We start from the raw sequence: 60,946 nt of genomic DNA, 5'->3' as shown, positions 1-60,946 counted from the left end.
GGGATCATTCCTGGGACTAATGCCTTCTTCATTAATGTTGTTGCAGCCATGTGCTGGTGAAGACTTGCTCACAGACCAAGGAGCTACTTGCTTTTGGGGAGGTTGGGTGTGCTTGTGGATGCATGTACAGAACTGCATCCTGCAGTTATGGCTTTCTAGAGAATACTAGTGGGTGGTTCAAAAAGTAAAATAAAGATATTATTATTATACACATATAATTTGATTCTTTTAGTCTGAAATAAGCCCCTGGTAAATTTATATTTACTTGGCAGTGAAAACATAAAACTTGGTTTGGCAATTGCATTTAGGAAAACATTAGGAACTCAAGGGAGAAAATATTACTTGGCCAAGTATGTTGAACTAATGCTGAGAAATGGGACTCTGTGAATCTGAATTCAACCCAGTTTTTTAAAGCTACTTATCCAGTGTCCTTCCACTGTTGGCCAACTGACAGAAATTCAATATTTTTCTTCTAGTGAATGAAAAGCATAGACAGAAACAGCCATTGGGTCAGGTTCATATGCAAAAGCTCCTCTTGTGCTTTTGTTTCCTAATTGCTTTTGGAAGGATTTTTCAGACTGGGCTGACGCAGTTGTGTGTATGAATTTCCTGGCAAATAAGAAAGGTGACTGTGTCCAAAAGACACTTAAGAGTGTGAATTCAAAGCCTTTCCATGTCTAATCAAGGAGCATAAACCATTAGCCACATGTTCCCCATTTCCATCACATTTTTTCACACTTAAACAAAAACATGCCAAAGGAAAGGTGCTACATTTTTTAATGCCCCCAAATAGGAACCACAGGAGTCCATTAAATGCTGTAGTCATTTCCAGCATACAAATCAATTTTCCTTGTGGTGGTGAAGTGGTGAATAATGACTGGTTTGTTTAAAGGAGCATGACTGATTTTGGATGAAGGATCCTGTCACTTTGGCATTTTTAGTTTTATTTATTGCATGCAAGCATATAAAACCTGGTACTGGTCTCAGTGCCAGGCTTACTAGTGGAAAAGCTGAAAGGACTACATAACGTCTGGTGCAGCAAAGAGGTTCTCCTTCTGCAAGGCATTTGCTGGACTCCTGAAAAATTATTTTGATTAACATGGCAGAGAAGAATTTCATCAGTTGGCATCTACTGGCTTTATTTTTTCTTCCATTTTGCCTGTGTCAAGATGAATACATGGAGGTGAGCAGAAGATCTTATAAACCAGTGGCCAAAATATTGCAAAGTCACCACCAGACTGGTCACAAAGGTTCCAGAAGCAGGGAAATATTGAAACAGCGGAATCAACTTATAGAGTGGACTGTTAATAATAGCACATCTACAGACCATAAAGTCCTGAGACCAGAGGTAGATGATGTAGAACTGACTACCTCAGATAGAGTCCAGGTACTCTGAATTAATCTTCTAAAGATATCTTTAAAGCTAATGAGATTTTTTTTTTGTGCTAACATTATTAGTGATATATTTATGAAACAATTTTTATTAAAGTTGTGTGTTGGTCTGTATCCTGCTGGGCTGCTTTACAGGATCTTTTAATGAGCTGGTAGAACCAGCAGTGGTTGGGGACACTGATTTCTACACAGGCAGCAGTGCTTTGTTTTGTTGAAACTGTGAACTTGTGAAATCATTTATTCTGAAATACAGTTTCTTAACGGATTAATTATTTAATATATCAAAGTTTTAGATATTGCTAACTCATCTGGATGTGAAGGAAAACTACAGCATTTCTAGAGGTATTTGGAGAGATTCAATTAGCAGTGAATAACTTTAAAATTATGTACATAAAGTATATTTCTTGAGATTGAGACAAACAATGAAATTCTGAATGTTTAAAAATTTTATTCTAAGGAGTAGCTTAAAGAAACAGATACTAATGTAGTAAGTAGATTTAATAATATAAATCAACTGACTGTTTAAAAAGAAAAAAAAAGGCTTGCTATGAAACTCTAAATTGTCTGCAGTATCTGCATTTTAAACTGAGAATCTTTTTATGACTTTCATGGCACTTTAGAAACTACAGTCATTAGTTTATAACGTGGGAAAATGGTATAACTCGATTGTACACAAAATATTGCAGTCCAAATTTGAAAGAAAAAAATCTGAAGGGCAGAAGATGAAGCTTTTTCTAGCAGCAGACAAAACAAAATTCCACTCAAATAAAGGGTTTTTTTTGATCGATGTGTTTTAGTAACAGCAAGAAAATGAGTGCTTTTTTCCTACACCTGATAGAAATATTTGAGTACTGTATAGTTCACCTTTTACCATATGGAGTTGAAAAATTTTTTCAGATCAAAATATGGTATTTTGAATGCCAAATCAAGGACATGCAGATAAGCATTGAATAATAACCTATGTTATGATAAGCAGAAAAGAGGTTTGATTTTAATCCTGTCCTGGGCTTGAAGAACTGTAACGAATCCAAGTGTGGGAATAGATTTAATACACCACTGTATTCCCTGTATTAAAACTTCACAGTGCTTTGCATTTTGTATTTCTTGGGCAGGAGTTAAATGTTCCTCAAGTGCACTCAGCAAAACAGATATTTAACTCTAGCCATGTTAAACTGCACTTGCAGAATATAAGCAGTGTAAAACAAGGTATGCAGTCCAAAGAGCCAGCCAGTGTGTGCAGACATCTTCACTGCAGGGAGAATTCTGCAGCTGTGTGCTGCAGACCCATACAAAAGATTCCCCTTTAACACTACACAATTTCAGATAATCCAGGATTCAATGCAAAACCACAACTTTTTAGGGCTCAAACTCTCCCTCAAAGAAAGTGTTGCTGTGTTTGGGCTGCATGTGTCTCTGATCAGAGAGTTTAATTCAACTTGTCTGGAACTACCTACTGCGGGAACTGGTTGTGACAATAAAAACAAGCCCTGTGAGGCTGAGTACAGCTGCTGGCAGCCGTTTACCTGCCAGCCCATCTCCAAGAAGCAATCTTTTCTGAGGAAATGATGCAATTTTTGGCTTACTGAAATGAAATGGAGCACTAGCAGATGCATGACAGGGATAATCTATCACACAGTGGCTTATGCAATATATGTTTTCCACTTCCAGACTCCAGGAATTTCTAGGCAGAGGAAGAACAAAGGTGGCACTGACATGTTTTAATTCACGTCAAATCCCTCTCTTTCCCTTGAGTTATATAGAAACTATCTAATTTCTATGTTCCTGCTTTCTTGGTTGTTTTAGATGGAATAGCTCTACCCAGCTAAAGAGAATTTAGGCTGGGGAATTTCACCCTCTTACTGAAGTGTTTTAAAGGTCTCATTCCTTGCTGTGGAAAAGAGATGATAGCATTTGTCATTACTATTACCTTTTCTGCACTGGGTGCAAGGCCGGTTTCCACACTGCTGTTAATTCATGTGAAATATAATGTGCATTTCTCAAGAACAAGAACTCTTAGTGACAAAGGAGAGTCATGACAGACCCTTTTTCCATTTCAGGTTGCTCTTTGAAAATCTTTTAAACATCGCTAGCCAAGCAGTGTTTTACCCTGAGTTTTGGCAACTTTTGTTTGTTTCTTTGCTTGGAGAAGGGGCATGGGGTACCTTAGTGCCCACAGAGACAGAATGTTTTGCATTCAGAACAGAAGTCAAGAATGGTGGAGGTACATTACTTGTCTTCTGCATTGTCTTAGACAATAAAACAGAAACTCATAAAATTAATCAGGAAATAAAAAAGGGCTGGGTCTCCAATTATGACTTGTTCACAGCTTTAAATTAAGGGAATTTTATAGACCATCTGTTGCCTAGATCATTCTCCTATATACTAAATCAGGGGAAATTTGCAAATAGCCTCAGAAATAGTTCCAGTTTTCTATCAGCGTTAGGATATCAATGTGGCAGATGCATTTCACAAGCTTCTATATCATATTCATGTTCTGGCAGCAAAGCCAAAGATTCACTGACAAAATTTAGGCACAAATGGCTGCAAAGGATGCCTTTGGCAAGTAGATTGCAACTAATCATTATGTCACTTTTGAGTGTAATTTTACTTTAGGAACATGCTTTTCCTTTAAATGTACTCTTCATGAAGTTCTCTGCTTTTAAAGATTAAAGAAAATCCTAAATATTCATCATCCTTGGCAACCTATCATGAATAACTTTTTCTCCTAGTGAAAGAATCAATAAAGGTAATAAATTAACTACTTTATGACTTGCATAAACAGCTATTTTGAAACCAGTGGAACTGTTGCATACAACCAGACTGGCAGGACTTGTCTTATTTCACATCTAAGAACCTGATGAGCCTTTTTTGAGGTAATGCCAAACAGTACTTCGCTATGACCATCATTCGTATCTATTTTATTTTAAAATAGATATTTCTCTAAAAAGTTGTTCAAGATTTCAGTGCATTATCTGACAAAGACAAATTGCATCTGCACGCAGAGAGTCTCACATGCAGTCCACTTTGCTGGATTCATGTCTTCCCTCAGTTACAATCCACCATTCTAAGTTTTTGGATATTTTTAGGCTGATATTACTTATTTGCTCTTGGTAGGTGTTTATTTAGGTCACCTTGCCATTTAACATGATTAAGAAGCACAATCTAAAAAAACCTGGAGATTTTAATCTCAGTGCAAAAATCAACGTTACTCTTTTAGGGGGTACAAAATGCTTCACAATTCCAGTCCTGCTGTACTTGGCCCTTTCAAGGACTGAAAATGAGCTGAAAGCAGAGCTACGTCTTCTCTCATACTAGGAAAATTATAAAAAGTATATTGGCTGATTCCCAGTTATGTCCTGCCTAACAACTGGAAGAGACAAAAGAGCAAGAAAAATACAAACAGCTTCTCCAGGAAGAGACAGTTCAAGAGGCAGAATTTATTTTTCTCATTAAGTTTAGACCTTGTCCAGAATTAATCTAAAAAGCATAGCCTTGACCAAACTCCATAAATATGAAGCCCTTCTGCCCATTGGCAAGTCTTAACTTTTCCATAGCTCTTTGAATATGAAGGGTATTTGTTTAGCTGTCAAGTTGGCCTTTATTCCCATGGTAACTCCACCATCACTGGTTCCAGCTGGACAGGGCATGCATCTGTCTTGTTGGAGGAGTTGCAGTATTTTGGTGGTGGCATGAAATGAATTTTCTATATCAATGAATTTTCTATATATATATCCGTCCTATATTCTGTATAGGATATTTTCTATATCCTAACTTAGGTTAGGAAACTAAGTTGCTAAGCCTCCTGAAATCAATGAATTCGAGGGGTGTGCTTGGTATTGTCCAAAACACAGGCAGAAAGTTTCAGATTACATCACTGATGACACTGAGGGCAGGAACAGCACATCTGCATGTTCATGTGACACCTTCCATCCTGCCAAAGGCTCATTTTCCAAACCAGTAAGTCTGCATTGGGCAAGTAATTTGACAATAATAAAGATAGGGAAAAGAAGGGGAAGGAAGGCAAATATTAGAATGATTAAAGAAAAGTAGTAGTTGGATTGCTGTAACTATCCCTCTCCAGATTTTAAAAACTGCAGGTTTGCATCTCAGGATATTAGGAAAGAATTGTAGGGGGAAAGAAACAGAGGGAACAAATGAGGAGGTAGAGAAATAAAATCAAACACTGGACCTTGGCCTTATCTGACATACTGGAAGATCTATGAAACTAAGTAATAAAATTCAGTCAGAATTGAATGAGTCTCCATCAGTATAAACACAATATTATGGAAAAGAAAACTACTTAAACAAAACCATAATTAAACTGATTGCTATAGTAGCTGAGCTGTACATAATGAACTCATTATTTTATTTATACTGCTATAATAGTCAGCATATAGGTTTTTGTAGTCATACATTCATCATTACAAATAATCAAAAGCCCCTAACACCTTGTGTTAAGCTCAAATTTTTGTCTTGTGTCTTGGCACTTTTTTAGTGTCTCCCAGCTTTAGTAGCCTGTAAATACATAGATCTGGGATCATGAAGAGGAATATGCTGCACATATTTTTTTAGTATCTTCTTTGGGTGGTCCAACACAGCTTTATTTATGTTTAATGGAGGATAGTTCATTGCTGAAGGTCACATAAAGTTCCTTGTGTCCTACCACTTTTACAGGCGTGTTTGTCATCAAAGTTCAGTTGAAATGTGGGATCAGGATGTGAACCTAATTCAAATATTCATTTAAATTGCTTTACTTGGTATTAATTTATTCTCAAAACCTCCATTATTTAATGGGAAAAGTTGTTTTTATTAATATTTGTATAGATTTTTGAATGCTTTGAGAGCTATTCCTTTAAATCTTCCAAAAATAACATCTTCAGGGACAAACAAACTATGTGAGAATTTCATGCCAGATAAGAACTGTTTTGAAAATTTACCAAGTATATAAACAAAAATATATAATGAAGACCCTGTAACCAATGCATAAGATTGATGTCCTCCATGAATAAGCTACTTAAAACTTATTTTTGTGCACTTAGCCCCCCCAGTCTGGACCGCAGAATCCAGACTGCAGTTCCTGCTGCCGAGGTGACTTTGGAGTTCGACTCTACCAAGGGCCCCCAGGACCTCCTGGGCCCCCTGGGATGCCAGGTAAAGCTGAAGTTTAATTCACTTTTTTATCAGTCTAATTGAAGGCCATAAATTACAGATTATACTATGAAATATCAGAGAGTGATCCAAAAACCAGTATTTGGGGACAGACTCAGGAGCAAGTTTTTCTCTAATTTTAGAGGAGACAGATATTTTCAGTTATATTCTAAGGTATTTTCCATTGAAAACCTATTCATTATTAAAATTCAGCTTTCACAAATTCATACTGAAAGTAACCTTATTACATCTCTAGAGAAAATTGGTCTTTCTTAAAACAGCATGAAGTTCCCAATAAACTTGGAAGAACTTGTTCCCTGGAGCTGATTACTGTGACCACCTTTGTATATCCAGCTGTGTTGCTGTGTACTGTATTCAAGGGCTTTTCTTCATCTAGCATACTGCTAGCCAATATTTTACAGAAACACAGATGCTTCTGTTCTCTCACAGAAATTCCTTCACTTCCTTCTTTCATCTTGTCTTTCATAATATTTTTTTTTTTGCATTAAAAATGTGCACAGAAGAATAGCATACACAAGAAAAGTGTACACTTTGATCTGATAATTTATAAGGAAATCAAAGAGCCTAGAGAAGGGAAAATGTTGATTGCATGCTGCTGTAAGTTTGTTACAGCAGCTACCTTCCCAGATTTGGAAATCACCATCCTAAAGCAGAGGTACAACATAAATGAATAGGTCACTGAAAGACAGAATTGTCTCTTCTTCAAAAGCTTACATCTTTTGTTATCAAAATAAAAAGGCAATTCAGTGATCCATTATTTATTAATAAACTGTTGGGTTTTTAGAAGCAGGATACAATTTTATACTAGACCCACATTTTCAATGCTACAGTGGACATACTGGGGCGTGGCCTAGTCCCAGCTTTGCCCTTCCCTCGTGTCTCAGTCCCACTTTCTGTCACCGCAGGATACCCACAAACCTAGGTCTGGCAGCAGCCTCCTATGCCCTGGGATTTCTGTCTCCTTCATTTGCTGGATTTCATGTTGTTGTGCCTGTAAGGGGAACAGCAGCAGTTATTTTTCCCCTTGATTGAATCAAATGTTGCTTGCAGACTTCTGTTCTGAACTGGTAGAGCAGTTCTGGCTTCACTAAAGGATCATTCTTGTTAATTTTAAGAGCTGCAGATTCCTCTATCCAAACAAAAATGTGCATAATTTCTTTCACCATTTGGCTTCCTTGTTTGAAGGTGTTGTTTTTTTTCTTAATAGAAAACCTCTGAAGGATCACCTTATCATCAGATTTGATCTCAACACTATTCTTCTAGTAAATTTGTAACCAAACTGAATAATCAAAGAACAAGCAGAGTGGCAAAGAACCTAATTTCAGTTCAGGTAGAATTAGAACAATGATGACATTAATTAATCCCTTGAGCCGAAAGATCAGGCTTTTGCTGCAGGAGGCATAATAATTGTTCAGTGATTCTAGCCAACCTTAAAATCCTGTCAGCTGCATAGACTTTTGTTCAGTAATTAGTCAGTAAACACCAGGAAGTAAGTAATACTGCAGATGCATGAGTATGTTTTCTAATGAGTTTTTTTACTCATTTACTCATAATAAGCCATCTCAGAAAAGCTTAATTATAAAAATTTTGTCTCTTTTTAAATCTAGTTCTATGCAATCAAATGACCCCTAGCCAGAACCGTGTAAATGCACACTGTCCTGTTTTTAGCACAGATTTTAGGAACTTTAATGCTACAGCCATTCATCATTTGTGTGGATGTATTTTAAAGATAGCCAAATCTAATTAAAAATTATCTTATCCTATCATGATTGACTTAATATACCAGGAAATTGGTTTTTATAGTAAAGCAAAAGCAAGACTATTTCTGCAGGCTACCTAGTATGTGTTAATGAAAAGTGGCTTTTGCCTTCCTCCTGCTGAGGTCTTCTTGCACATCTCCCCAACAAAGCAATAACTTGAGACACCACCAGTTTATACAGCAACACCAAGGCAACATGAGGGTTAATTCCCAAAATCTATGTCCTTCTGGAAACCTGCTCGCCAAAACCTTTACCATCAACCTGACCACACAGCAGTTTCTTATCCATTACAGCTCAGCCTGGGGTTTATGGCACTGAAGAGTACCTGTGTTTCAAGTTGGTGGGAGAGGACCCTGTCACACTTATCTGTTAAAATACAATAAATTGTTTAAATAAAACAGAAAGCTTTGTTTCCCTTCAGGAAATCATGGAAACAATGGAAATAATGGAGCAACTGGCCAGGAAGGAGCCAAAGGTGAGAAAGGAGACAAAGGAGATATGGGACCAAGAGGAGAGCGTGGCCATCATGGACCCAAAGGCGAGAAGGGTTACCCTGGGATTCCCCCAGAGCTACAGGTACAACATCTCTGGCTCGTATTGGCTGCAGCAAATCTCAGATTATTATATTCTTTACTGAAAACACAGCACCTTATTACTGTAAGAAGCAAATTCCCTTGTAGATTAATACTGTAACAGGTATATATAGCCCTTGTCCTTACTGAAAAATGTGCTTTTCCAGATCTTTCTGGAAAAGAAAAGCTTTAGTCAGAGACCAACTGAGAAACAGGCAGGAAGAATCGTATATGCTTCCCTTTGAGGGCAAAAAGCCAGTATCTGGGTTATTAAAGGAGAATAGCAGGGACTATCATTTTTCTACCAAGCTGTATCACATAAATAATTGCACTTCCCACAGCATATGGAAAGAGTAAAGGAGTCATGTTTCTCAGGGCAGCCAGGCTTTGTGAGATTCCCAGAAGTACATATATCCAGCTCCTCAAAGTTTGGGCTCAAAATTTTCGAGTGCAGTAAGAGTCCTCTAGTTTCAAAAAATACCCCTCAGTAGTTATCTGTATATTTATATGTCTAGATACTTTAAATATGTCTGGGGCTATGTATGTTCTGCCTATGAATAATAACTCAAAAGCCAGATAAGCATTCAAATCTGGGTTCAAGCCTGAGCTGTTGAGCTCAACTCTTATATTGGCACAATCTCACAGCTTTTGCATTAAAGCTTCTTCAAATCCCAGGAATCTGGCAGATGGCAGAGAGCTTGTGTATGTGTAAATATATATATATACAGATACATATATTAATATATATGCATATACATATAATATATCCATATATGTGTATAATATATATAATATATACTAATGGTATAGCTGAATATCTTATAAATATACCTTTAATTACATTTGACATATGTCCTTCTACAATTATTAAACATACTACCACTATTTTTTTTCTTACATAAAGACAATGGTAGTAATGTAATTAAAACTGAGTGATGAAAGAGGATGAACAACAAAAGTTCATATTATAATACCTATTTCCAATGCTTAAAATTTCATCACTTCTTTTAGCAGATGTGTTTAAAAATGCTTACAGTATAGCATATTATTTCCTACCACCATAATTAAGAATACTGAAGTCAGTGGTAGAGAAAACACTTTTGAATACAATACTGTTTAAAGTACAGGATTATTTTGAAAAACTTTGTGTATCCATGTTGACCTGCTACTTCATAATGAGACCTAGGGAGAAAAGACATATTTTTTTGCTGTTTTGATCAGCTCAGAAAAAGTAGCTCAGGGTCAAAGATACTGTGAAATGGAATCTAGACAAAAGCAATAAATTCCATCAATCTGCCACTGCAGCTGCTTTCCTTTAACAAATGATGAACTTTGATGTGATCCTGGCTGAGAAGCAAGATATTAACAATTTGCCGTCATAGAAAATGCATCCATGCAGGGGTAAGGAAAATCAGCCCAAGCTTTCAGCTCACATCTGGAGCTCCTTAAATTTCTGAACAGATGGCTAACGATTTCCGTTATTGGATCCAGGCTTGCATTTGACTGTCTGTTTTGGTTTTGTTCTGACTTGGATCTGAAATCAAAAGGAGTTTGGGCTGTTTTTTTTTTTTATTTTTTAAATACCAGCATAGCTGGAATCTCACCAAAAAATATCGGTTTTGTGATGAGCAGTAACAGCTGCAATTGAACACTTGTCATTTAAGAAGCTGAGATAGAAATAAAAAGTCAAGTGTCTATGTAACCTTCTGGCAACAAGGTGCAGCAATTCTGCTGCTACCCCATTTACTCACATAATGGAGAGTGATGATAGACTTACAGAAAAGATCACTCCCTTCTCTGACCAGGCCAGCCAGTAAGGTCATTCCCTGGTATCTTGCTGAGGGTAATTTGTCTGGTGTGAGATGTTTTGCATGTCTTCCTATGAAACATTTCTATGGCAAGAAGTGAAACATGAAGTTGAAACACAGTTTTCATCTTCTTTTCTCCTCTTGGTCTCCACCACCCTCAGTTTTCAAGATCAACTGACAAGACAGAAAAAGCATTGAATATTGAGTCCCGGCTGCTGCACTTCCAGAGGGCCTCTAATAAAAGTGTTTCATGTATCTCTTAAGCAAGAAACACCAATCCGCATGGATTTTACTGAGCATTGTTCATTTTCATACATGCAGTTAAAAGCAATATCCAGTTTAAATGCATTGGGGAATACATAAAAACTACATTAAAACTCTTTTGTCAGAAACACCATTCATTTCAATACTATGTTGCTGTTGCATCATTCTAGTGAGACTTAAAAGTAAATAAAATCTGAAACTAAGATTCTGAACTGCAAACACTTGACCATACGCTTACTTTACAGTCATGAATAGTCCAATTGAATATGAGAACCCTAGGCTTTTTCCAGTTTCATTCAATGGGAGTTTTGTTAACTGGAGTTTATTGGCCTTGGAGCAAGCCCTAGAAGAACATCTCTGTGAGGAAATAAACAGGCTACAAATAAAGGAAAAAATCGGTACCTGATTGCTCTACACATGTTTTTTTGTTAACAACTGCCTGAATAAGGACTGGATTTTTGCAGGTCGCATTCATGGCTTCGATGGCTACACACTTCAGCAACCAGAACAGTGGGATCATCTTCAGTAGTGTTGAAACCAATGTTGGGAATTTTTTTGATGTCATGACTGGGAGATTTGGTGCTCCAGTGAATGGTGAGCATATACAAAACAAAATAATGCAATTATTGGAGCTATAGGGAGAAGTATGGTCAATTAGGATTGTCAGTATTTGACATCCTTTGCACTTGCTCTGCGTAGCTCTTGCTACCTACCTTTCAGAAAAATTAATTGAAAACTGAGCAAGCCAAGAGAGGTCTTGGCTAGCCAGTGAGACTAGTGCTGACACAAAGGCAAGAGGAAGAGGCATGGCCAGGGCTGGGGAGGGAGCAGGACTGTTTGCTTTGCTGTGGCTCTTAGCCCTTCAGCCACTGCGAGGACAGAACCAAGGCCATGATATTATAGCAAGCAGCAGCAGCAGAAAGCTTCACATTTGCCTCCTCCACGTCCTGCCTCCCATCAATCCCTTCATCCCCATCTTCTTCCATGCCAGTTCAGCTGTGAGCTGACTTGCAACAGATGTGTAGCCGGAAATGAGACATTATAGTTCTTCATGGGTTATTTTTCAGCTCTATCAATCCCCCCTCTTATGCAGCTGTGATGCAGGAAGAACAACCCCTGCCATATGAAGAATTAAAATTAATTAGATTTTTTTGGAACACTATATGCAGAAGCAAAATATCTGCTGACAACTGGAAGGCAGTTTTGTCCACAGCTGTTATGTTTTCTACGCAAGAAGCACAAATCTGCAGCATGATTATTTCTTTTTATGAAGCAAACAAGTTATATTTTATAACCTTTCCAGGGGTGTATTTCTTTACTTTCAATATGATGAAACATGAAGATGTGGAGGAAGTGTACGTGTACTTGATGCATAATGGTAATACAGTGTTCAGCTTATATAGGTAAGTAAAGGGCCAGGCCATCTTAATACAAAAAACATTTGTATGGATGTGATAGTTTGCTCACATTTCAAGAAACATAAAATTGTTCATTTTTTAAAAGAAATTCTCTAGGGTAAAATAACCAACAAGAAAAAGCTGGGGGTTTTTGGGTTTTGGTGGGGTTTTTTGGTTGGGGCTTTTTTTTGTTGTTGTTGTTGTTGGGTTGTTTTGTTTTGGTTTTTGGGTTTTTGTTTGTTTTTGTTTTTGTTTTGTTGTTGTTGCTGTTGTTGTTGTTGTTGGGGTTTTTTTTACATCCTCAGCTTGCATATTTGGACCATACACACCACAGATGCTAGACCTTCATCAGCCTTGATCACCATTTCCTCAAACTCAGGGGAAAGGAGCTAGCACTGCAAGGCAGGATTGGAGTTTAGTGGTATCATGCTGTCAATCTATTAAAATATATCTTCATCCAAATTTTGCTTGTCAGAGAAAGGAAATACTGAAGTGTTCAGTGACTAGTTACAATCTTGTTAACATGAAGGCAGAGAAATTTACTTTAAAGTTGGAAAGTGTTTAAACTGCAGTAGTGAGGGTGAGTAAGAGGCAAAGGTCTTCCATTTACTGACTTTTTTATCATTAGCACACCACCACAGGCTGCTTCATCCTCAATAGATCTTTCCTGCAAAGGAAAAAGTGCTCCATGTTCCAATGAAAGGTTCAGTAGGGAGTGAGCTGCCTGTCTCTGCTCTCTGCCTGTGCTGGGAGCATAGGGGCTCAGCTCACATCAGCTTCCTGACCTAGAGGCATTTAAAATTAGCTGGGATGAGTTCAAGGAAAAAAAAGCATCACAGGAAATCTGTAGTGTTGTGATCAATGAGTAGTGTTTCTTTTTAAACAAAAAGAATTTGTTCCTGTGTCCTGGAAAAAAATAAGTTACAATTCCAGAACTTCAGAGAAGAATGAAATACACTTAGGTAAGATGCAAAATTTGATGAGGACATCAAATGCAGAAAGTTGCCAAAACTTCCTTATAAAGCTGAAAAAATGTTGGCAAGTCTTTCAAGAAAGTTTTGCTCAGGATAACAATGTACTTCTTGGAATTTTTTTTAAAAGTTGTTTGGTCATTGTTGAGAAACAAAAAGCTGACTTGTTAAAATATTCATCCTTAGCTATGAATCCAAAGGGAAAGCAGATACTTCAGGAAACAGTGCAGTCCTAAAACTCGCCAAGGGAGATGAAGTTTGGCTGCGAATGGGAAATGGAGCCCTCCATGGGGACCATCAACGCTTCTCCACCTTTGCTGGGTTTCTTCTTTTTGAAACCAAGTAGAAAAAGGAAACAACCCAATAGATGTTTATCTGAAGAAACATCTTTTTTGGAACTGGTATATTTCACTGGACTGTGAAATAACATTGGAGGAACAAGAAGCCTTGTTTTGATGGAATGTGTTGCTACATGTGTATCAGAGATGAGCTGAATACATTGGGTAGCTGACACAGAATCACAGAGTATGTATTGTCATCTGGGTTGCACCTATTTAATCATTAAATGTTGTACTGCTCTCTTCCCCAAAAGTGAATGAAAAACAAAGGAAAAGAATTTTAAAGAATTTAAAGAGCAGTATACATAAAGTCAATTTAATCTCTAAATATACTTCACTTAAATATATGTCAGGAATTGAATAACTGTTTCAAAATTTTCGGATCATTTCTTCAGTTCTTCTTACACGCTCATTTAAGTTTGCATCATGGAAACAAGCCTGTGTGTATTAAAAGCAGGCTCAGGTGAGACCAGATCCAAAGGAAGAAGTTTGTACTGCATTGGAATGAGCTCAAATTGAAGAAAAAAATGTGAAAATAAAGATGCCAAGGATTCAGCTTTATTGCATTCCCATCTCAAACCTCTGATGATATATCTGGTGTCATTTTTCACAGATTTTTAGCACATATTTATGCTTAATCTCTCTCTCTCTCTCTCTCTCTCTCTCTCTCTCTCTCTCTCTTAGAAGAAGAATGTCAGTAGTTCTTGCCTTAGTAGCAGCTTGAAGCTAAGGTAATTTAGTTTGCAGTGTGAAGGGGATCAAGCAAGAGAACTGTAATGTTTCACCCTAGCCTTAGAATTTTTGAAACCTAATGTTACCCAATGCAGGGTGTCAAAGCAAAGGCATATACGCTAGAGAAACCAGGATACACCAACAGCACAAAGGTACACAAACTTTGTGGTGTTTGGAGCTCCTCCAGAAGGATGTACCTTACAATATTGCATATTTACTTAACAGTGAAGTTGTTGAAACAGTTTTTCTACCAGCCTTCCAAGAATCAGTATTTCAGGAAAAGCCATTGCAAAGCAGCAGCTAAGCCAGTTCAATATTTAAACTGGTGAAAGCAAATGCTTGCTGGCTTAGTAGTTCTGGTCCCAATACACTGGACAACTCTGCAGCATTCATGTCACTGGCTTTTCAATATTTGTTATCTGAAATTCTGTCTTACTCTTTTCATTTCAATAAGCACCAAAATCAATACTAAAGTTTGAATGTATCCTGGCTCTCCACACAAAAATTAATGAAATATAAATTCTTTTTTACAGACATTACATTTCAATCAGATATTACCTGCCATTAATGTATAACAAGAAGGTGGGGTTAGGAAAATATTTATTTGAAATTCTTTTATACCAGACACAGGTATCAATATCACAGGTATCAGTATCACAGTTACCACAAAAATGGAGCAAATGAATCAAAATCTGCCCTATGAATCTGTATGTCCTGGTACACATTCCTAGCGTATGTAACCACATCTTATGAAGAAAAATGCATGTTAATACTTGATGATTATGACTTGTGATTTTTTTAGTTTTATGCATCAACCACTGAAAATATTAGCTTTAATGAACTGTTGTCTGATGAGTTTTTATCATTTCTTTATGAACCTGGGTCTGGTCTGTGCCACAAAGGTTTTCAAAACCTGAGACCATGTTATTTTGTTAAGCTTACTTTGTAAAGCATATATTTACCAATAAAGATTAATGGTTACAAAGCTATATACTAGTTTGTTCAGATCTATATTTACTAAGGACATTAGCATTTGGAGACAACAGAAAGATGTTATTTTTAATACACTTTTCCTAAGCATTCATTTTGCTACTGAATGGGAGAAAGCCAGCATTAAGAATTCAACTATATTTTACACACGTGTGTATGTGTGTGTGTATATATACACACATATATACATAAAATTTAAATCTGTAAGGTTTCCTTTGGGGACTTACTCCTGCTTTGTGACATGGCCATTTTAAGCCATTTTGGTCAGAATGAAGCACTTAGAAACTGTGCAACATACACTAATTTTAAGCTCCTTATTATCTTATTATCTACTGTAATGGCCATGATATAAAAAAGTCATGTTTTGCCGTACCCCTTTTGTGTTGTTTTCATGAGTTTTGTGCAGCTTGGCCTGCTAAGAGGGGAAAGTGATTAAGAATTACCACAAAAGCTTCTTTGACAAACAAAGAGCAGTTCCAAGGTTAAAGCTCAACAGTTTTTTACATCAAGGTTAAAACTTCCTAGGTTTTGACTGAAATCTCAGCAGTCTTTTCTCTGCAACTTACTCATGCAATCTGTGCTGACTGTCATAATACTTTACAAATAAATAGTTAACTTACACATTAATTTCCTTCAAAAGCAGGAGGAAGACCCTTCAAAATACAGCAGCTGTGAATATGTGTATGTGTGTGTGTGTGTGTGTGTGTGTGTGTGTGTGTTCTTCTTTAAAATTAACAAGGTTTATATTCAGCAACTCATATGGAATATATGATCTTTTTTCTCAGAAATGTTCATGAAGATTAGTCACCTTTTCATTACTGCTGATAATTGAAAGACTCTTGCTTAGCAGATGCTCAAGACAAAATGTCTTCTGTCAGAGACTTTTATCCTCTGTTATAAAACACATGGTATCTTGTAATTTGTGTTACAACTGAAAAACCTTCTGGAATCTGCAAAGCTGTAATTTGGAGTATACTTAATGGCTTCTTGTCTTTTCTGAGATTAATCTGTATCTCTCCCCCTCCCTGAGCTCCTAGATTTAACCAAAACTTGGCAAAGACCCACAAGTTCTTGCCTGCTATGAGAGCTGTGGTTTGGTAGGTGATATTTGACCTCTGTTTTAGGTGCTAGCATCCTGGCAGCAGAAAATGCTTCTCAGCACAGAGCCAAGTTGAGCTCTGCTCTGTGTGGCACCACCCCCAAATTCTGGTCCTCCTTTCCCCTAGAGTTCCAGGGATTGCTATCCTTGCCTGTGACATCCATGCAAGGCAGAAACTCTAATCTCCAACTGTGTCATGAGCATTAATTGCTGCATTTTGCAAAACAGGACTGTGCGCAACTCAAGAGATGCTGGGTGCACCCCCTTGGCAGGGGTAAAACACAACTTCTGTGCAAGAAAAAAATGAACTAGAACAAAACCAAACTGGGATAAAATGTTACATATCTGGGTCCCAGTTTCACGAGTGGTGTTTAAAGAATGCAGACAGAAGTTTAGTTAGAATCTGTGGGAAAAGAAAGAAGTTTATGGTTTTACTTTCAGAAGTTAGTCCATGGCCCAATTGACTAAAGAGGCAGTTAAGACTGACAACAGTTTACAGTCTCAGCCTCACTGAAAAGCCTGTAAGCCAAAGGGAAACCTTTAAATAAAGTAGTACTTTTCCAAAGAGAGAATAAGGAAGAAACTTTACTCTCAGATCTTTCATCTTCCCCTCTCTTTCACTGAGCTTCCTACATTAAAACCTGCTGTTTTCCGATGCAGATTTTAATAGAAGTGGCTTTGAATTAATTTTTTTTCCCTTCTTCTTAGTTCAGATTATTAAAATGACTCTTTTGTGCTCAGGGGAAAAATATCACACAAGGACAAAACATGCAGGGAGTTGCTGAGTGGTGTGTGAAAAGACCCACAGTTCTTCATTTTGGTGAATCAGTAGCAAAGTTCCTCTATTTTGCAGTTAGTTCTGCTTCAACAGCCAAAGAAAATACAACCTGGGTGATCAGTTCTGATTTAAAAATCTGAGGCAACAAAAGGTTGCCATGCTCAGATACCACTGAAGAAAGTCTAAAACTCTAGAAACTATACTCATAAATAAAAAAAACTTGACCAGGTTCCCTCTTATACCAAAGGGGGAGAGCTCCGTTTTGGGCCAAACCACACAGTTTTAGAAGGAATTAGAGCATCTGCAGCCCCCCATAAATTTCCAGTCTTCTGCCACTGGACTGATAAACTCAGTGCAAAGATATTGACATGAAGACTTAAGGATGACAGTGGGAGAGGCTCCATTTTGTGCATCTGCATTTGGAATGGAGCAAGCTATCATCCATGAACACATTCATAGAATAATAAAACCCTTGTGGGTCGAGTTTTATTAAACAAAGAGACTCCTTGTATTAACTGGTGAAAAATTCCACAAATGGAGGGCTATTCTCCTGCTTTTCTGGAAACAGTCCATCAGACATAAAAAGAAATAATTCCACAAAAAGCAGTGTTTTAAAAGAATCACATTGCTACAACACCAAGAGTGGAAGCACCCATGTTCAAATTATCTTTGACATCTCAGCTTCTGTTTCCTGTGAATGTGTGTCATGGTGTGTTCCTCCCATCATCCAGTCACATGCTACTTCTTGGTCTTGTCCAGCAGCAAGTATAAGATGCTTGCTGAATAAAGACTTGCTATACACTGGAATGTGATAGGAAGAAATGAATATATGACCATCTTCATTCAGTAACTCCATCCAAATGTACAGCTAACAAAGTGACTTTACTGTAGAAAATAGTGCACACTAATTTGTAAGACAGAAGAGCAGAATTAAATTAACTGTAGCCTCCTTCATTTTAGAATAGTTTATAAGAGGCTGGGTTTTTTTTCAATCCTGGCAGTTTTTTGACAGAAAAAGTCTCCAGGCTCTGACAGCATAGTAAAGATGATGAAAGTCAAGGAAGTCTGCAAAGACCAGAATTTCAGGCCAGGAAACTGGAATTCAGAGATTGTGCCATTCTGCCATATGCAAGTCCTGGTCTGCAGCTGAAGTGCTGGATGGAATTTAATTTGCGTCCTGTTCATTATTTAAACTAGAAAATAGTAGAAGCATGGCTGTTTTAAGGAAAATTTTTCAGATACTCCATCACTTCAAATCAACATTTTCTTTCCTCCAAGACTATGTTCTCTTCAGAAATGTTTGTTTTGTCAAATCATTAAAAACTCACAAAATAAATAACATGTATTAGGTATGCCATAAGACACACACTAAATGCTCATGGGCAAGATGATGGAAACAGTTCACAAAAATAAAGGTTTCTCAATCCATCTCACTAGGAATGCAGGAGAAATTGTCTCTGGTGAATGTGGCAGACAGTGCTATCTGGCAGGAATGGCTCACTAGAGGTAAGTTCAGGGCAGGGTGGCTAAACAGTGGTTCATGTGGTGTCCAGCACAGAACTCAAGCTTAGTATTCAGGCAGATAAAATGTAGAAATAATCCCAGTCTAGAGTTTCCAACTTCTGCAATAGTGGTTTATAACAGATTCGCAGAAAAGTATTTATTTTCTCCTGATTACCAAAAACAAAGATTAGTTATATAAAGTTTCTGCTATTTTCTTCATCTGTCATGAAACCATGAAAGCACAGTAATACCATATGCTGTTTCTCAAAGGAAAGAAAAATATTTTGCTTCAGGTACAAGGGTTGAAGTCCAGAGTACAGAAACCACTGTCACAGGCATCAGTAATTTTCCTACTTACCGGAGTATCAGGGGGCAAATTTCCAACAGTGTGAAAGTTAAAGGCAAAGCCTGTTCAGCACAGCTGGGACAGATCACGACCTCAATAACTGACTGGACTAAAAAAAACTTGCAAGCTATAGTTTTTCAAGAATATGTCCATTTTAGTGAACAGGGCAGCTTAGACAATTACTTTCTGCGATTGAGACAGAGCTTCTATTTCTAAATGTCTAATTCATGATCTCAGACAGTCATAGCCAGACTTTCAAGTAGCATGACTTCACAGCTGCTTTAGAAGGTCATCATGAACTCAGGATAGATTTTTTGCTGCTGAGTGGTGGGATGTACACTTGGGAGAGCAGCAGTGTGCAAATCCACACTTACACAGAAGCACAGAAACACAGAAAGGCAAAGTGATGCTCCAAGCTGATGAATCTATTGAAATGGCAGAGATTAAGGTGCAGCATTTGGCAAGAACATTGTTCAAGGGACAGTGTGTCACAACAGCACAACATATGAGATTAGAAATGTAGAGTATCGCCCACACCATCTTTGTGGATATCTGTAAGTGTTATGAATGGAGCACAGCTTCTATTCAGGCAAGGCATAAATGCAAGTTTCGGGATAAAGCAACTGCGTTTGAAACTTTGACAAACTTAGGACACAGAACTACCATCACGAATTCCATGAGAATCTTTAAAGTACTCAATTTCAGTTTGATGCAGGTATCTTTCAACTTTCTAGAGAAATTTTACCTGCTACTTACATTTTCAGGCAATTATAGTGAACCAAGATTTGAAATATTATAGTTTTTCCTTTTGCATTTAACAAAACCAATACAAACTGTACAGATATCAGTATCTATTTAGCCGTACAGTAAAATGGACTAAATTGTAAACAATAAACATGTGAAAGAGGAGCATCCGGAGTTTGTGTACAGCTGAAACTTCACATTGATGCCTTAGTATTTTTCCAAAGAACTGAAATGTACAGGTAATTGTAACCAACAAACCTGACACCAAATGTTAAAGTCTGGCATGCAGTCTGTATTGCAAAAGTGCCTGCACCTCTGCAAGAAATGTTAATATAACTCACAGTAAAGATCATTTCAATCTTTTAACACTGACTATGAAATATGCATTTCACAGGATGACACAGACAGCAACTCACTGACGTAATAGAACAAAGCACACAAAAGCACTCTGACACAGTGTGGTTTCAATCCCAAAGCAAGTCCTTTCCTATAGCTATTACCTCTGCAATGATGAATTCATACACCCTCCTGTTTGCTGCTGCTTATTAATGAGAAATATTGAACAGCATCACATAGATGAACATCACACTGTTTTTACAGCAAGCTCATGGTAGAGAAGGTCTCCTTGTCTTTAACATATATTTTCTGCTGGCCAAATTGCTGTTTCAGGAGAGTTTGCTGCACTCAAATCATTAGCCTTCACGTTATGGTTAATTAGAACATCTGTTTCTCTCTCATGCCTGTTTATTTTTTGGCTTGGTAAAGTCCAATTTTTCAAATTGGAATTAATGCTCATAAAATGCTGCACTCGACTTCCTGGAACTGAAATAACTTAATAGGGTTCTGACTTAAATGTTTCTGCCACAGATTATCCACTGTAATTCTGGATGACAGCTAAACCAGCAGGTGCAAAGGACTGCTCAGTTAAACCATAGTAAAATCCAGATATTATCCAGTGTGTGATTATGGTGTTATTTAGATGGGGTAAACTAAAGAGCATCAGGTGAAATCAAAGGTGACTCAACAGAAATTGCTTGTTCATATTCAACACAAACTCCAAGATCTAAAGGTGTGAGGGGACAAATGAAACTGAAAATTAGTCAGAGAAACACAGTGTCACAGTAACATCATAATATCTCTGAAAACCAAACCTTATATGGAATAGTGTCCCTAAGGGACATGGAAAACAAACAAAACTAGCCAGTTTCATTTGAATGAAAATGCAAATACTTTTCCCCTGGCTATTTCTTGTGGGTGGCACCATAGTAGTGGACATAATCAGTGTGTGCACATAATCAGTACCTGCATTACAGGACCTGATGTCTACACAGAAAATGAAGGGTATTCTGGTGACAGATGTGCTATCGTAGAATGAGAAAAAACTCTGCATTCATATTAGCAGCCTTTTCACATTTTTGTAGTCTAACCAATTTAAAGAAATGTATAAAATGAGCATGGGATCGACATTAAGGACTTCTTCGCTCTGTCTGCTTTCTGGTAACCTGAAATACCAGGAGCAGGGCATAAGTTTGAAAAGTTGTGTCAATACAATGCCAAAGGTTTCATTACCCTTTCTGGATTTATGTCTGCCTGTAAGCAGCTGATGTCGCAAGAACAGGGCCAGAGTCCTCCCTAAAGAAACAACTGTGAAAAGAAACCCTAAGTTTTAATCACTTGTCCTACTAATATCCCATTGTGTGGGGGTCTTGGGTGTGTGGGTTTTGGCCCATCCAGGAGCCCCGGGCATGGCTGGAGCCCCAGGCCAAGAACTGCTGACCCTTTTCCTAACAACGGGCAGAGACCTGTGGCCCGGCCAGGGGACCGGCTGGAGCCGTCGGCAACCAGCCTCAGCCTTCAGAGGTTGGACTTGACAATGTTAGAGGTCTTTTCCATCTTGAATGGTTCTGTGATTCTGTAGCTTTCCCACCCTTAGGCTCTAAGAGTGTAAAAGCCCATGGTTTCCTTTTTGTTCGGGGTCCCTACACGGAGACAGCAGATTGCTCTGCGTTTTTTTGTTGTTTGGTTATTGAATCACGATTAAGTTATTTTAAGGATTTGGTGGCCTGAGCTTCTGCTATGGGAGAGCTGGTGTGACTGTGAGTGTGAGGGGCTGTGCAGCTGCCAAAGGGCCCCTGTCCCAGCTCAGGTGGTGCGAGTCCGACGGCCAGGGTGGCTCGCTCCTGGATGGTCGGACACGGAAGTTTCGCCAAGAGCAGCTGCGTGCTGAACCCTGCAGCAGGAGAAACCCGGATTCTCGCTACGAGCCGGGGCGGAGAGTAAGGGAACCGCCCACAGGCCATCACGAGCTCGGGGTGAAGAAACACCGGCAGAGGCAGCCCCGGGAGCAGCCCCCCCGTGCCCCGGGGCCGCGCCAGGGAGGGCGGGGCGGGCCCCGGGCCGGCTCCGCGACCCGCGTGTGAGCGCTCGCAGCGGCGGCGGTGACAATGGCGTTGGGCGGGGTGCGGGTGCTGGAACTCGCCGGGCTGGCGCCCGCGCCGCTCTGCGGGATGATCCTCGCCGACTTCGGGGCGCAGGTGGTGCGAGTCGACCGCCTGTCTCGGTCCGCCGGGGCGCACGGAGACGTGCAGGCCCGCGGGAAGCGCTCCTTGGCGGTCGACCTGAAGCGGCCGCAGGGCGCCGCGGCGCTGAGGCGGCTGTGCGGCCGGGCAGACGTGCTCATCGAGCCCTTCCGCCACGGTGAGGGGCCGCGGCCGCCGGGGAACCGCGCCGGGGCGGCGCTGCGGCCGCGGCAGCCTGGGCCGGGCGTGTGGAGCGAGCGGGTAGTTGGAGCCGCGGGGCCGCGGGGTGCCGTGCTGAGGAGCTCCCACCATTCTGTAGCCTCTGTGTTACTGACTGGGAAGTGGGAAGGGAACAGCTTTTGGAGGTGTATTTCCTGTGACTGGGGCGCGTGCAGTTTGGCAGATCTGTGCAGTGCAGCCGCCATGTGAAACCGCAGGGAAGGGCCGCCGAGAGCGCTCAGATAAGGGCCGGGCCGCCGGCCGGGCTCTGGACGAGCAGGAGGGTGTCCGGGACCAGGATTTGCACCGAGCTGGGGGCACCATCCTGTGTGGTGTGCAGACCTGCTGCTAAAGTGCAGCTCACGTTACCGTTGCGGTGCAGGTCAGAGTTGGAGCTTCCAGCTCCTCTGAGAACAGCAGATCTGACCTTATGGTTACGCATTTACAAAGCATGTATCCCAGGAAGATGAATATAAGAGCGTGTGCTAAATAGAGTAGTATGATTCTGTTATACACGGATATAAACTGCAGTCATCATCTTCAAACATCATATTTAATTTTAGGAAGTTGCTCTCCACAAAGTAATCACTTCCTGCCAGTCTAAAATCTACTTTATGAAAACCTTCCTTGTGTTTTTCCAAGTACTTTCCATTTTTAATATTAGGTTAAAAGTAAGACAAATTCTTAAAATACTCAAATACAGAATTTTTCAGATTTTCAAAACTGTATTTTAAAGAGAACTTTTGGTTCATTTTTTTAATCACACAATGCATATTTACTAATTTACTACATTTGGAGGTGCTTAACATCTGATTTTCAGTAGCAAAATTGATGCCGTTTTAAGATCAATGGACTTTTCAGATTGACCATTTTCCCTCCGTTTATAGGCCATACACAGACACTCACCTGATAGTTATGTCAGTATCCCCCAGTATTCCTTGAGGATGCTTTTCAGTTAGGAAAAATGCCATCAGGGTCAGGTTGGACAGGGCTCTGTGTACACAAATCTAGTTGAAGATGTCTCTGCTCCCAGCAGAGGGTTGGACTAAGTGATCTTTACAGATTCCTTCCAACCCAAGGCATTTTTGTGATCATGCTTCATTGAGGAGCTAGCTGAAATGTTTTGAGGATTTTACAGACAGTTTAGAAATAGGAGACTTTATCAGTTAGACATTGCACATCATGGGCCGATCATGTGTCGCAAGTAATTCTTTTCCTTTGGAAAATGGGTTTATTCTTGCCTTAAAATTGCTTGTTTTACTCCCCAGAAGCTGATGGGGGGGGGGAGGGGGAAGGAAGAAGTTAAATTCCACTTCTTTTTTGTAGCTGATCTCCTGGTTTTTCATTAGGAAGTTTTGTTTTCTTTGTTTTTATGGGCACTTGGTGGGTTTTTTACTGGGTTGGAAGTGCAGGCAATTTCGTAACTAGATACTAAGTTTTAAGGGCTTGTAAGTGAACTAGGCAAATCTGTGACCCATCATGGGACTAGTGGAAAACACTGGGAAGATGAGAGGGCCCAAGTGGCAGAACAGTTTCTTTCAAGACATGTGTGACCTTACGACAATGGCTTTGTGACACCAGAGGGGTTGTCACCCTGTTTGCACTTGTGCATTTGAAAATCATGGACTTGGCCAAATTTCACTGCTTGCTTCTTGACAGTAATCACTTGCCACTGCCCAGTAATTAATACAGTAGAAATGGATTTTCATGAAATTGGCAGTGTAGTAACAGTATGGATTAGTTTTGTGAAACAAGCTGGAGTAATAGATTCTGGGGTGGAACAGGTATTGAAATTACGTTATCCATTCCATTCCATAATGTGTGGCCTGTATACAGTATACAGTAGACAGTGCCAGTAAAGACCATAGGTAAAAGTCTGACCAAGCTGCACTGAACCAGTAAGAAAGTATAATTTATTTGCAATTCACATTTGTTCTCTTAAAACCACTGTTTTAGGACTGCAAAATTTTAGCCTCGATTTCTGTAAATCCATGCTGATTCAATTTATATGCCACTGATTCTAAAAGTTCCTGATTTCCTGCATTAAAGAAGAACACATTAACTTGTGTGTGGTTCCTGCAGATCATCTGTGAAATAGTGGCATGGTCCATTCACATCAGTGAGTTGAAACACACAGGAACACGAGGTACTGAGAAGTGGTGAGGAAAGTATATTCCAATGAAATATGGATTGAAATTCCAAGTGATTTTAATATGGAAAATATGGGAGTTTTCTCTTTCTCTTTTTTCCTTGTTTTACAAGCCTTTGGTAGCTTTCTCATCCAGTGGTGAGTGGTTTTCTGTCTTTTGGAGAAGTAAAACAGGAAAAGTGAAAAAAAAAAAGACCCCCTAAAGCCTAATTTCCACTTGGTTTATATTAAAAATTTATGTTGGTAATTGATAAAGTTCATGTTGTAATATGGATACTGAAGTAGAATGTGCTACTTCATGAAGTGCAATTGAGTTCTGCTGTTGTATAATCTTTAAGCCATGATGTTTTGAGTATTACTGAAATTAAATGTGAATTCCTTGTTTATGTCTTTTTAAGGTGTCATGGAAAGACTCGGGCTTGGCCCAGAGGTCCTTCTACAGGAGAATCCCAGACTCATCTATGCTAGACTTACTGGGTTTGGCCAGACAGGAAAATATGCCAAGTCTGCGGGTCATGACATCAATTACTTGGCTTTATCAGGTAGGCTGTAAGATTTCTTGTCAAATAAAGTTTATTTCCTCCCTTTGATCAAGACTCAAGAACTTATTGAAAGCGGATAGCTCAAAATTTATCTGAGGTGCATTCTGATGAACCAGCAGATCTGAAGTGCCTCTGTCAGTGAAATGGGGCTTTCTTTTCCCTGTGCTTTTCCCTGATGCTTTCAGTCAGCTCTGGCACTTGCTTAGCCCCTCTGCAAACGTCCTCACAAGTCAAAAACTGATCAGAAAAATCGAGGATGTTTTCTGCCAGGTTATTAAGGTGAAGCAGTTCATTGAGGGATCCAGCCAACCAGTCAGCACAAGGAAGGAGGAAACGTACTGGGCAGGCAGTTGCAGTTTGTTTTGCCAGCAGTAGCAAGCTATTAGCTGGATCAGAATGTCTTCCCAAGCTGTACAGTATTTTCCTTCCTTTGTAGTAGTCTATCTGAATAAAGTATCCAAATATTTATCTGAAGAGAGGACTGAATGTTTTCTTCAGAGCTCCTTTCCTAGAAAATCTGCATACATATAATCCTGAAGGGGCTGCAGATTATTTTATGTGCTTGTGAGCAGGTTCTTTTTGTGCAAAGAAAAGCTAGGCAGCACAAGACAATTGAGCTCTTGTGCTTTTCTGCTTGTAAATATGTCTCCACTGCTACCAGCTGAAAGGAAGTAGGCTTCAAATAAAGTGGAAATGCTACGTTTCATTAAGGTCTTGTGGAAACTATTCTGGTTTTAAGTGATACAATTTTACAAGTATGCAGTAGCAAACAGAAGCAAAATTGTGCACCTCTGGTGCTGCCCATCTATGCATGGCCCTACCTCCTGCTCTTCACCCTGTGGCTGTCACTGCTGCTTCTCTGAGCCTGTGAAGGAGGAGGGAAAGTGGCCCAAGACTTCATGGCTGCCCACTGGATAAAGTAGTTCTTTTGGTCCCAGGAAAAGGGATGGAGCAGCAGCAATGCGAACGTGGTGATCTGGTATCACCTACCAAGAGTCATAGTATTGTGGAATTAAATTTCTTCAGGAATGGATTCAGTCTTCCTCATGGAAAACTGTTAGAGAGTAGAAAAGATTAAAGAAAAGATGCCTCATTTGAAACACTTTCGACTTGATGTCAAGATGATTTCAAAGTATTAGGGTATTTTTATCTGTTTTTAGTGGAGGGAAAGAGTCAGTACAGAAACAGTATGGTCTATCCCTACTTTACTTTGTAGTACTTCCTGGTTTACAAATAGAGTGATTTCTTTCTCTGGAGCTGATCTAGTCAGTAGTGTTTTGGTTAGTGATATCTTTCTAAAATAATTTTGCTTGAATTTTCACAGATCAAATGAGGGGTTTTTTTCTGCCTATTAAAAGGAAATAGAACAAGGTGTTTGAGAAGTGTCATTCCTCAAAATTGAGATCTCATATTCTGAGTGTTTTCCTAATGAGCTTTGGCTTCCTTGAACTAAAAAATAATTTGTGTTAGGAACACCCAAGAAGTCAGTTTATTAATTTTCCAGTGCCTGTGACAACTTTTTAGACCGTTAAAAGGAAGGTTTTAGGCAGCAGCAGGGGTTTTACTCCTGCACTGCAGGATTTGGAAGCCTTTTATGCTGTGCACTCTGTTGCTTGCCCATAGGAAGTGCATTAGACCATTATTTAACTAGACAGTGCCTCAGAACCATGCAATTCTCAGGAAATTCTGGCTATGTATTCTGCAAGTCTCAGACCTCAGGCCACAGACATAGGAGAGGGATGATCTCACTGCAGTTTCTTACTTGCCCAAAGGGAATCGCTATGGGGCAACTACAAAGAGTAAGGTCACAGTAAGGAGGTTGTTTAGGATGGCAGAAAAATGCTAATGAATTCAGAGCTCTGACTGAAGTAAACTGGCTTAGCCTTTGCGCTAATTCCTTTCATTTCTGCATAATTGCTGGCATAAACATAGGTTCCCTGTGTTTACATTGCATGCAATCAGACATAACCTTCCTGTGCTAGTCGCCTGTTCTTATATGCAAACTTTCTTTTCCCAAAGGTAGTTGGAGAGGGAGGATAGGACTGAAGCACAGTTGTCAGTGTGAGATCTTTTTTGGTGATCATTAGTTCATTTGTTATGAGCACATAGGACTATACATCTGCATTTTTACTTCAAAATATTCAAAGGAGAACAGTTTATCAAAGTGGTCTTGAGACACATTCATAATACCTCTTATTGGTGAGATTCAATGCATACACAAAGTACCAATACAGAATTGCTGCACACAGGGTTGGATTTTTTAAATAAAATTTTGTCCCTAAATAGTAAAAATATCAGCATTTATCTGGGAGAGTTTTGTTCATCTCTTTAATTAACTATCTCTTCACTAATGTGATTTCATATATTTTTACTCTTTGTGAGTTAAAGAATGATCAAAGCAGAAACAGAAAATGTTAGAAGATTGCTTTATGCCTTACTTATTTGCATAGATGGAAAGGAACCAAACTTTAATTATACAAATGAATGTTTATAATTGGTTTGTTTTCTCTTTTGTCAGGTGTGCTGTCAAAGCTGGGTAGGAAGAATGAAAATCCTTATGCACCTGTAAACGTTCTGGCTGATTTTGCTGGTGGAGGTGTCATGTGTGCACTGGGCATTGTTATAGCCCTCTTTGAACGTTCCAGATCTGGCAGAGGGCAGGTCATTGATGCAAGTATGGTAAGCTTGTTCTCAAGGAACCTGAGGTTTCTTAGGCTTGCCTGAGTGTTCTCCTACTCTAAATCTGGGAAAGAGAGGAGATGGTAAGGTTTAAAATTGGGAATTTGGGAAAGGGAAAGTAAATGATCTCATAGAATGGCTGTTCCTTCACATGCAAGCAATTTTCACTAATCACTGCTGCCATAAGATCCTTATGACATGGAACACATACTGCAGCCTCTCCCCTCTCCCTAGTTTTGCCTGACTGCCTTCTTCGCAAAGTATTAGCTGTATATAGTTGAAGAATAAGTGTGGTGTATGGAGATAGGGTATATGATAAACAATTGGCTTACTGTGTAACAGCAAAAAAGACAATACTGTTGGAATAAAAATTGCATTAGCTTTATTCAAGATACATCTTCTTACAAATTTGTGATAGGTCATATCTTATTTAGAAGTACTGTTTCGTGGGATAGTTGCACTACCCATGGATCATTGCCAAGAAATCAACTTCAAACACTTTGTGAATGTGCTGTAAAATAAATGAAAGGCTAAATTACCTTAATAATGAATACTACGTATTTTTTCCACTCAAAGGCCACCCACTTACACACAAAGGAAAAATACATACATTTATCCTTGAAACTTATGTTAGCTGCATGTGTTGTTTCTCTTGTTCTCCCATTTTTCTGTTTAAATAATGTTGCAGTTAAAATTTGACCACCCTTTGAGGTATTGTACAGTGAAGACTAAGATTTGGCCTTAAATATAAATTGAAAAAAATTATATTGTTTCAAACAAATCGCTTTGTTGAATTTGTCTTGAAGAGAACAGAACAGCAAGAGATGTTGGGTTTCTTGACTTAAGTAAGTTTTTGACAAATTTACATGATGTTCTCAGAAGCAGTCCATGGCATTATTGTCTAGATGAAAATTTTATGGAAACAGTGCAAAACAGGGCTAATGTTTTTACTGCAACAAAATTTTTTAGTAGTTGATTGTCAAAATGAAAAACTTTACAAGTGGAGTTTGTTGGGTGGTGTTTTTTTTTGGTTTTTTGGGTTTTGTTTTTGTTTTGTTTTGGGGGTTTTTTTGGGTGGGTTTTTTGGTGGGGTTTTTTTGGGGGGTTTTTTTTTTGGTGTTTTGTTTTGGTTTTTTTTTTGTTTTGTTTTCTCCAATAAGCTGACTCATGGATGAGTGATTAGTCAATGTGTAGTAAATTTATGGATGATACACATATGTGAAGGACTACAAGTATGTTGGACTTGGATTAGAATTGAAAATGACCTTTCCAGATTTGAGCAATAACCTGAAAAAACTGGCTGCCATTCATGGACATTACTGCTCTGTAGTCCTCTTTAGGCAGAAACAATTTGCTGCACAAATACAGTAAGAGAAGAATTGGCTAAAGTACAATCCTGGGGGTTTGTAGTAGTCACAAGCTGAACATGAGTCAACAATATCATGCTGTTACAAAACACATACATACTGTATTAGGATGTATAAACAGGAAATAGAGCCAGCAAAGTTTCTGAAGCAATTATTCTAACCTATTCAATGTTTATGAAGTCTCAGGAAAATAATGTTTCAGATGCTGACCATTGTCTTTCAAAGTTGATAATTTGAGGAAGTCCAAGTAGCACAACAAAAATTATGACTCTAAAAGCATGACCTAAAAGCAGAGTTGAAGGAGATTGTACATTTGTGAAAGAAAAACTATGGAGAATTGTGACAAGTCTTCAAATATGGGAAAATATACTTCTCATACTTTCTCATAGTGGTATTGCCAAATATTTCTTACTATTCTTCAGAGAATTAAAAGAATTTGTTAGAAGAAAAATCAGTGAAATCTGCTAATGTTCTAATGAAATTTGTACCTCATTTGGAGTGGAATGTGTTGTGGGGTTTCTTTAAGCCCTTAAAAATTGTTTCTTCCAATTTTTTTTTGTCTCATCATAATTGTGGAATTTCAGTTCCCTGCTGATGTGCCTGGTGACTGTGAAATTGATGGAATATTGTCCAGTATCACAGGATGTACTTTACCTGGAATTTGGTCATATTCCTTATTTCTTGAATAGACTTTCAGTGACACAGTCAATGAAAATCATACATGCATCATCAGCAATAAAGACTGAAGTAAATTGACTGGTGGATGAGCCTGTTTTTACACCTAAGTTGTTGTTGTTGTTGTTGTTGTTGTTGTTGTTGTTGTTGTTGTTGTTGTTGTTGTGGAAGAAAATACTTTAAAAATCTTGAACACTGCAGCATTTCAGCTGTTTTGTTTTAACACTATTTTTGGTTAAGAGACCCTTTGCTTAAGCTGTTGTACAATCTAGGTAGTGTGAATATGTTAATGACTCAGACACGTGGTAAAATTTTCTACATTAGAAAGTGCAGTGTGCAAAAAGTTGACAGTGAGTCCTGCATTTCGTCTGTCTTAGAAGAATTAAGTGCCTGGCCTGAACTGATTCCTGGTGGTTGCTGTCTCTTGTCATTGACTGTAGGGATGACATGGCTATCTTTCAGGAAGCCAGATACTTGCCACGTGGAGTGGACACTGTGATGTGACACAGCAGGCACAATTGGACCTCTGAATTCTTGCACCACACTGGAACAGAGGCATGTGAGTCAGGGCCACAGTTTGGTTTCACTAGTTTCACCCACAGAACCTTCTGCTGTTGGGAGGCATCTGACTGAGCATAACTCACTCTTTGTGAAAAGACAGCCACAGGGAAGCATGCCGGTAGTGATCACTTGCATAACGGTCTCATGGCTGGAGCATTTAGCAGTCTACCAGAAGACGGAGGTTCCAAGTTTTCCTCAGCCTGGAGGTACTCAAAACCAAAACTCCCACATCCTAGAAGCCTTCATCAGTCACGAGGATAATTTAGGTTGATGTGGATTCATTCCCAGTTTTGTTGAGCTGTTTTCAGTCTGTGGAAAGAACAGAAGGCTTGCAGAGCAGACATTGGGGTCACCCAGGTCACCCATTGGGGTGATGCCTCTGGATTCTTGTGCCTGCTTCAGAGACTGCAGATATTCATAACATAAGGGAGACATGAAACACATAACTTAGTATGATCATTCTGCAATTAGACTTAAGTGGAGTCTCTCCATGTTATCCCTTTCATGTTGTAAAAGAAGGTGACCACATTAGTGAGTGTGTGGTGGTATTTTTACATGGCTTTGGAGGTCTGGTGCAGATGCTAGGACACTTTTTACTTGCCTCTGAATTGCAGTAGGCCTTAGGCAGAGCCTGGCCGTCCAACTGCCCCGACAGGGATATTTCTGAAGTCCCTATGCCAGTCAAAAACAGATGTGCTGTTTTATTGTAAGTGTTGCCAGGGTAAGTAGCACATAGGTATTGTACAAGTGCTGACTAAGAGTTTTGTCAGCACCAAAATCTGGTTTTCAGTTAGGACTTATTCTAATATTTTCCCTGATTTTTATTATCCTTACTTTCAGTGCTTTTTGTGTAATACTACTTTCTGTAAATATGAGCAGTGCAAGATCAGATATCAGTAAAACAAACTTTATTTTGTTATCCTTGCAATAATTTTGCACATAGGTAGATGAAGGTAATGCAGTATTTCCTCATGTGAAAGTTCTTTAATTGACTTTAACATGTGACAGTGTGGATAGAAGTATTCCTGTTCTTGAAGCATTACTAGAGAAGAGCCTAAGTAACACACATTAAATGAGGAAGCCCTCTTGACACATACTTCAGCAATTTGCATGTTTTAAAATTTGCATAGAAAGGTATAAATAAATAGATCTTTCTACATGAAAATGGCAGTCTTCCTATTGTCTGTATATTTAAAGGAGACAAAAATTTGGAATTTATGGGACTGGTAGAGGTATCTTGATTTCCAAGGGTTTAGAAGTGTTGATACCTGTCAGATGCTTAATGTTGTATAGAGCCATCACTTGAAATTACTCACTCATTGGGAACATCTAATGACTCTAAACTTGCTAAATGAGGAAACTTTGTGCATTGAAAGTGTGTTGCCCATCCGAAGCTGCCTTACTACATTTATGCTCTTTCTTATTCTCTAATTCTGGATGATTTCACGTATGCAGTGTAAGCAGTAATTGAAAATTTTAAGAAATGAAACTGCTTACTAGAGATTCTGTCATTAAAAATCTTAGCAAAGGGCAGAACTGGTAGTAGCTTTTTGTTTTTTATAGAGTTTAGGTAACATGCCAACTAATTTACTGGAGTTTTTTCTTCTTTTTTTTCTGTAAATCTTCAAGGTAGAAGGAGTGGCATACCTAAGTTCTTTCCTGTGGAAATCACAAAAATTGGGACTTTGGAGCCAGCCTCGAGGTGAAAACCTGCTAGATAGCGGTGCACCTTTTTATGAAATCTACAGGACCTCTGATGGAAAATTCATGGCTGTTGGTGCCATTGAGCCTGTATTTTATAACCAGTTAATAAAAGGTGAGTAGGTTGGAGCAAGTGTTTCATAACAGCAAAGCATGAATGAGTGAATTCTTTAACAGTTGTTTTTGATTCATGATGGATGGTTCACAGAATCACCTGGTGGAAGAGACCTTTAAGATCATTGAGTCCAACACATGCCCTAACACCTCAAGTAAACCATGGCACTGAGTGACACATCCAGTCTTTCTTTAAACATATCCAGGGGTGGTGACTCCAGCATCCCCTGAGTAGATGATTCCAGTACTTTATGACCCTTTCTGTAAAAAACTTCTTCCTAAAAAATGGGAAATGTGATTTCTTTGTAAAAAGCCAAGCACTTCTGGAAGCTAGTTGGGTACTTGTGTAACAGTTTAATTGACTTAAAGCCATTAATTTATTTCCTTTTCACCCTCAGCAGCTACATTTAGATTGCAAGTTTTCTTGTGGAGTTACTGTAGTGGTAGTCTGTGATGTGACTGAAGCACTAAACAGCTTTTTCTGGAAATAACTTTTTTCAAATGGTTGTGAATATACTTTAAAAAAACCTAATTCTTTGGAATTGCAAATAGAATTTCAAGCAATTTCTATTATTTGTACTATAATTAAAAATAAAACCTATTTAAATTGTTTCAGAAAGGAAAATTCACTGGAAATAGTTCATAGAATTTCTTGATAGAAAAAAAATTTTGTGGAAGAAAATTCTGCTTGAATATTTCATTTCCACCACACAATTTCAGGCTGCTTTTAGTGTCTGGCTGCGGATATAATATTTATATTTGACTAAGACTCTTTAAATATGACCATAAATCATGATTTATCTGTTCAAGAAATTAGAATGGGTTATGCAAAATATTTAACTATGAAATGAAGATAGATTTTCAGATGGATCTTTACTTCTGAACTCGTGTGCTTCAACCCTTTTTATCACATGGACTCTTAGCTTCGTATTGGTTATTCAATTTTTTTTTTTCTGTTGTGCTTCTCTGGTACATTGCCATACATTCCATATAGAATTTATGAAAATATAAAAAATTAATGGAAGAATTTAGTATTTATTCTTTTTTCATTGCACAGAATATCAAGACTATAATAAGTTCTCAATTTAATTTTAGTTTTGGTTAATGAGTTCAAGGAGTGTCAGCGAAGGATTCCTAAAGTGGATATACCCACTGTGCTGTGAACCACATATTTCCATGCACTGCTCACAGTCTTCGCTTAGTGGGCGTGTTAGGGGAGTAGTTCCTTATTCTTGCCCCATCTCTTTCCCACTGATTATTCCTTGAATTGTAGCATTCCTTGAATTGTATCCATGCTACAATTTGTACTGATTTTGCCTGGGATAGAGTTGAACTTCTTTACAGTAGCTTGCATGGGGCTGTGATTTGGGTTTGTGCTGGAAGCCGTGCTGTTCCACAGGGATGTTTCAGTTACTGGTAAGCGGTGACTTGCACAACACTGAGGACTTTTCTCCTGCTCACCCCACTGCACCAGTGAGAGGGCTGAGGGTGCACAAGAAATGGGAAGGGATCATAGCCGGGACAGCTGACCACAGGGACATTCTGTACCACAGGACATGGTGCTCAGCAGTGAAACTGGAAGGGAAATTGGTGGGTGGTCACTGCTCAGGGACAAGCTGGGCATCGGGCGGTTGAGGGTAAGCAGCTGTTTTCATCTGCAGCTCTTGTCTTTCTTGCATTATGGAGTTGTAAGGTGCGGTATGCCTTTGGTGAGCAGGATCCCCAAGAGAGAGCTTGTTCTTTCAAAGCTTTGGCTTTGTTCTCTTGCAGCCTGTGGTGCTCCCAAAGTTCTTGCACAGCTGTAGCTGTGAATGGCTGCTTCTCTTGTAGCTTAAAAAAGTCCATGCAATTGTGTGGAATATCTAAAGTGGTACATGCTGCTACGTGAAATACATGAGGAAGACTCCTGGAGTGACTCAGGGACACATCCAGCATTATTTTGGACAGATCAGATGTCAAGTTTGGAAATGCCATGTTCTTAGCTGAAGAGAATGGTGCTTTTTGTCTCTTATTGTCCTGAGAATAACTTGTTTGTGAACTCAATTTGTAAGCAACTTGATCTTGAAAAAGAAAGTGTAGTTGATCATTTGACATTGATTATTTGCAGTTCTTTGAAATTTTTTTCTCATCCAATCCACTGAGATTTTCTGGCTTGCATAGGAGTTGGAGAACGAAAGTAAATGTAAAACTGCATGAAGGCAAAATGCAAGCCCTTGCCCTGGGAGTTAGGTGGAATTCCAATAAATATCTTCAGGGAGAATGCTTGTATTAAATACAAAGCAAATAAGAAAAAAAAATGAGGCTGCGTACTCAACTACCCATATGTTTGGCTTAAGTGATCAAACACTGGCCTGCAGTATTCATGGCCTACAGTATTTTGTTCTTTGGAGACTAAATTGAATCACACTTAAGGACTGGAATAGAATCTGCACTTGTTCAAAAAGCATCAAAATTCTGCAATGGGGTGTGGTTCTGTTAGTGACTTTTTCTCTGTGGATTGTTTCTGGACAGTCCTGCCCTTCTTTGATTGGTCATTGTTATGGCGAAAGATAGGGGCTTTTCTCTCTGAGCCAGGTTGTCTAGACATAAGCCTCTGATGGATGAAACCAGTGGCCAGGTGATATAACGTGGTCACTGATGGTCTCTGTCTTCTTTAGATAGCTCTTTACTGAGGAAAATGCTAAAATTCTGCTTTTCCTTTAGTTGTTTCTCAGAAATTGAGATCTTGAAGTTAGAGAAACAACTGTGAATTCTTGTGCCTATGTTGGGGCACCCACACTGGGCAACTTCATGTTCACGTTTGAAAGTATTCCTTATGCTTACAGTGGAGAGAAGTTGCTTGATTTTAACAGCTGAGATTTCAAAAATAGTTATTCCAGCAATAAAGAACTGGTCTATATCCACTTGTAAGTAAACAGCAACTGCAATCATTGTTGCACATGTTTCAGTCTGTTTCTGCCATATTTTAAAAATCCAACATATATGCTGAATCTGAGGAAATTTTGCTTTTTCCCTTTCATTGTATCACTATCTTTGCTTGTTTACACTCAGTGAGTTTCCTTTGTTTATTTTGTAAAAGTGAGTTGTTTAAAGTAAATGACCAAACTCAAGATTTTCTCACAGTATAGAATTTAAAGTAACTGGTCTTTTTGTTACTGCAGTTGAGGTGCTGTCTTAGTTTGAAAGACAGGTTTGGAGGCAGGAGCCTTTCTTTGAATGGAGAATGTAAATAAGCCCCCTCCCTCCGAATGATTATCATTTTGAAATTAAGGGGGCTCTCAGGGAAGGATATGAGGATAGGAATAACAGTTCCTAACTAGTATATGTAACAAGGCAAACAACAATAACTGTGGCATCAACAACAAAACAGAACCAGGAACCTCATGAGAGCCTTCTCGGCCGAGTCAGGAGGGGATGGAGGAGAGGCTTTGCCTCACAAAACCCCGGGGCAGTCTGATCCCGGTGCCCCTGCAGGACTCTGAGGAGCACCAACCTGGAACGGCAGGAATGAGCAGGAATCCCGGGCTGGTGGATGGGATGTATCAGAAGCTCCACAGTGTTAGCTGGAACTGCAGGGGGGATGTCCCAGCAGGGCAGGGGATGCGGGGTTACAGCACAGCAAAGTCCCAGAGCAGCGCCAGAGAAGCGGCAGGAGCGGGACAGCGGCTCCCGCAGGGCAGGAAAAGGCGAGCTCAGAATTCCTGGTCGCATGAGCAGATGCTGGTAGGTCCCTTAAGATAGGCTCCAGTGAGGATAGTGAATTCTCTCCACAGTAAGCAACAGCCGGACTCTACTCCTTCTGGTGCGAGAGAGCGCAGCTGGCCCCAGCCCTGTCCTTTAGCTGCCCCCAAAACTCGGCTGTCTTTCCCCTCCGAGTGAAAACTCCCAGAGACAACAGAAGTGTAGACAGATGCTACTCTCCTCTTCTTTGGCCACTTCTTTATTTTTCTTAAGTACCCATGATCTGTTCAGATCTTCACATATTTGTTCTTTTCAATACTTAGGGTTTTGGTCTTTCTGAAGCAATAGTGCACTAAATTAGAACAGCAGAACCTTCTTGTGACTTAAGAGATTATTTTCTTTCTGAGATACCTATTGCATAAATTAATTTCAGAATTTAAGCCTTTGAATATTATAAGGAAGAGAAAGGTGCCTGTGAGAATTGTATTGCTCTTTTACAAACCTGAGGATCTTTGACTTGGGCTGAGTCATCTGTTCCAGGCGTTAACTCCCCCTTTGAAGTGGGTTTAAAATGGTATGTTCCAGTTACAATTTCCATAATTTAATTTCATAGCTTTTCTCCATATTTCTGGTCAGTTCTTCTGGTGAAAAATCTGGTGCTGTTCCAGATAAAATATATTCAAAAACCACGTGATGTCTCTCTGTCCATATTCAGTGGGCTAGATTAGGTTTGCCACTCCCACAGAATGAGAGTACAAGGATATGGCTGTTGCAGATGTCAGTTGGAGATTTAAAGACGGCAGAATTGAGAAAGGGGTGTGATTTCTAAACCATTTGTCTCTGCTCACAGAATTCTGCTTAGCCAAAGCAGAACTGATTTCCTTTTGGTTTTGGTTCACTTCAGTGTTTCCCTGCAGAGTTCCTCCAGGAACCCAGTACTGGACCCAAGTGCAGTTAATGGCATGGTGAGGAAAGTTCTTAAGGAGGCTGCAGAAGGAAACTAAATTTAAGAAAATAGAGCATATTAGTTTGAGAGGATTGATGGCTTTGTAGATTATGCTCCGCAGGGACAATTAAGTTTAGGCCTACCAGAAAATTATTAATTAAATAAATTTTTAAAAGGCTTTATGAGAAACTGAAGTTATGTAAATTAGATGCAGTAGTGATGTATTTTGGGCTCACTATTGACTATTTGCTATTAACAAACAAGCTGTAGTCCTTTTGTGGGTATTAATTTTATTATTACAAAAATCAGACAATAGCTAAAATGCCTTGGCATCTTACGAAAAATCTGATTGAAAAAACATTTTCTACTAATTCTAAGCCTTAATCTTTCGACAGAAAAAGACAGAATGTCTTTCAGCTGACCCGTGAATTGCTTCTGCAGGTTTGTTCTGGTTTTGAGCAATAGGTGCTTAGTCTTGCTGCAGCCAGGCTACAGGGGGTGTAAAGAACACTGCTGCTGTGGAGCAGGTTTGAGAAAAGGTTTGATTCTGAGTTACATGGTGTAAAGTCAGTTAAACAAGGTTGTGTAATGCCTGGATCTTCTTGGGGGAATTCCCAGGGTTCTGCCTTGGAGGAATGGACCAAAGCGTCTTCCCTACCTAAGCTGAAAGAGAGGATCTCCCCCGTGGTACTTTGCACACTGTGGTCTGCCGCAGTCTCTCCTCTCCCACTGTCCCTGGTTCTCTGGTTTCTCCTTTCCCTGTTTCCCTGTTGGGGGTGGCATCCCGGGTGGCCAGCCCCATTTTCCCTATAGGTCACTGCCTTTGCCTTGCCCCTTGTAGTGCCCCTGTGCCCTCGGGTCATTGGCCACTGACCCCACACTTAAGCCTGTGCACAGCGCATGGCCTGGTATCCGTCCCTGATCCCCTTCAGCGCCTGAAATAAACCTCGCTGGAGCTTATCATACAAAGGCCCTTCTTGCCGCTTTTTGCTGAGCTTAGCCATGGCATGTGTGGATGTGTGAGCTTGATTGCTTTGCCTGAATCCTCCCCCAAGCGGCTTTTTCACAGGAGATGCTTATTGGGATATAGGTAGCAGCTCCACCACCTAGAAAGGACGCTGCTACACAAGGTGAACTGGCTACACTGATGGAACTTTACACTTAAACTGATGTGTCAGTGGAAAGCACTGACAGTCACTGAAGTCCTCAACTTTAGTTCCTACTCCATAGTACTCCTTTCATACTACTTCAGTAGTCCTACATTGTATTGTTTCAGTTTTAAAAAGGAAGGAAAAATTTAGGAAGTGGTAAAAAAAATAGTTTACATCGTTATGAAGGATTTCCATGGGACTCTCTGTTTTGTGATTGTGAAGTATTGTGTACTGTATTAAAAATCTGCTGATACCCTGAATGCAGTACCACGCTGTTATTGAGACATGCAACATGGACAAACAGTTTCCTGATTATGTATAAGTGATGTTATACATCACTTATGCATAATGTTATGTTTTATTTTTACTTACTTATTATGGTAAGCCTTAAACATTGTACAAATACTGTAGAGGGCCAGGCTCTTGCTGCATCAAAGCATTTGCAACTGTGGTAATTAAGTATGTCCACTTGTAGCTATGGATGCATTTGCAATGAGGCCTGGTAGTACTGTGGGCCTGATCAACTGTCACTTTCTAAATATTCTTAAGTTTCAGAAATGTTGAGCAGAGAAAAAACTTTACATAGTTAGTTTAATGAAAATTCCCTACTCTCTTGGAATATTCTGAAATTCAATTTCCTCTCACAGTGAAAACAAATTTTATTTAGTCAGAAAAAGCACAATGGCCTTCACCTTGGCAGCTGTTGTTTGGGTCAAAATTAAGGTTTCCCATACTAGATGATTTTATTCAGTCATGTTATGACAACTTAATTCCAAAATTACTCTGGTATGACCATACGTTTTTGAAAAGAAAATTAGCAAGTTAAACCAAGAAAATCCTGAACAAAACTCTGCCTTTAAAATAGTATGACTGAAATAATATAAAAATCTTTCAACTTCTGACATGCCAAAACAGCTTCACTGATTTATCTAATGAATTTTGCTGGCTTTTTTCTCTTGAAATCGTGCCTTATTTTGCTAGTGTTTGTCTAAGACATTCTGTAGAAACAGAGATTTCAGTTTGCTGCATCAGTAAACCATGTGGGGATATATGTCAATAAACCTATAGCATTTGACAAAGATTTAAAGCTACGCCATTATAGGGAGACAATTTTTCATTTTTCAAAAATAATTTCAAAGCTGTACTACGAGTAGGTTGACTGGGCTTTTCCATACAAAAAATCCTAGATGAAAATTCCATGAAAAATCTTGGAACTAAGTTGTGATTGCTTTATAAGATATACTGTGTAAAAGATACTTTGCTTTTGAATACATTGAGTGAAGTCTGTAGTCCTGTGGTATCCCGGACAATTCTGTGCCATGTAATAGTTTCCTTGTTGAGTCAGTCACTCCTGCTCTGATACTACTCATCTGCACCACAAATGGTGAGCACAAGCTGGAAAATGAAAAGTTGTAGTGCTTAAATGCTCTCAGTTCATCCTGTTTAAAGTTGAAATCTTGAGTGGTAAGCAGAAAATGAGCATGTAATACTAAATTCCAGGTTCTGCATATTGTTCCAGTTTGTCAGAGTATGTGCAGTGAGGCTCAGCCAACTTCCCATCTGCCACAATCATCAAAAATAATGGTGTAATGGGATAATGATAGAGCTCTGCTCATGTTGGACTGGTTGCTAGAAACCAAACCATAGTTAATAAGGAAATGAGTACTGTGAAACTAAGTTTCCACTTGACAAGTTTTCGTGCTTTGAGACAGAAGCTTAGGTAGTGAGTATTTACTTTCCTTTTGTGGAAGGTAGATTTGTCTCACCACATAGTTCATAAGTAAACTATACTGCACCATTTCTCTTGTGAAAGACTTTGAAAATCAATAATCAAATTAATTTCGAAAATACTGCTAGCTTTTATTTGATCATGATGTTCAACTGGTGTGAGTTATCTTTAGCTGATCTCATTTTTAGGATGACGAATGGTTATGGACACAAGAGTGTAAGTTGAGTGATTTAAGATGCACATGGCTTGATAAAACTGTAAGGACTGATCATTTGTAGTATCATTTATTCTGGTATCCACAGGCATTTCTAATAAGATGTGAAAATACTTATTTTGTCTTTTGACTGTGATGAATTTCTTCTGAGAGTGAACAACTGGATGGCTGTGTTTCTGAGTCTGGAGACCGGCAATTTCTGTGTGTTTTCCTTTGAAGTATCAAAGTACAATTTCAAAGCATCTATCTATTTTCAAAACTATGTTCAATAATGTTGTGATAAACAGTGAAATTCTTAAATACTGCGTTAAACTGGGGGGTTACTGTGGGCCCCAAGAAGTGCATATTGTACAGATTATGAATGGAGAGAAAGAACTTAAGGAGCAGAAGAAAAGGCATTATCTCCCTTTTTTCTCCCTTCTGTGTTTCAGCAGCACTATAACTACCCCACCCAGTTGTAAGGAAGCCATAGAAACACAAGATATTTTAGGTGTTTTCTGCCTATCTACAGCTAAAGACAAGAGGAGGTCTGCCTAAATTCTGCCTGCAAACAGCCCTCTGTTACCCAAGCCTGTAACAATTGTTAGTCTAATTATCAATCTGATACCAGATAACCAAAGATAAAGAAAAGAATGCTCAAAATTCAAATTTTCAGAGCTCTACATTTTCTTTGCCTTTTACAGGGAGCTGCTGTTTTCTAAGAAGCTCATTTTTTTGTTACTTGTGAAGCATTATGATGATAGTTGTTTTCTAGTCTTTCTGATTTCTCAGATTAACTTATTCTGTATCCCTGCTTTTTCCGATTTTTTTCCTGCTATGTTCATGCTCCTGAATTTCAAAATGGGACTGTTAGAACAGCCTTCAGTATATCACTTCTGATTTCTATTTGGTATCATATACTCTGCTTATATCTCTGTATGATTTCATTTTGAAAGTGTAGTTCAATTGCCTTTTCTCTTTCTTGTTTTTACCTCCTTTTTGAGATAATCTCTACAAGAAATGATAAAAATTCTTGCATCTCCTTGAAGTAGCAGAATGAAAGAGCAGAGACTGCAGAGGGCAGAATCCATGAGAACAGAAACAGATACTGGAAACTGGCAGCACAGAACAGATGTAAGCTCCCCAGTGAGAAAGGAGGCAATGCTTAGTTCGGGGATAGGTCTACAGGAAAGTGTCATTACAAGGCCTGTGTACCTGTGCTTTACTCTGGTGTCTCAGAAGGGACATGTTCAGTTCATACCTGGGTAGTCCCTGCAACTGAGATAGAAAGCAAGGTTATTGAGCAGTTAGTGACTGAAAGGGCTGTGGGAATTGGAACCTGGGAACTGTGTTGGAGCAGAGGGAGCAGGAGATACTGCTGGAGCCTCTTTGGACAGTGGAGTGAAGAAACAGGTCAGTCATCCTGCAGGCACCTGCTGCTGAGCTGCCACAGTGCAGATTGAACTGGGCACATCTGTCCACACTGTCTTCTCATCTGTGACCTAGAAATAACCCCATCATGTTGAACTTCAAACATGGTAGCCTGCTGTATGTCCAGCTCTGGCAGATGCGCTGGCTCCTGAGAGGTGTGTTGCTGTAGTCCAGGACTCATTCAGCAGATTTCTGTTGTTACTGCCAGGTAGAGAACATGATACCTATTAAACAAGCTTTTCTCAGGACTTCGTTACCTACCTTGAGGCAGCTGCTGCTTCTGTGAAGTGTTCATACAAATGAGTGTTCCATTATTAGGTACGTACTTAAAAGGCTGTAGTTGATGTGGTTTAGTCTAATTGCAAGTATCATAGAACATTTCATTCCTCTGGTCCGTGCCCTGCACAGATACCCAAATAAAGTTCAAAGTGACTTTAGTATTGCCTGCAAAATGCTGTCTTCTTGAGGAATATACTTAGTTGTGGGAAGCACTTAGTAAATTAGTAAGCCATACTATACTTAAACTTTGCTTTTCTCCTTTCAGGTCTTGGGCTAAATTTAGATGAACTCCCCGCTCAGATGAGTTTGTCTGACTGGCCTGAAATGAAGAAAAAATTTGCATCTATATTTGCACAGAAGACACAGGCTGAGTGGTGCAGCATATTTGATAGCACTGATGCCTGTGTGATCCCTGTTTTATCCTTCGATGATGCTGCCTCACATCCGCATAACAAAGAAAGAAGTTCTTTTATCAAAAATGATCAGGGAGAGATGAGTCCTAGACCTGCTCCTGTTCTATCAAGGACTCCTGCTGTTCCATCATGTAAAAGAGATCCTTTTATAGGAGAGCACACAGAAGAGATACTTCTAGAATATGGGTTTACTAAGCAAGAGATTGCTAAACTTTACTCTGATAAAGCAATAGAATTCAAGAACCTAAAAGCTAATTTATAATCTCTGACTATGCATATCAGATAAATTTCAGGCTGATACTGTAAGTTTTTATGCATTTAAATTGAACTATATGACAAATAAATGTTTGCATAATATTGCTTTTAAATAATTTATATTTTTAAAAATTACTGATATTTTAAATTTAATTTGAAAACTTGTGTACCTGGATGATCTGTTTCCTAGAATGATACTATAACTGTGTTCTGAAGACCTGCACAGTTTACTTGGTAATCACCTCAGAATGTTTGTTTAAATATAGTATCATTTGGTCAGATAATTTTAATTCTTATTATTTAATTCTTGCTTACACCATTAATGTGTAACACATGTTGTAATTACCTGAAAGCAATTCTTATAATAAAATATAACTATATTCTTCTTAAATGAGTGATTGTGTTTATTCATGAATTAGGGCTTTTTAAAATCTATTTTTTCATATTAATTAATTTGGTTTATCATCCTGAACCTATGGTCTAACTAATGCTATTCTCTTACGTGCTGCTGCAGAGCTATTATCTCAAAGTTAATCTGTTTAACAGCCTGACTACATTTGCTCAGTGTAGTCTCCTGATATTGCATTTGGAATATCATCTTGGCTAGAAACTAAATTCAGAATTAAATTTTTTTATTTTTAAAATATCTGCCAACTAATAATCCTTTCCTCTCCTTATGGAAAAATGGTAGGCACCTTTGCTGCACAGGTTGTAAACCATGGTTATTCCATGTTGGTTTTCATTTCCTTCAAACTTAAACTGTCATTTGAAACCATCTCTTTTCAAAGCAAAAGAAAAGCTGCTTTTAAAAAATAATTAGTTACATGGCAATAATTAGTATTGTCTAGTCCAATGTGTGAGGAATTATGGGTGTTTTGATAATTTTGTCTGTGTTTTGCTGAAGATTGGTTTGTTGGTTCCAAAGGCTTCCAAGCTCATTTTATATGTGTTGTGGCAAAAATGTCAACATTATAACCATAAATAAACCTTTTACATTCTACTACATAAACTCCAGCCTGGAAGCAAGAATTATCTAATATGTCCTGGCAAGTTGTCTAAATCATCAGTTACTGAACATTATACACTGTTGCCATAGGACTTGACAAGTTTATTATTCCCAAATATATCTGATCGTGTTGGAGAAAAATCAGCCTTGTCAGTTTTGATGTCCATTATGGATAAGTTTTGAAACCAAAATTACTGATACCAATTTGAAACCTCGTGTTGCTTCAGGATAAGGTTGGATCAGCTGCTTCACTCAGGTGGCTAACCTGAAAGATACAGCTTGAGTAAGGTCATAACAGGTTTCTTCTAAGGCCTTTCCCTGGCAAGTAAGGCTTTTTAAAAAATTCCCCTCAAAGTAACTCTGATATTCTTTTTTTTTTTTTTCAGAAATCAGGAAATAATTAGTTCTTTTGAGGGCATTATGCAGCACATATAAAAAAGTAGCCATCAGTTGCTGCTTAACAGATTTCTGTCAAGCTTTGTATCTGCCTCTAAGAAGGGCAGTGGGATAGGTTCACTTACTCATTGGTATGAAGTGCATTGAAATCCTTTTCTGGATAGATACAGATTTTTCTTCCCAGGTTAGTCAGCACAGAATGGTCTGATGCTCATGTTTGCTGAATGGAAAGATGAGGACTAGGTTCCTGGTGTCACTGCCGTCTTACAGCGAGATCTTAAAACAAGAGGAACAGCTTTGTGTCAGGCTAATCCTGTGCCCACACCATGTGATGTATGTTCCCATTATATGTGTGCTTCATGCGTAAACAGTAATTCCTTAGTTGTGGATAGTTGGGAGCAGTGCAGACGCCCAAAAGCTCAGATCTGCAATTGTGAACACACCCCGCCCCCTTCCTGGCATAACTTGTGATCAGAGAGCCATGAAAGTATGTGAGTCCCTCCCCCAGCACAGACTGATCCCACCCGGCATATGATCTGGGCCCCATGTCAGCCGGAGCAGGCAGCACCAGCTCGCCACGGCACTGCTCGCAGCTGGAGCTATGACCTTAACCGAAGAGAGCTTCCACGGGGCTCTTCTGCCGACCTCCGGAGTGGCCAAGGCCGACATGGATGGCACCAGAGAGAAGGAGGAAGCTCCGAGGCAGTCAGAGATGAGGACTGGAGCAGTGGTGCCAAGGAGGCGAGCGGTGGGAAGGCTGATCATGCACAGCATGGCCATGTTCGGCCGGGAGTTCTGCTATGCCGTGGAGGCCGCCTTTGTCACACCCGTACTGCTCAGTGTAGGGCTGCCCAAGAACCTCTACAGCCTCGTGTGGCTCATCAGCCCTATCCTGGGCTTCGTGCTGCAGCCCGTGGTAGGTTCAGCCAGTGATCACTGCACCTGTAGCTGGGGCAGGAGGCGACCTTACATTCTGGGTCTGGGCATCATAATGCTGTTAGGCATGGCTTTGTACCTCAATGGGGACGTGATGATCTCAGGTGAGTGAGGGGCTTGTGCTATGCTGACAGACAAAACTCATCCTAGCCTTTCGAATCAGAAAAAGGAGAGGGATTCCCCTTTGTCTTCTTAAAATATGCTGTTAAAATTTGGTATCATGTGACTCAGGTGCCCTGAAGGAGCTGGAGAGCACTGTAATCTTTGTGTACATTCAATCCTAACACTGTATGTTATGTAGCCTGTGCATAGTGTTCTGTAGCCTGTGCATGTGATTGCAGTCTGTTACATGTTGGTTTGGTAGCCTGGTAAGCTCCTAGAGGTAAAGATTTGCTTAGGTCATGGAAGTTTTTTTGAGCTGAGATCTACCTTGTTAGCTTAAAAAATAATATTGTTTTTGTGATGTTATACATATCCAAACTGAATCCCTGTTCATCCCTATTTTAGATGGATTAGTATTCAAAATACTCACCTTTAATTATTGCAGCACAGCTTGACTCAAGACTGTGTTGTTCTGGTGAAAAACAAAAATTCTTAACTGTTTGGAAACCTTGTTGCAGATGAAACATGCAAAACAAATAGGAGTGACATCCCTATTTTTGCATTTTAGCTTGGGATGTAGCTTCTTAAAGTCTTGATAGAAAGTCGTTGCTGACTAGGCAGATGGAGGAAGTGTGTGTTTTATGGACTGATTTATTCTTTCTTCCTCGATATTATTGATGTTGAATATACTTGATTTCATTTACCCAGAAGAGATGTTGCAGTCAACTCTTTATTATCTAAAACAATATAAGGGTGGGACAAAGAGAATAAACTAAAAGTATTACAAAATGCATGTATTAGGCTACCAGAGCATGCCTTGAAGTTGTAAAGAAATAGATTAGGAATAGTGATGCTCTTGACTGGAGCATGAAGCATTCTGAGCATGTGCTGCTGACTCAATGCAATAAGTCAACCTAGCCCAGCTCAGCACTACACAGACTCAGCTCTCCTGCTTCTCTGATGAGATTTTGGTGTCGCTGGACTCTCTGGCGTAACCAGTCATTGTTTAGATTTTGAGGTATCGGGAAAGACTAAATGTGGTTTTGCAGAACATGGCACTGTTGCTGTCAGAATGAGGGTGTTTTTCTTTTTTTAGCTTTCATCCATGAGAGAGAAAAGCAGCGGATGTGGGCAATAATCATTACTATGCTGGGAGTAGTACTTTTTGATTTTGCAGCTGATTTTGTTGATGGTCCCATCAAAGCGTATTTATTTGATGTCTGCTCTCATCAGGATAAAGAGAAGGGTCTGCATTACCACGCCCTCTTTACAGGTACACTGATCCCTTCTTTTTCTCCCTACCTCTCAAAGGAGGGGAAGGTAATTGCATGGATTTTATTGTCACTGTGTTTCTAATCTTGAATGAACCGATCATCTAATCCTGCACTTCAGTCACAAGACTTTTGTTGCTGGGTTTTCACTACTGCAGAGAACAGCAACCTGTGATTGCTCCACAAGAATTCTGAAGAAGACTGCAGGCACAAACAATTACAGCAACACAGACATGATTTAAGAGTAGTTAGTTATATTAAAAAGTGAAGTAGTGTTTGTTCAGTTTGTTTTGCGTTTTTTTCTAGTTTTTGCTGAGGCAAACGTTAATGAATGTAGCTTGCTTCATTGCTGTTGAGCATAAAAATAATATTTTTGGCTTGTCATGTGACATAGAACAGAAGCTGCACAACCCAATTGATTTCCATTCTTCAGCAATGTGCCAGTATATGCTGTATAGAAAAGGAGTTCTGTGTAAAATTCAGAAATTCACAACTCCCACAAAATAGGCCCAAGTGGTTCAGTGCAAGTTCCAGCAAATGAAGTAAACACCTTCATTTGCCTTTGTACATTTTTGGAATGTTGCCAAGTTACAGAAGGACACATAACTGTTGGAGCAAGTCCAAAGAAAGGCCAGAAAGTTGATAAGGAGACTGGAGCACCTCCCCTATGAAGACAGGCTGAGAAAACTAGGGCTGTTCAGCCTGGAGAAGAGAAGGTTGTAGGGAGATCTCATAGGAACCTTCCAGTGTCTGAAGGGGGGCCACAGGGAAGCTGGAGGGGGGTCTCTGGAGAGGGAAGATAAGGGGAAATTTAGGCTAGATGTTAGGAGGAAATTCTTCCCTGTGAGGGTGTGAGACACTGGAATAGGTTGTCCAGGGAGGTTATTCGATGCCCAACCCTGTCTGTGTTCCGGGCCAGGGTGAATGAGGCCTTGAGCAGCCTGGTCTAGTGAAAGGTCTCCCTGCCAGTGGCAGAGTGGGTGAGACTGGATGATCTCTAAGGTCGATTCCAACCCCTTAACATTGATTCTATGACATCATTGGTACAATGTGAGCCCTGTGTTGAGGAAATGCACAGGAAGACACCTAAGGCCTTGTACCCGTGAAGTGACCCAGGAGGAACCTCCTGCCACATCTGAGAGTAATCCCTGTGAAAGCACTAGACAGAAAGCAGACTACATAAGAAGTCATATAATCTTTTTGTTACAGCAGATTTTTGTGGCTGCTGAGCCCCCACCAGGAGCAGGGAGATATAGACTCAGTGGCAGTTACTCTGTTCAAGGAGCAAGGTGTAGTAGGTACTGACAACAGGCCAGTTTTGGACACATGAAATACTTGTGTCCAGGAACACAGATTATAAGGTGATCTTAAAGCCATATGGGAATAAAATCCATATTACCCATTAGAAACAGACAAAATGCTAAAGAATCACTTTTTTGGACAGTGAGAGGAGTGAGTTTCTATGTATATTCAGTACAACTCTGGTTGCAATTTTTTTTGGATGATACTAAAAAGTCGCCAAGTTTGAAGCTACAGATTTAGCTGATCCAGTGTACAGAGCTGTGAAAAGGGATGTGGGACAAATAACATGAAATAAGACTGGGATAATGCGTGTGACTTGGTCCAGCATCCTGTGCTCTCCATAGCAAGTTCATCAATATCTTAACCCTTCCTAACAGAAAGTTCCCTGGTCTGGTGTTGAAATCCTCCCTTGATTGGAGTTCTACAGCCTCCCATGACAGTTTTCGCCAGCAATTCATTGGCCTTGGTGTTAGTTTTCCTTAAATGGTAATATTAATATCCATTCCCTACAGTTTACATTTATCATTCCCTATTTTATCCCTATTAGACACAGACTGCAATCTTCCCATTTCTTTCCCAGTTTCTGTTTTAGATATTATTTCTTTTTCCTTCCTTCCTTCCTTCCTTCCTTCCTTCCTTCCTTCCTTCCTTCCTTCCTTCCTTCCTTCCTTCCTTCCTTCCTTCCTTCCTTCCTTCCTTCCTTCCTTCCTTCCTTCCTTCCTTCCTTCCTTCCTTCCTTCCTTCCTTCCTTCCTTCCTTCCTTCCTTCCTTCCTTCCTTCCTTCCTTCCTTCCTTCCTTCCTTCCTTCCTTCCTTCCTTCCTTCCTTCCTTCCTTCCTTCCTCCCTCCCTCCCTCCCTCCCTCCCTCCCTCCCTCCCTCCCTCCCTCCCATCCCTCCATCCATCCATCCATCCATCCATCCATCCATCCATCCATCCATCCTTAATATTTCTGAGATTTTACTTTCCAGTTTGCCTTCAGTTTAGGTTTGACCATGAAACTTGATAGCTTTGCAGTTATGAAACCCATGGCCACCCATTCAAGTGGAAGAAAGAATACACACATCCAACAACTCAGCATTCAGACTGCATTCCAAGATCATGATGCTTCTTTTTCAAAACAGCACGCAAAGACATCCTTGAATGTCAAACATTCTCTCTGCAAACATACACTGATAATGTGTAGTGTAGATTTTCTTTAAAAGGATATTAGCATAATTGGTTTTTATGAGAACAAGCAAAGATACAGTCCTCTGTGAAATACCACAGGACACAATGAAGGACAGCCATAATCAGACCCATGAGGGCAAAGAAAGTATAGAAAGCCCAGAATGAAGTGAAAATCCCATGTTTTGTTGGGTAGCAAGTGCAGGTGCTGTTAGTTTTTGTTAGGTGCGGGCCTTTGCTGTACACTGTTATCAGTTCTCCTAAGCAGAGGGGTAGAAATGCTCCCATGTTCTTGTCAAGTGCCTATCCTGTGGAATTCCCAACCACCCATCCCCCAGAGCAACCTGGTTAACAAGATGTCAGGATTCTACAAAGGTGTCACTCCTACCAGAGCTCTGTACTGAATGTAACAGAGGACACATTCCTGTGCATCTCTGTGTGCACTAATAACAAGCAGAAGAAACTGTAAAAAACCCAAACTGACTGAAAACTGGATTTATTAACTTCAAGACACAAAGTAGCGTTCTCATTTTACCTTTCAGTCTCCCTCTTCTGAGAAGATTAGTAAAGGGGATTATGCACTTATATTTGTTCCTTTCTGTTTTCTTTTCCAAGTGGTGTGGTACTTGGATTTGTACACGTACAAAACAATGCCTTTGGGTTTATTTAATTTTTTAAAAAATTCACATGGAGGCAGTATTTCTGTTTGGACTAAGCTAAATAAAATGCATTTTACAAATTCTAAACTATAGATAGTCTCAATATAATTTTAAAAATGTTTGTTCTGTGAAAATGAAAAAAGAAAACCACATAATTTTTGTAGGATTTTATTTAGTTTTACTTGTATTATTTACCACTTCAAAGAGTCAAAAAAAGAGATGGACCCTATGTTGCTGTATGTTCAGGCAATTTCTGGAGAGCTCTGCCTGACAAATCTTAGGAGATTTTAAAAGAGATGTTTTAGTAACTGCTCATGTATGTGATTAGCTCACTATTCCTATCTTTTGTGAAAAATATCCAAAGAGTGATTATTCCATCATTTCTAGAGGGCATGACATATTGAGGGTATTATGTACTCTTTGCTTATTTTATCAATGCCAGTAGACTTTTTTTTTTCTTTTTCTCCCCTCACCATTTTAGGTTTGGGAGGAGCCCTGGGTTACCTTACAGGTGCTATGGACTGGGGTCAAACTATACTAGGATATACCCTGGCATCAGAATTCCAGGTGATTTTCTTCTTCGCAGCCTTGGTTTTCATAATCTCCCTTACCCTACATCTGTGCAGTATTCCTGAAGTCCCACTCAGATATGAAAACGAAGAGGCAAAGTTCTTGTTGGAAGTTACTGAACCCCATAAATACAATTCCATAGAGGAGGAAATTAAGAATGGTTACTTAAAATCAACATGTACTGAAATCAAGGCTGCAGCCAAGCCAGGGAAATGCATGGTTGCGTCACGCACAGAGGTGAGTGCAGAGATGATTTTATGGGACGTATCTTTGCATCCTTAATTAGAGAGACCCCTTAATTAGCTAATGTTGATTGTTTGTAATGGAGTTCTTTCACATGCACAGAAAAGAACCCTCCACTAGGTTACAGGGACAGGAGAAAGCCTGCTGCCTTTTTTTTTTTTTTTTCTTTTCTTTAGAAAGTATTGCCCGCAAGAGGGATGAGACAAGCTAGTTCTGATGCTTTGATCCATTGGCAGGGATGAGGGAGAACCTGGCTCAGCTGCCTGCTCAATGTCAGTCTCTTGATGTCCTCCTCATGTGAATTTTGTCAATTGTATCTACTTTATCCTTTAGTCTTGATATAACTAGCATGAAATTGTGGAAAAAAACTACAGAACATATTAATCTTTGATGTAGATCTCTAATTCTCTCTGAAGTCCACACAATTTTGTACATAGTACATGTGAAATGTATGTTCCCTGCCTAGTAAACATTTGGGTTTTCTGCTGCTCAGCATTTCATTGAGCACTAATGTGTTTAAAATTGCTACTTCTACAGCAGTACTACCTTGCTACCAGAGTTTGAATTTTATTTTGAGTGATATTGTATCTGTGCCTTTGGCAGAATTTTGAGGTGCAAGAGAACAGTGAGTATTTTAAAATCCTCACTGTTATTTTGTTTCTGATGCATTTTATGAGAGATTTCTTCAACCAAAGACACAGAGGAAGAGATGAATCTACCAGAAAAATATCTGGGGAGCCCACTTCTAGCATGGTCTAGGGAAGAGGTGATAATTTTTACTGTTTGGTTGATGACTTTTAGTGCTAGAAATCCTCATGTCTATCTCATGGGACCCTAGGTAAGCAAAGTATAATGCAATAGTGGTGATACAATTGCTTCTCATTTGATTTCACTTCTGATTTCTTGGGATTATGCATTTTATCCATCCCTGATACACTGGTAGAAACGTTTGATAAATGAGGTAAAACATACGAAGAATGTGCAAATGGTCATAAGTAAGAAAGCAATACGCTTATTTAATCTATAAATAAAGGGGATTTATTATATTTTACTATTTGTAATTTGTTTTAAAATAGCACTTGGTATTTCTAACCAGAAGAAAAATATTATTACACCAGATGCACGACTTATGAAATGAGCATTGTCTGATGAGAATGCCAGGCAAATACAGAGTGGGGCAGACAGCAAGGCAACAGTTATGGGGAGAATCTGACAAGACCACTGTGATGCTGTCTGTACTTCCCCACTGCAGGCCAGCTTGAGGAGCCAGCATCCTTCACCAGCCCTGTTCACTCTAAGCATCCTCCGAGCTGTTAGAGATACTGAGCATCATCATTTGCTTGGACTGTGTAGGCTCTAAAAAAGGAGAAGGCAAATGAAGATGAGAGAGTGATGCAGTGAAAGGGGGGGTAGCAGACTGTGGTTTGGGGTAGCCTCTGCCTTGGCAAGGAGTAATTCCATGGAGTCAGTACCATGAGTAACATGGAGATGCATGTCTGACACCAGAGGGGAATCTGTGCTATCCAGTGTGGGCAAGCCTGTGCCATTGGCCTCCTGTCTGACCAGGCTGGGCAGCCTGCTAGAGTCCCCCAGTGCTTTGATCAGTCTCATGTTTCTTTGATGTGCATTTCTTTGTGTGTATGAATTCTAGACACTCACTGCTTTAATGATCTGTCTACTGTGGCACATGTTTGCTGAGTTCATTCATTACCATAATCACTTCCTTGAAGAAATGGTTTGGCTTCCTGTTTTTCTGTCTCTTTTATTATTATTATTATTATTATTATTATTATTATTATTATTATTATTATTACAGGCATCATGGCTATATTTCTTCTAAATTAAGGCCTATGCTCTCAGATGCTAGTAGCTAACATGATCATTAATGAGATTTGACCTGTTACAGTATGAACAGACACCCAAAGCAATTAGCCTTGGATTCTTTTTAATGGTGCCAAATTATTCAGGGCCCATTGCCACAAAACCCAAGTCATATTGCTTCCTCTGTATTCTTATTATCTTATGCCCTGAGTTGTAGTGGTTTGTAGACACTATTTGGTATTGTGAGCTTTTGAAGGTTAAGGCACTTAAACAGAGCCAAACTTTAGCACATTATTTAAATTAGCATGCAGTTTGTGAGCTGGTATGTTTTCAATGTGTGCATTAAACATTTTTGGTTTCCATTTCCACTCTCTGGAATATCTAACTAGAAAGAAAAAATTTCTATCTAGCTGTCAAATTATTGTTTGTAGTCACTGCAGTGTCCTTTGTAGTTCCATGACCTTATCTTAAAACTGATTGGAAAGGTTATTTTAAAAAGCAGTGTGGGAGAATTGCAAAGTAAATTAAGCCAAGTCAAACAATAGTAATTATACTTGCGAATGAGTCAATCTGGAATTTTTTTTGTTTGCTTTCTTTTTATAATTGTGGAAGAATATAAAGCTTACCCTGTTTAAAAAAGACAGTGATGCCATGAGAAATTCCAAGGGATTTGGACAATATGCAGTCCAAGGTGGAAGTCAGCAACTTGAATTTTGGCATTCCTATGAGGATTAAAAACCTCACACTGAAGCAAAGTATTTTCTAACTTTATATGTGGTGATTATTCATGGAGTAGCTTGTAGCATAGCCTAGTTCAAAGGAAAGTAGAATTGTGAAAAGTACAACACTGAAGTAAGAAAGGAAAAAATGACATCTTACAGCAAATTGAAGATAAGATCCAGTCCAGGAGTTTCCAGTAATTAGCATAATTTTTGCAGTCCTTCCACATTTTATAACATGCATCTTCCCTTACTATCTCTCCCAACACTGTTGTCTCCAAATATGATGAGAGAAAATTGGAAGTTTTCCATCATGCACAGTTAAAATAGTATCTTTTTTTTTTCTCCTTAAAAGCAGTGAACCATGCAGGAGCTTTAATACAGGGAGAATGATGTGTCAAAATACATGATATCAAGCATACCTACAGTAGCTAAAAAAAAAAAAAAAACAGTACAAATGATCTGATGAATGTGACTGAAAAAGAAACTGAGAGTTTTGGGGCACAGGGTTGAGACAAGGAGGGAGATAACATGGGGTATTAAAGGTGGTGAGAAAATTTGATTTTCGTCATCAGTGAGATTTATTAACCAGCACCAATTAAGTTTTGATTGTGAAATGAGTTATTTCCTCCATGCTATGAGGTGTTCAGATGCTGGAGTTCACATTCTCTATGTGCTGCCATGGTGAACCACAGCTTCTCCCTGCTTCAAGGACAGCGCCTAGTGGAAATCTCATTATATGCCTGAAGAGGTAGAAGTTTCCTTAGAAAAAGAAGTTTCCTAGGGAATTTAGCACACAGAATGGAAAGGGAATAAGGTCTCAGAAATGCTCAGAAATCCACAACTGACACATTTTAATTTCCAGGAAGTATTTTGAGCATAACGTTTTTCTGGGTCAGCTTTAAATTTTCAGTGTAAAGCTGATGGTACCTATAAAGAAATGTTGTTTTGTTTTGTTTTGTTTTGTTTTGTTTGTTTGTTTGTTTTTGTTGTTGTTTTTTCCCGATTGTTTCTGTTGTTGGTTCATAGTGGGGTTTGTTTACCTCTGTGTCTGCTTTGGCAGAAAATTTCCCTGTGATTCTACATGTAAATAATTGTCCTGATTATAACAGCAAGAAATGTTACATTCCTGCTGGTATACTCCATCTCTTCCATAGTTTCTGTGCATTTTATAAATTTAAGGAAACTCAGTACCCAAGCAACCCTTCCTAGCAAAAAAGAAAAGCCTTAGGAAGTTTAGCAATGAAAAGGTGCTACTAAAGCCTTCTTCATTTGCTGTCAGCTAATTCATTGGCCTTCAGGACAATAATACTGTATTATTCTTGAATATTTGCTTTTAGGAAAAAAGGAAGATGACCCTTAAGTCACTCCTGAAGACACTTTTAAGCATGCCATCCCACTATCGCTGGCTGTGTGTGAGCCACCTCTTTGGATGGATGGCTTTCTTGTCCAACATGCTCTTCTTCACAGATTTCATGGGACAGGTAAAGCCTAAAATCATCTTACTACTCCTTCCTTGTAGCATCTCCTCCTCCATCAAAAAGAAATGAAATGGTGTCACTATCCTGAGGAAATTACACTGGTGTCAGAGCCATTCATATCTGGATGGCTCAACAATAGTTTTGTAAACCAGCTAATTAAGGTCAGGCCCTTGTTCCAAGCCTGTCTGTGAAATCATTGGGGAAAACCTTTCGTATTTGTAAGGCTGTTTGTATCTAACTGTTCCAAGTGAAGCTCTCAGAGCTGGTTGAAACACATCCATTTTCTGCTTTGGCTTCAGAGCTGCTCCCATATGGGCAGGTTTTCTAGCTGGGCAGTGTTTGGATGCAGCTGGTGTTATCCTGGTGTGTGTTCAGCATCCGCACAAAGCCCCTCACCTGCACTGCAGCCTCCCTGGCCTCAGGCCGTGCAGCTCTTTGCACACAGGGAGTTACTTGGTAGCAGAAAGTTTTATCTTCTTGCATTTTTCTGCCCTGAGTCCCTTTTCTCAGCCACTGTTTGCCTTCACAATACCCAGTGGTGCCTTTTCCATGCCATTTCCAGGGACTGTATGTCCTTGACAGTGATTCTTGCCTATATGGATGTGTCTGCCTCCCTTCTTCCGGAGTACTAATATGCTCCTGGCACAAATCTCTCACTGCCACTCCCTGCTCTTCTGTGGTTTCCACGCAGTACTCCCATTTCCTTACCTTTTTTGTCTTTGTAGGCAAGGCAAAGAGGGAGGGTTTTTCTTCTTGCAGTGTAGATTAACAACTGAAAGAAAAGTTTTGCTTGTCTTGAAAGGTTACTCAATAAGACAATAACTATGTGAAAAAATGAGTGTGTTGAGGTAAACCTGAAAGAGAAAACAGGAAAAAAATGTAGATAAATTAGGGAAAGAAAGGCTAAGGCAAGAAGGCAGAAGTGGAGAGAGAAAGTTAGTTGGAAGTGAGACGCCCAAAAGGTAAAAGAGCAAATGAGTGTAAAGTATCAGTGTAAAGTAGACAGTCCAGGAAAAGGCAGAGGGTAAAAAATGAGGTGGAGTCTGGCATGTTATAGTCCAGGAGACATAGTGTGAAACCTGGAGAATTACAAATGGGTGGTTACAACACTGCTTTGCAGATTTCTTGGGTGCTCCCTACCAGGGATGGGCCCTGTGCCCATAAGAAGGAGGCATTCTCTACATGCAGCCATCCCTGCCTTCTGTGACTTTCATGGTCTGTTTCAGGTTGTGTACCACGGGAATCCTTATGCACCTCACAACTCCACACTTTACCTTACGTACAAAACTGGGGTAGAAATGGGATGCTGGGGACTGTGCATCAATGCAATTTCTTCATCAGTCTACTCTTGTAAGTACCCATGAATGAACTCAAACGCTGGATTTGCTGTTTGCTATTGTTTAAAAACCATAAAGAGATGCCAAATTACCTGGATTTTTTTCTACGTTAAAGCTTTAAGGAATGTTACATTCTCAGCATTGTTAGAAACTCATATCTTAACCCAAACAGTTCCTGAACGTATAATGAGGGGTCACTTTGGGAGTAAGACATTGTTCTGCACAGGAACTGACCCTGAACACTGAAAATCATTCTGAAATTAACTGCCACATCAAATTCTTAGATGTTCTTTCACTTAGCAATGCTTAGCTGTAGGCTCTCAAAGGTGGCCTCTCCCCATTTGCATTCCCCTTGCAGAAAGTCTTGCCAGGAGCTTGAATCTTGCTCTGCAAAATTATGTGTAAACATCCTGGCACAGCTCCCCAGCTGGATTTCACCATAACTTTTCCCAAGGAATAAAAAAATTACTTGTGATCTAAAAACTCAAATAAGTAGCATTTTGGGGGTTGATTTGAGCATCTGAAGGGGCTTGAGGGAAATGTTTTCACCTTTGGAGCTTAACTGCAGGCATTTCTGTGTGGTCTTTCTGTGCATGAACATCTATTCAGCAGAAGTGTCTCTGGGTGCGACTGCAGTGTGAGCTGCAGGTTGAGCTCTGGGTGGTGTGAGCAAGTATTCTTTGGCAAGTTTATACCTACAATAATCTGAGGTAATTTCCAAAATCATTAAGATTATCTCTTTCATTGCATTTTACAAAATACAATGCCTTAAAAGGAACACCCTGATAAAATGTGACCTGTTTTTTTTTAATTTTAGCAGCAATTTTGCTTTCTTTTTACAGACTTGCAGAAAGTCCTTCTGCCATACATAGGATTAAAGGGACTTTATTTCATTGGATACCTATTTTTTGGACTGGGTACTGGATTAATTGGCTTGTTTCCCAATGTCTATTCCACTCTGGCTCTTTGTTCACTCTTTGGAGTCATGTCCAGCACATTGTACACAGTTCCATTCCACCTCATTGCAGAGTACCACAGGGAAGAAGAGGTGAGTGCAATGTCTCAAGAAGCATTAAGTTTATATCTGTCTGTGTGTGTTCAACCTGTTTTGGGGGTAAACTGGATAGATATGGTGAGCAGCTTTTCATTTTAATTTTGAACTAATAATAATGACGCACATGAATGAGAGGTTTCTGATAGAGAGAGTCAACATCCCAGCTCCAAACTCTCCAAACATGCCTTCAATTAAACAAATATTTATTTATCATCACATCTGAAACAAAGCAATCACAGTACATGTTCAGGCAGTAAGGACGTAACAGGGCTCCGCTTGTGTTGCCTTCAAGTCCTGCCTTTCTTATATCCTTCCGTCCAGCCACATTATCAGAGGATTTGACTTCTGAGTGCCTGAGATTAATAACAAGCCTGTAAAGGCTGTCAGAACTTTAAGGTAACTGCAAAATGCTACAAAAGCTCTTAGCTGCTAAACAAATGACATTCAAGTAGAAGTAGCTTTATATAGTTCAGTATTAAATCATATACCACATTCTCATTATCTTTCTAAATGTCTGTGGTTGGGTTTTTGTTCTCCATGGCCTTAAATCCTGTTTCCAAGGAAAATCTGGAAAAACTTGCACACCTCGTATTATGTTACTGGGCACAGCAGGATCTACATGTATTGTAAAGTGTTGAGTTCTTTAATGGAAAAGTTCTCTCAAGTCTGTTAAGTTAGTCAAACAGCTGGAAACAAGAAAGATTAAGGAGAGCTGGAAGAAATTAGGAAAAGTTCTCAGTATATCTTGGGACATCTGACGAAATTAAGAAAGGCAATGTTGAACCATTGGAAAACCACATAAAACAGTTGAAAGCAGCACAGGGCTAGATCAAGTGCTAGACAACATGTCCCACTGTTCTGTACAGCTTTCACCAGCATCTGAATGATGAACACAACAAAACTCTTTAATTATTCTACTGAATGCTAGGAGGATGTCTCAAAGAGATCAAATATCTCATATATATGATTCCTAATTTTTTGGTTAATTTCTCTGCTCCTTCCAACAGAGAATGATCATGATGTTTTATAAACACAAAACAAAAGACTGGGAATGAGTCCAGGTTAGGGTGAGATCCCAATTCTAACCTCAGGTCAGCCAATTTAGAGAGAAGGAGAAAATGCAAAATTTTTATCTGTTCAAGACAGAAGTGAAATAAAATATGCTAAAGTGTGCATGAACTTTACACTTTAAAGGCCAATATATTCATGTGTTACTTTTAAGACAGCCAGTTGTTTCTTCAGTGGGGTATGGTACTTGCTGTGACAGATGTTAAATGATATGTAATTCTTTGCTAGATTTTAAATTATTGGGTTGAGGTTTAGCTCAAATCTTCTATAATGTTCAAGATAGGAAAAAAAAATAAAGAGCAAACATCAAGCACAAGAGTGCATTCATTTGCGGATTCATGTATTTGTAGTCAGAACTACCGCCACATAGGAACACTGCGAACAGCCCAGCAAAATAAATACAATTTATTTTAAAAAGTGTCTAAAATTAGGACTTTATCATTTCAGAATAAGGAGCAGATATTTTTCCCCACTATGCACTCTACCAAAATCATGTGCTGTGTTTTATAATGCTGCCATTTCAGGTCCTGTTCTGTGCTGCTGTTCCCTAGGATCCAAATTAAATTTTTTTTTCTACTGGATTAGGAAGAGACTTTTTGTCTCCAGTACTTGTGAGCTTTGTGTAGCTCAAAGGCAAGGTAAAAGGGTTTGCAAAAAGCAAAAAGCATTTTAATGGCTAAGAGAATTTAGATACCAGAACACAGCGGTGCCACTGGCCTGCAGTGTGGGAACTTCTTGTTGGAGTACAGCCTCTTCCATTTAACAGCCTATACAGGAAGAAAATAAATATGTAAATTATCACATAATTTCCCAATAAAACAGAGTAGTTTCCTTCTGGAGGAAGGGATCCGCAGAGATCATGCAGATCCTGCTCAAGAAGGGCAACCTGAAGCAGGTTGCCCAGGATCTGGTTTGGATGATTCTAAAAATAGAGAGTCAACAAGCCCTCTATAGTTAACCTGTTCCAGTGATCCACCAGCCTCACAGGGTGCTAATAAGCAAGACACTTGGACATAATAAATGAAGGCTTTTGCTCTGCTATGTATATCATAGCAGATACACAAGCGGTCCTCTGCAGTGTCGAAGAATCCTAGTCTGGATGTTTGTTTTCAGGTTGCTTTCATCCCCAGCAATAGAAGCATTACATTCGTATTTTAGTATGATCTCTTTTATGTGCTTTGAGGCATAACTCCAGGTTCCTGCCTGTATGTGTGTGAGGCACATCAGCACTGCTGCAAAGCCTTTGGATGTGGTTCCTCACAAGATCCTTCCCTCTAAATTGAAAAGACGGATTTTATGAATGGACTCTTAGATGCATAAGAAAGTGGTTGGATGGTCACATCCAGCGGGTCATGGTCAATGACTCAGAATCCAAAGGGACATCAGTGACAAGTGGTACCCTCAAGGGTCTGTACTGGGACCAATGTGATTCAATATCTCCTTTAAAGACATGGATGAAAGGATTGAGTGCACCCTCAGCAGGTTTGCAGATGACAGCAAGATGAAATTGACACAGGTAAAGGATGGGATGCCATTCAGAGGGACTTGGACAAGCTCAAGGAGTGGGCCCAGGGGAATCTCATGAGATTTAACAAGGCCAAGTGCTGGTGCTGCATCTGGGTTGGGACAACCCCCAGTATCAGCACAGGCTGGGCATGAACAGACCCAGAGCAGCCCTGCCCAGAAGGACTTGGGGGTGCTGGTGAGTGAGGCTGGACATGCCCTGGCCATGGCACTCACAGCCCAGAGAGCCAAACGTGTCCTGGGCTGCATCCAGAGCCCTGTGGGCAGCAGGGGAGGGAGGGCATTCTGCCCCTCTGCTCTGCTCTGGGGGGACCCAGCTGAAGCTCTGCATCCAGCTCTGGGGTCCCAGCACGGGAAGGACAGGGACCTGCTGGAGACAGTCCAGAGAAGAGACACTATAATGTTCATAGGACTGGAGCACCTCTTCTCTGAGGAAAGGCTGAGAGAATTGAGATTGTTCAGCCTGGAGAAGAGAAGGCTTCAGATTGACACAATTGTGGCTTTCCAGTATTTGAAGGGAGCTTGCAAGAAAAATGGAGAGGGGTTTTTCAGAAGGGCACATAGGGATAGGACAAGCATTAATGGTTTCAAACTTTAAATTTAGGTTAGAGATTAGGAAAAAATTCTTTACTGTGTGGGTGGTGAGGCACTGGTGGGGTTGTCCAGAGAAGTTTTGGATGTCCCATCCCTGGAAGTGTTTAAGGCCAGGTTGGATGTACCTTTCAGCATCCTGGTATAATGGAAAGTGTCCCTGCTCACAGCAAGGGCATTGGAACAAGATGACTTTTAAGGCTCCTTCCAACACAAACCATTCTGTGATTCTATGATGATTCTTTGATAATAGGATAGTATGGCTCCTTCAGCCATGAGTCAGAGCTAAATTATCCATTACAGGATGACCTGTACTGTTAAACTCCAGTTTGACAGAGCTCAAATTGACCTGAACTTGAAGAAAATGTAGAATTTTTTCAGTCGATTTTCATTTACTTCCTTAAGAAAAGGGATAGAGGGGTAAACTGCAGATGAGAAAAACTGGACAATTTGGTGAAAGCTTGGAAAACTCACTGTTACTTGTAAAATCTCTGTGGTAACCTCTGTAGCCTCTGTGGTAAAAGAATGGTAGCAACAAGCTCTTGACCTGTCCTACTGCCCTTGTGGGGTATAACAATGTCTTGGGCAAGAGCTGCATGTTGCTGACACTGTCCCCGTTTCTGGGGTTTGTTCTGTGCTTCTTTGCAGAGCCTGAAGCTGCAGGAAGGGGAACAAGCCAGGGAGCACAGGCGAGGGAAGGGCATCGACTGTGCTGCTCTGACCTGCATGGTCCAGCTCGCCCAGATCATTCTTGGCGTGGGCCTGGGGCTCCTGGTCAGTGTTGCTGGCAGTGCTGTCACCGTGATTTCAGCATCCACAGTGGCGCTGATCGGCTGCTGCTTTGTGGCTTTCTGCATTCGTTACGTGGACTAGCACTGCAAGGAGCAGTTGGAAGAAATCTCCCCAGGGGAGTGTTTTCTTTCTGGGTCAGTAGCACTGGTGCTGTTGCCGTGCTGGCACTACTGGCACGTCTTCCTCTCTTACCTCCCTGGATCGGTTGCAATTCCAGAGCTTTATGAAATGGAGACTTGATAAAACTGGGTGCCTAATGCCTCAGACTCACAAACACACCCACAGTGTGTTCACATGCTGTGACATGTGATGGTGTGTGTGGCCACAGTATTTTGATGCTCTGCACCAGGAGTCATTATGAAACTCCTCATTACCAGTTTGTGAAAGTTAATGGATGAAGAATGCAATAAATTGAAGTAATATAAAAGGACAGAGCTAGGAA

The 60,946-nt window shown here is 39.7% G+C and overlaps 3 protein-coding genes across 4 annotated transcripts; all 3 read left to right on the top strand.

Moving 5' to 3' along the window:
* The first annotated feature begins 1,015 nt into the window (after positions 1–1,015).
* C1QTNF3 (C1q and TNF related 3) lies at positions 1,016–15,409 on the top strand. Of its 2 annotated transcripts, none has more exons than XM_066182338.1 (6): positions 1,016–1,183; positions 6,432–6,543; positions 8,743–8,897; positions 11,430–11,559; positions 12,269–12,368; positions 13,520–15,409. In XM_066182338.1, exons 1-6 carry the CDS (start codon positions 1,100–1,102, stop codon positions 13,677–13,679), a joined length of 741 nt encoding a protein of 246 aa, XP_066038435.1. In that variant the 5' UTR covers positions 1,016–1,099; the 3' UTR covers positions 13,680–15,409. The 2 variants fall into 2 exon arrangements, with proteins under 2 accessions (XP_066038435.1, XP_066038436.1); XM_066182339.1 differs by having other exon boundaries at positions 1,016–1,387.
* Positions 15,410–22,299: 6,890 nt separating this feature from the next.
* Positions 22,300–42,858, top strand: AMACR (alpha-methylacyl-CoA racemase). Its single transcript, XM_066182337.1, has 5 exons — positions 22,300–22,560; positions 25,149–25,292; positions 27,811–27,971; positions 32,204–32,390; positions 42,065–42,858. The coding sequence occupies exons 1-5, from the start codon at positions 22,308–22,310 to the stop codon at positions 42,472–42,474; spliced, it is 1,155 nt and encodes a 384-aa protein (XP_066038434.1). The 5' UTR covers positions 22,300–22,307; the 3' UTR covers positions 42,475–42,858.
* A 1,612-nt stretch (positions 42,859–44,470) lies between these two features.
* On the top strand, positions 44,471–60,585 carry SLC45A2 (solute carrier family 45 member 2). The gene is made up of 7 exons (XM_066182336.1): positions 44,471–44,909; positions 46,004–46,180; positions 49,786–50,111; positions 53,998–54,141; positions 55,365–55,488; positions 56,318–56,523; positions 60,361–60,585. The coding sequence occupies exons 1-7, from the start codon at positions 44,471–44,473 to the stop codon at positions 60,583–60,585; spliced, it is 1,641 nt and encodes a 546-aa protein (XP_066038433.1).
* The last annotated feature ends 361 nt before the right edge of the window (positions 60,586–60,946 follow it).

Source organism: Chamaea fasciata, unplaced genomic scaffold, assembly GCF_029207755.1.
Source record: "Chamaea fasciata isolate MVZ Bird 193981 ecotype frontalis unplaced genomic scaffold, bChaFas1.0.hap1 SCAF_4, whole genome shotgun sequence".
Taxonomy (NCBI): domain Eukaryota; kingdom Metazoa; phylum Chordata; class Aves; order Passeriformes; family Sylviidae; genus Chamaea; species Chamaea fasciata.
The sequence above is the reverse complement of the archived record's forward strand: the minus strand, read 5'-3'. Positions and strand labels throughout refer to the sequence as shown.

What these genes read in the sequence shown, in the direction of transcription:
- SLC45A2 (XM_066182336.1), top strand. Translation starts at nt 44,471, where the DNA reads ATGACCTTAACCGAAGAGAGCTTCCACGGGGCTCTTCTGCCGACCTCC. An exon ending in TGGTTGCGTCACGCACAGAG is followed by an intron (nt 50,112 to 53,997) that starts GTGAGTGCAGAG and finishes ATTTGCTTTTAG; the next exon opens with GAAAAAAGGAAGATGACCCT. An exon ending in TTCTTCATCAGTCTACTCTT is followed by an intron (nt 55,489 to 56,317) that starts GTAAGTACCCAT and finishes TTCTTTTTACAG; the next exon opens with ACTTGCAGAAAGTCCTTCTG.
- C1QTNF3 (XM_066182339.1), top strand. Translation starts at nt 1,100, where the DNA reads ATGGCAGAGAAGAATTTCATCAGTTGGCATCTACTGGCTTTATTTTTT. An exon ending in TGGGCCCCCTGGGATGCCAG is followed by an intron (nt 6,544 to 8,742) that starts GTAAAGCTGAAG and finishes GTTTCCCTTCAG; the next exon opens with GAAATCATGGAAACAATGGA. An exon ending in GGATTCCCCCAGAGCTACAG is followed by an intron (nt 8,898 to 11,429) that starts GTACAACATCTC and finishes GGATTTTTGCAG; the next exon opens with GTCGCATTCATGGCTTCGAT.
- AMACR (XM_066182337.1), top strand. Translation starts at nt 22,308, where the DNA reads ATGGCGTTGGGCGGGGTGCGGGTGCTGGAACTCGCCGGGCTGGCGCCC. An exon ending in CATCGAGCCCTTCCGCCACG is followed by an intron (nt 22,561 to 25,148) that starts GTGAGGGGCCGC and finishes TGTCTTTTTAAG; the next exon opens with GTGTCATGGAAAGACTCGGG. An exon ending in AGGTCATTGATGCAAGTATG is followed by an intron (nt 27,972 to 32,203) that starts GTAAGCTTGTTC and finishes TAAATCTTCAAG; the next exon opens with GTAGAAGGAGTGGCATACCT.